Source organism: Rousettus aegyptiacus, unplaced genomic scaffold (genome assembly GCF_014176215.1).
Source record: "Rousettus aegyptiacus isolate mRouAeg1 unplaced genomic scaffold, mRouAeg1.p scaffold_m13_p_5, whole genome shotgun sequence".
Lineage (NCBI taxonomy): Eukaryota > Metazoa > Chordata > Mammalia > Chiroptera > Pteropodidae > Rousettus > Rousettus aegyptiacus.
The window spans coordinates 100190792-100262880 of NW_023416308.1; the positions used below are offsets into that span (position 1 = coordinate 100190792).

The window sequence follows — 72089 nt, forward strand, 5'->3', positions numbered from 1 at the left end:
TTGCCCAAGTGCACATAGCTAACAAATAGTACAGCCAGGATTTCATCCCATGATTGCCTGGCTCAAAGCTTGGGCCATTGTTCCCTGTGCTCTGTGATGTCTGAGATGATGACCAAAAGGAGAGGCTCTTTCAAATAAGAGGAAGCCTGGAGAGGCATGAGGATAGCCCAAGATGCTCACGGAAGCTCGGCTGAAATTATGAATCATGGTGCTGGTGCCTGAGGTATTGGGCCCTGTGAACAAGGACAGTCTCTGGCCAGTTGATGAGAACTTTGAGTTTGAGGAGATCTCATGTATTGTCTATTCTTCAGGGGCAAATTTGTGCAGTGCAGCAAGGTGAGACTTGGTCAAAAACTTTGATTTTGCTCACTTTCTGCCCACATATTTTTACACGATCATACAACTATTTCTTATAGAGATTGTTGCTGGATTTTCTTCTTCCAACAACTCTGAAATAATATTGTCACGGCTGTTTCTTTGCATTCTTTTTTTTTCTCCCACAGATTAATTTCTCATTGGAAAATATAAATTTATGAATTACACGCTGGCACGTGCTGAGTTTGGTTCTGTGTAGGAACTAATTTAGAAAAACAGTCTCGATTGTAAACACTGAGAATTTAGGGGTTGGGCATTTTATAAAACTTCAGTTTATCGCTATTATGAAGCTTTCTGCTTTATCACTTTCTTACAGTTTGTCATCATATCTTAATTGAAATCCAATGATTGCTTGTATTTATAAAACTGTGGGGAGAGCCTGGAAGTTTGGGAAGCTGCCCATCCTCATCAAGAGGACACATCAACACGGACTCATCTGTGCCTTGAACGTGTACATCTGAACTTGTAAATCTGGGAGGTTCCAATTACGAACTTTTCACTTCCCAAAGTGTGTATCCGGGGTCAGCATTTTTGGATGTTATCGCTGTGCTATTGGAGTTTAAGTGAAAATGCTGTTTTCTTTGGTCAGGACGTTACTCTCACCGGCACCTCTTATAAATTTGGTGTTTCAATTCTTTCTCAATGTGCGAAAGGAGACGGGCGGGAGTCAGCTTCATTTTGTGTTGACAGCCTTTCGCTTTGGTTCCACAGAACCAGTGAAATATGGGACTTGGCTGAACATTTTCAGGTGAGACAATAACAAAACAGATAATCATGGTGTTGCTAAGAGCAGAAGTCAGATGAGAAGGCAGCTAAGGAAAAACCAGTATTTGAAAAAGCACTGGGTTTTTAATCTGATAGATGTGGATAGTCAGATGTTATTTCCTTGAGCCACAGTTTCTTCATCTAAAAACCTGGATAAATAAATTGTAACTTCATAGAATTTTGGTGAGAGTTAAATGAGATACTGGAACATAAGAATTACTTAGCTCAATGCCTACCACACAGTAAATACTCAACAAACGTACTACTACTACTACTACTACTACTACTACTACTACCACTATTACTACTACTTATTATTATTATGATGCTGTTATTGTTATCATTATTATTATTCTCATCTAAGTCTCAGTTTCCTAATGAGCAAAATGAGAATAATATCAGCTACTCACTAGATTAATTGAAAGAATTCGGGTATATGCATCTGACATATAGCAGATCTATCTATTTATTTTCAGTCTCTTATCTGGTATCTATCAAAGTTTATCAACCTTTGGGGTTAGGAGAAAGCCACCATATTTGGCCAATAGTCTTTAATTATCTTAAATGAAGCACTACTTTTATGAGATGTTTATTCCGTCAACCATGTTTCTTTTCTGAGCTCCAATCTGCCCTTCTGGGAGCAAAGAAGCTCCAGGAATCCCAACAGCTCACTTCACAGAGTGGCCACCAGATCTGCCACAGGGCCGTAAAGATCCCAGCTGGCCCGCTTTGCATCTTTCTACGCAGCCCTATGAGTGGGGCTTTAGCAAGTTCACAGTTCTGCAGTGCTCCTAGGAGAATGGGTGTCACCTGCCTCCATGGGAAGAAAACAGCTACTGGATTCTTTCTGGTTTTCAGGTTATGCTCACCCCAGGCTGCAGTCATCTGTCACTTTGGGCATAGTATAGGTAGCACCTCTGCATTAAGGCAGAGGGCAGGTTTTTCACAAGGCTTCTCAAGGAGGAAATAATCAATTGGGGTCAAGTGTTCCAGTGAAAGCAAGCAGTGAGTTGCACAATCAGCCAGCAGATACCGGCTGTGCTGAAACAGGGGGCTGGTTCAGGTGCCTAACGCACCTGTGGGGAGCAGACTGGGGAGAAGGACAGAGATGACCAGGTTGGCTCTGTGACTATCCCGCAGCCTCTGGGCAGTCGGTCACCCCTCTCTTTAAGGGACTTGAACTGAGCCTCGGAGTGTTACCGGACACCCACTGGACCACAGATATTTAACAACGTTTAAATCAGAACTGGCAGCTTTACAGGGAATGCCTTTAGTGTCTGGGCCCCGAGGAGTTCCTGCCCAGAGGTAAGTGGCATTGACTCCAGTTCAGGCCAAAAAAAATATTCGGGAGGGGTACTGCTCTTTCAGGATTCCTTGCAACTGACAAACTGGTTTATGGTCATGGATATTTAAGATGAGCCAAGATCGATCTAGAGATACAATTAGTGGCTAAAGTGGGCACCTACTAAAAAAAAAAAAAAAGAACACCTACAGGCGAATCTGCATTTGAGAGTTCTATAGATGCCAGCTAAGTACAAATATGGAAATGTCTATTTTTTGGAAAAAGAGTAATGACATGTCTAAGGTATGGTGAAGAAACAGGGACAATTTCGGGTCCAGCCGCATAAACCTGAGCAAACAAACAAGCACACTGGCCATCGGTGCTGTCACACGTCCTCCCGTCTCTCATGCACGGAGCCCACAGAACACCTAGACACCACTCCTAGCCACACTCCTTCCCCGTACACTGTCCTCCCTGTAGACCAACCGCACATGGCACGGATTCTCCTCCTCCCCCCACACCATGTACGGCCATCAGATAAACACAGTCCCCTTAGAAAGCTGATTAATAAAACTATTTTATCTATAACTACACTTGACTGATAATAATGTCCTCAGAGCCTGCATGGTTAGATTGGCTTAGATGGTAACATCCAGATTAGGGCTGAACTCCCTTTGAACTCTTGCCTCACTGCTGGTCTCTCCAGCTCAGAGATTACAAATGGCTTTAGCTGGATTCGCCCCATGGAACCAGGAGGGTAAATAGAATTCCAGCTCCCCTTGGTCGGTTCTCTGTTCTGTCCGACGCTGTACAGATGGTATCTGTGAAAACACTGGCTAAATCAAATGACCTCCTCCAACCCATCGCCGCGTACCCTGGCGGGTCGATTTTCAAACCAATTTTGAGCTCAGATTCTGTGGAGGACATCACTGTGAACGCTGTCTTGAAGACTGACACTTGAAAATAAATAGTTTAATTCTTGGATCTTGGGCTCTTTGGGACGGGCTCCAGTGAGCCATAATTAACTCTTTAAAGTGTTCATGGTGTCCTCCAAGTAGTAAAATACCTAATCCTTTATGATGTAACGCTGAATGGAGGCAGCCAGGAGGCCTTTTAGGCTAATTACGCGTTGGAATGAAGTTAATGACATGCCGAAGATTCTTTGCACAGCTCCTCTGACGTTGACAAGTCACTTAGTAACATACGAGGGATAAGACAGCGATGGCTTTTAAAGAAGGTGGGGGCTGAAAACTGACCTAGGCAGGCCCCTGACGTCATTCCCTGAGTCTAGTCCCTTTCTTGGGACTAGCCCCTTGAATTCCAGGAATGAAGAGATTTGGATGTGAAACGGGCCTTCCATGGCATGATCCTGGAGGTGTGGACTGACATGCGCCTGGGTCTTGGCTCTGAACTAGGCATTTACGGAAGCTGAATTAAGCCAAAGATGAAAGCAGAAGCTCACTATCTAAGGGGGCACTTGTGGGCTGAGCAGAAGGCATGCCAGTACAAATAAGCCAGGTGTGCATCGAAACGAACAACCAGATCCCAGGAAGACGCCCAGTACTCAGAAATGAGGGCTGACAGCAGCCGCCTGGAAGAGCTCAATGTTACTATGATCCCATGCCGCAGATGAGCACACTGGCATTTCGAACTCGTGCAAGGATGTCCAACAACTTCCCCTTCTCTACTCTGGGCTAGGCAGGACTTTGAGCTGTTCCAAGGGACTTCAGCCTCGATTGCCATACCAGCCCAGAGTGCCATGTGCTGCTTTTTGTCTCCCCAACAGTACAGATAGGAGCCTCAAGTTTTCCCTGAAGTTCTTATCCTTTCCCTTGAAGAAAGGCCCCCTTTTCCTCCTTGGTGAAGGACCGGGGCAAGGCTAGCTCTGCCCACTGGGTGACAGTGTTCCTTTCCCGCCATGTGCCCTTTCTTCTCCTCACACACGCAGAAGCGCAGCACCTACCTCGGCTCGCTCGTCCCACCAGGCTGGGCTGGGCACGGCTCCTCCGACGTCGTCATCACCCCGTGCAGAGAAGGCCCCAGTTGAGGGGGCCCCTCTTCCTCAGTGACAAGGACACCGCATGGCTGCCTCCAGGCAGGTGACACCTCACCTGGGTGTTCCAGCCCAGAGCAGGTTCCCAGGTGCAGCAGGGTTCCAGAATGGCAGCCGCCAGGTGGGTCGCCCACCTCCACAGTGCACGGGTGGTAGCAGAAAGTTAGGTGAGTCTCTTGTTTTGATGGACTACAGAAAGAAGAGGCAGAGACCCGTGAGAAACACCTGCTCACTTCCTGGATGTCCTCGAGGTCTGAGCGTACTGCAGGGGATGCCGACAGGTCTGTGGTCTCCTGCGGAGAATGGTGTGGTGTCTAAAGAAGCCAAAGAGAAATGTGTCAGACAGGGCTTGTTAGCATCTCAGCACCCTGCCACATAGTAATTACCAGCACCTCGTGCTACCCAGAAGAGGGAAGGCAATATTTTTATCCCTATTTTATAGAAGGGTAAGTGGAGGCCCAGGGAAGTCAGACAACCACTTTAGCCAGTCAGAGGCTAAACTTGGCCCTGAGGGAGGCTGACTCAGAGGTTACCACTGGAGCTTGGCTGAAGCAGGTCTGTGGGGACACCGCAGGTAGATCTGCTCCTGGGAATGTGGGCCCCAACAGCCGTGGGCCTCTGTTCTCCTCAGGGATCCCTTCTAAAGAAGCCTATGTTCAGTTTGCACAAGAGGGGTGTCTACTTGACCAACTGTGCACCAGTGGGCTGCGTCTACCCATGGGAGCACCTTTGTCTAATTTACACACAGGTGCCAAACAGGCTAGCCTCATCCTCTCTTCCATAGACTATAAGCTCCATGAATTGATGACCATTTAATTTATTATTCAAACCAGGGCACTTAGCACAGGCTGCCCGGCATTGCCTTGTATCTTTTTGTGTGTGTGTGTGTGTCTTTCCTGAATCTACTAGACTATAAATACTTGTATGCATTAGGAGCTCAATAGATTTTGTCGATGACAAAGATATATTCTCCAACACAGGCTAAATGAGGAATGGAAAATGGCTTTTATTTTACAGATATGGCTGCCTGAAGAGCTATGTTTAGAAGGACGCTGATGTTGTGTGTAGACTGTCACAGTCTATTAGTAATGTTTTTGGTGGGCAAGAGGTCTTGTGGGGGTACATGGGGGTTAGACACAACACAGGAATATCTGTTTGCTATTCCTGGGCTAGACCTTGCAGAAGTTCAGTGGTATTAGCTTAAATGGGATAAGTGACGTGTAAGATTGAGGGAATTCGCAAGCAAAAGACTAGGTGATGTATTTCACCTGTGGTACGATTCTCATCAATGGGATTCTGAGCACCTTTCCCCATCTTGTTCTTCAGCATGATTTTAATGGCTTCCACCCTATTCTGCCTTATGCATGTACTGTAATTTATTTAACTAATTTCCTTGTATTTGATGTTTTGGTTATTTCCAGTTCCCTACTATTAAAAACCCTATTGCAGATCTTTTTGATGGTTTCAACTGGAGCCGGTACAGGGTAGGGCGCCTCTCCACTGCCTGGAGTAGAGTGAGCCTCCCAGAGCCCAGCCAAGGAAATTGACTAGCAGGAGTTTCCTGTCAAGCTTATTAACACAAGGGAGAGCCTTCGAAACATACAACACCACTCCTAAGTGTTTTTTGAATGAATAAGTGTAGGGAAAGATTTATGACCCAAATAAGAAGAGCAGGAGGGTGTTTTCAGCCTTGTATTCCGAGAAAGAGAGGTGATGGGGCAAAAGTAGATTGCTGGCTGTGCAATGATGTTGCCTGGAGCAAACACTGGTCAGAGGCTGCCTGTTTGCTTTAGCCCTCCCCCTGCCTGTAGGACAGAAGCTTAACAGAGCCATTTCCTGCATGAACTACAACCCCCTCCCAGGGGCAATGGGTGAGATGTGGCCTTCAGAAGAGTTTGGCACTATCGCCAGATGTCTTGTAGGAAAGAATAGGCATTAAATAGACATTTAGACAATAGGCAGAAACAAAGACATTTTGTGTTTCCTTTGTATGTAGTCACTGTCTTGTGTATTATTGTGTTTCTGTATTTCCATTCGAGGGGAGGGTGACCTACGTCGGAAGCAGGAACGACAAATGGACTTGAACTTAAAAAGAAGTGATCGGAGAGTGAAATTCTAACACAATCTACAGCCGTGAAATAGGAAGATGAACCTCAAAGACGCTATGCTAAGTAAAATACACCGGTCACAAAAGGACAACTGTTGTATATGGCTCTACTTATATGAGGCGCCTAGAGCAGTCAAACTTATAGAAGCAGAAGGCAGAATGGTGGTTGCCAGGAGTGGTAGGGAGAGGCGGAAGGAGGAGTTCGCATCCAATGGGCACATGGTTTCGGCTTGAGAAGGTGAAAATTTTTGGAGATGGATGGTGGTGATAGTTACATAACATCATGAATACGCTCAATACCACTGAACTGTACACCTAGATATGGATAAAACGGTAAATTTTATGTTACGTATATTGAAGAAAACAGCTCTTCTAGGAGTTCTAGTTGAGGTGGAAAAAGAACGGAGGGTCGTATGACCACAGAGTGACAGAACAACCGCCAGTATTTACTTGTCAGGAACGGTGTTAAGTGTTTTCTATACGCATCTCATGAATCATCGCAGCAGCTCTCGGAGACGGATGATGATATTCTCTGTTTGCAGAGGTGGGAACTGAGGTTTAGTGAGGTCTAGTACCTTCCCAAGGCAGTATTAGAGCAGAGCTGGACTTTGAAGCCAGGTCTCGTGTGTCTAGAATCTGCCTTCATTACATTCATGGAGACTGGACTGCTACAGGATGTGCTTTACATATTTGTTTCATTTAATCCACATAATGACCTGGTCGATTTGTTATTATTATCCCAGTTTATGGAAAACCAAACTAAGTCTTGGAAGTTAAGAGGTTTGCCTAACTGTGCACAGATAATGAGTAGCAGAAGCTTGATTTGAACCCAGGTCTTCCTGGATTTGGAACCCATGCAATGTTTTCCTGTGACTTAATGGCTTAGACCAAGCTCCAGGGCACAGTCTGATTCATTTTCCTTTTAGTTGGGTTCTCTGCTGCCCCAGGAGAAGGGAGATTATTTGCTGGTGTTTTCTTATATTAACTTTTAGCATTTTAAGATGGTCCTTGGCTTGTAGGATCTCTTTGACTTCTTAGAAGTTGTGCAATTCCTAGCTTGCCTACCTTATTACTTTTCTAAGAACTCCTGACACCCGGACAGCCTTTACTCTGAGACATTGCATGAGAAAGATTTATTGGTCTATCTGTCTTGTCCACCAGGTTATAAGCTCTTAGAGGGTGTGAGCTCTGTCTGATTTATGTTTCCTCAGTGCCTACCACTGTGCTCACTCACAGGAGGGACTTATGAAATATTTGTTGAAAGAATGAATGCATGAAACCAGAGTGGCCAATGGAAAGTTACCTTTTTTAAAAAATTAGTTCTTCAATATAAGCCTTACCTGGCTCATAAATGAAATAATCTATAAGTTAGTCATCAGCTTTTGTTTCTTACCTTGCTGTTTATCTGAGAAATATTGATGGAGCCATCAATAGGTAGGTAGGCTGGGAAAGCAGAAATAAATATCATAAACCCTGACTTCTCAGGAGCTTACTTCTAGGAGGTTGGTGCAAAATTACAAACAAATCCTTGGAATAGTGGTCATGAGATAAACAGTGTTAAGTGTCCCAAAGAGAGATGAGATTTCTGGAGAAGGTTAAGAATAGAGACAGAATGAAGTTAAAATCCTGGGTCTTGACATTTAGGCTGCTTATGAGCTGTGAGATGCCGGCAGATTACACAAACTTTGTAAGGCTTTGTGTCCTCATGTAAAAAAAAAAGAAAATGAGGAGGTGTTATGGGTTGAATTATGTCCCTCCAAAAGATGTTAAAAGTCCTAACCCCCAGTACATATGAATGTAACCTTATTTGAGAATAAGATCTTTGCTGATTACCAAGTTAAGACGAAGCCATGAGGGTGGGTCATAATCCAATGTGACTGGTGTCTTTGTAAAAAGGGGATTTTTGGACATAGAGGCAGACACATACAGGGAGAAAACAACGTGAAAATACAAAGCAAACGTCTACAAACCATCTACAAACCAAGGAATGCCTGGGGCTACCAGAAGCTGCAGGAGAGGCATGGAATGGATTCTCCGTCAGAGCCTTCGTCAGAAACCACCTGACCAACATCATAATTTCAGATTCCTAGCCTCCAGAACCATGACAACACACTTCTGTTGTTTAAGCTACCCAGTTTTGGGTACTTTGTCATGGCATATCTCATACAGATATGAGGATTAGATGAGATAATATAAGTAAAGTGCTTAGCAAAATTCTTGGTACATAATAGTAGCCATTGGGTAATGTGAAGGATTCCTGTTATTTTTGCCTGCCCAGCATCTCTTTTCTCTTTTTTTTGGTAATAGCCACTCAGTTTTCCTTTGGTAAAGTTGCCTCTTTCCTTCTCCAGTCATGGTTCTGTCCTGGCTGGCCTGTTAGAGGTGTCCAGCACCTAAATCTTATAATGAATCCAGGAGGGATCATATGCCCCAAATAGGGCCAATTAAAGTTCTCATCAGGGATAGGGATGAGTCTTGAGAAAGGAAGGATCTCTGCTCCTCTGGGATGAGAAACAGTAAAGACAATGGAATTGACCCTGGAGCTTCTTGGGAACCATTTTCCCATTTTTCTTGACCGTGTGGAGGAAGCCATCTTCAGGATGAGGGAAGGAGGCTAGTGTGCAAACAGAAGAAAATCTAAGTTGGTGAGTGATGAAGATGAGTGAATAGGGGTGGGGGAGAGAGAGCCGAAGATAGTGAGCTAGGATCTGAGCCCTGGGAAGTAGCATTCTTGAGCCTAGGTGCCCATGGACCTATAAATTATTGAAACCGATAGTTTTTTTTAAAATATGAATTTGTGTTGAAGTTGATCACATGACTCTAGATGAGTCCTGACCTAGATGTAATCTTCAGATGCCTGCCTTTTTCCAAGGGCAAGCAGCTTCTGAGTAAGAACATTCAGAAGGTAGCAATGGTGGTTGTGATGGTGATGAGGGTGTCCATCAAAGACCAGTGGACCATAAAAGACAGGAGAAACTTCCACTGCAATTTCATATTGGGATTGGCTTCTGTCTGTGACTTTCCCTCTGATGTCCTCATCAGGCTGTGACATATATTTGGGGCCTTCTATTTTGACCTCTGTGGAGAATAAGGCTAGTTCTTGTAAAGAATTTCAGAGGTTTCAGGAACACAAAGGTTACTTCTCAAATTTAATGGAAAATTCCAGTGGTCTGACTTGGGACGCTTCTAGGACTCTTTGGGACGGGCGTGGAGAGGCATCCATTTTTTTCTGAGGTGTCAAGGATCTAGCTCATCTTGGAATTTCTGCTCGAGCTTAATTTCTAGTACTCTTTAAGTATCCACCTCAATGATGATGTGCTGTTCTTATTGAAAAGGGGCATAAGAAGCTCCAGGGTTTAGATTTCATCCCGTTGACCTTCACTCAACTATGTACAAATAGTTATATGCAGAAGACCAATAATATCTGAATGTTCTCTGTTAATAGTTTACTATATATTTCTATTTAGCCTTCTAGTCTAAAGATTAGTTAATGTACAAGGTTGTTGAAAGACTTGAAAGAAAACTTTGAAAAATTATACTCAGTAACTAGATTATGTACGAACACATATTATACACTAAATTGTAGAATTAGATTTACATTCTTTAATTTTGTGCTGGGAAGCTTGAGGAAATGATGAGTACATCACGTCTGCATTTTGACCATCAAAGATGTTGTGCTCCCATAGGGAATATAGTCAATAATATTGTAATAACTATGTATGCTGTCAGATGGTTGCTAGACTTACTAAGGTGATCACTTAGGTATATAGATGTCTAATCACTATGTTGTACACCTGAAACTAATATAATATCGTATGTCAACTGTAATTGAAAAAATAAAAAAAAGACTTAGCCTTGGTAAAGTGCAGAGACACAGAAAAAAAACCCCATCAAAACACAGAAAAAAAAACCCATCTCAGTTCTCTTGGAAGAATTAGACTATGAAGCAATGTGGGCTAGATGATACAGGAATACTAAGCATTTCAAAGCTTATAGAAATAACTGTGGTAATGTTTTTACGAACAGTTTTTGACTACATGTTTATATAATTCCTAGTTATTGATTAAGGACTACTGCTGAATTCTGCCATTTTACTGAGAACTCAAACTACATATGTTATTTATGCATAGGACAGTGCCTGGAACATTATCAGCATTCAATACTTGGTGACCAAATGAATGAAGTATTGGTAGGGAACTCTATTTTCCTTCCCCCTCAAAGTTTCAGCTTTGTTGAACTTCTCGTTGTAGTTCCTGGGATGTCCTACACTCTTCCTTTCTTGGGTCCTTTGCACACGGAACACTGCGCATTCATGCAACAAATATTTATTGCATGCTAATTATGTGGCAGGCACTTGTACAGGTGCTAGAGAGACCACAGAGAACAAAACAGACAGTGAAGCTTACATCGTGGTTGGGAGAGACGGATGATAAAGAAAAATAAGTACGCACAATACATGTTATGTTAGATGAAGCAAAACGCTAGAGAGGAAAATGAAGCCCAGAAGCAGGTATGTGCGTGGGTGGGTGGGGGGCTGTTGTTGCAAATTTTCAAAAGGTGACAGCTGACCAGCCGAATCCTAGTCATCCTCCAGGCCCTCCTTAACCCCTGGATTCAGTAAGCGCTCCCTGTTTCAGGTTCTCATAACACCCTACTTGTCATTACACTCAGTATAGCTGCAATTGCTTCATGAAAACTGTCTTCTCTGCTGGACCGAAGCTTCACAAAACCAAGAACCATGTTGTTTTATTTACCACTCTATTTATTCCTGGCATCTGTGACTATGCTTTGCCTATAATAGAGACTTTATGAATATTTACTGGGCAAACAGATGAGTGAAAATAGGACATGTCTTGGAAAACATCCTTTTTGTACTTGGTATGTGTACACTATAAATGTGTATACTATAAATGATGTTGTTTTTTTTGGTTGGTGTACATATTAGGAACTGTGGAAAACAAAGTTTGTTTTTGGAAATTGGGCAATGGGTTGTGAAAAGACTTAATCTCAGGATCTTCATTGGAACTATTGAAAAGAATTTCTTTCTCCTGGATTTGTAAGCTTGGAGCTGCTGAGGGGGTCCGTCCTGTGGTAGGGGACTGTTCGAGAAGGAGACTCACAAATAAGGAAGCAGAGCGGACATAGAAAGAGACTAAATCTTGACGCTTGTCTGAGCCCCTTGATCCAGCAATTCCTGAACTTCACTATGAGTTTTCACTGAGATGTACCAATAACAATTCTTTTCTTATTTGTTTTAAGCTAGTTTGAGTTGGATTTCTCTCACCTACATCAGAAGAGTCGTGACTGATATTTTGGACAGTATTGTTGGCAACACAGTGTTTACAAACCTTGTCCTTGAAAACTGTTCATTGCTATAAAAAATCCAGGATATTGCTAATCCTACTGCCATAAGAAGATGCTAGAGGAGTCTTATCCATCAATTACTATTAATGAGCACATCCAAAACACCAGCCTTTGGATGACCTAGGCTGCACTCTCATCATGTACTTCCGCCCTCTTCCCTCCATGACCCCTAAGTTTTCCAGACTGCCCTGACTCACAGATAAATACCACGTGCCTGTTTTCAGCGTGCCTTGCTGAGAGCAGGACTAGCTTAACCCAGGAGAACCCCCTGGAGCTCTTGAGTGACTCATCTTCAACAGAGCCCCAGGTTTGCCTGGAGATGTCGTGGGAGCTATTTTGTGAGAAACTGTAGAATACACATGAATAAATTGGGACTCAGTGCCAATTTGGAGCGATTAAAGGATCCTGTGAAAGCTGAACCTCTGGAGAGATGTATATACACTTCTATTGTATAATCCTCTAAATTAAAAGGGCAGAGGAGTAGCCTCCTTTGATCAGAGCACCTGTGCACACCAACTCTTGGCCCTTGGGTTCTTGGCACTAGCAAAATTTGTGTTATCATGATGGCCAGCCCCAGGCTCTTTCCTATCACTCTGGGAATGCCTTCTTACGAATTCCTTCAGAGATTTGGTTCTAGGCCTTGCTAATTACTCTTTGTATGTTTAGACATGGCTCCTGGGTGTCAGCAGCAAGAATGAGTTGCCAGAGGATCAAATTCCTCCTTGAGGCAGTTCACTCCTCTTTTAGCAGGAAGTGGTGATGTATCCTTCCCTAGGTACCTCTCCTCTTTTTTTGAATCCCAAACTCCAAATGCCACCTTATCTGGGAATGCATCACTGACTCTACTTCCTCACTGGGGCCTTGGAATTTTTACAGCCTTGGAACTTTCGGAACTCATTCCGCATGCTCTAGTTGGTGAGTTTTTTTTTCAAAAAAAAAAAAAAAAAAAAAAAAGGAATTTATAGTGATACTGTAGGATTCAGAAGCAGCTTCCTGAACCCCTATTTTTCTATGACTGCCTCTAAAGACTTCTCAGTGGGACATGTTGAAATCCCAAGGGCTTTAGCTAATGCGAACTCAGTAACTCACCTTCCTCTCTCCCCAGAGTGCAGGGTGGTTAAATTCTGGAGATAAGGTATTAGCTTTGGAAACCTGCTCTATCTTTTTCTAGCTGTGTGATCTTGGGCATGTAGCTTAACTTGTCACTAACTTGTCACTTTCCTTATTTGTACAGTGGAGATGATGATGAGCCTTGCTACTGAGCACTGCTGTTATTAAATAAAATGATTCAGGTAGAGCACTTAGTACAGTGCTTGGCACATAAGAACTCAGTGACAGCTGTTGTTCCTACTATAAATCAATAAAAAAATTATTTAATGTCAAATAGAAAACGAGGCACAGTTTTAAGTTCCAGCCTCTGAGTCTCACGTGGAATTGACATCTTCATATCTTGAGGCAGTGTTCAGATCTTACTGTGACCAAATGTACCTTTCTTCCTTATTTTTTTTTTCCACTCACTCAACAGATAGACACTGCCTGTCTGCTATATGCCCACTATATATAAGCTACAGCTCCCACAGTCAGGTTGTGAGAATCAGGATTAATGCTGGGGAAATATTTTGCAGTTTGGGCTGCATGATAGATTAGTGTTGTAGATATTTATTTACTTCCTCAGTGGAATTTATTTTGCTAGGTCCCAACTCTGTGGTCAGGGACAAGAGATGTTTGCTTTACTTTAGAGGAATGCCAAGGGTGAAATCAATCCCCTTGTTTCTGCTATTTCTTACACAGAGGCAATTTAAAGGAAGCTTAGGAGAGAAGTGTGTGGGTTGAGACAATGCTCTCTGGCTGGTAAGAAATGAAACCTCAAGGATTAGGAGGTATACTGCATATTAAAAAAAAAAAAAAGGGAACAAGCTTGGGGCTTGACTCTTTATGTACTGGGCTGAAGTGCTGTATTCATAATCCGCAGTCTTTGGTTAGTGATGGTGTATGGATTCATATGTGGATTCATGTATGGATTTATGTGTGGATTCATATATAGAGTCATATATGGATTCATGGGCCCGATGTGATTCTCACATGCAGCCAAGATCGTAAACCGCTGCCGTAGGGCAAGCGGAAGAGGATAGAACTATTTCCTGTTGGTTCCGGTCTTCTCAAGAGGCTTTAAAAAAGAGATTATGAGATACAGGAAGCTAGATGAAATCTTAAGTTGTTTCTGTGGAGAAATTAAACCAAGAAGTGAGTGAGGGAGGAGGTGTGTCCTGGTATGGTTTGTGAATGAACTAGAAGCCTACAGCTGGCCAGCCTGCACATTGTGGTGCCTGGCATTTCTCTGGTGGTGTGCAGTCCCTCGGATATAGGAGTAAAGCAAGTAGATAAAGGTGATGACCCTGGGCTGGTGAAATAGAACTCATCTAGCCGGATGACCAGAGGGGCTAAGCTAGGCTACCCAACCATCGGCTCTTCGAGGAGCCAGAGGAGACCAGAGATTTGGATGAAGTCCTACAACGAGAGCAGAAAACTGTCCAAGAAGAGGACGCGGGCCTCCATGCCCTTTACTCTGTCCTAAGTCTCCAAAATCAAATGCAGCAGGAAAATGGGAATGAGCTGGGTGAGCAAAATGACATCACCGATGACCTTGCATACCTGGCGAGGAGCACAGATAACGCACTTTGCACTGAAACTAGACATGTGAATATGGTGGACAGGAAGTCAGATCTAGTTGGAGGACAATGGCAATTTTATTGCTGCTCATGGCTATTGTGCCTGTTCCAGTCTGCCCCACCAGGCAGTGCAACAAAGGGACTGCCAGCTGTGACACCTACTAGTGATGGAGAAAAGCTCAGTGTCCTTTTCAGACATAAAAGCTGCTCTCAATAAATATCCCCAAAGCTCTGCAAAAAAAAAAAAATTATATATATATATGTACATATATATTTTTTCATTAGTTTTGGCGGAGATTGGGTTAACCATATAGAACCCTCTGCCTTCCTGTACTTGGGGGAGCATTGGTTGTATGTAACACTTTGCGTGACCGTAGAATATGATTCTGTAAACAGTACTTTCCCCCTTAAGTTCTGTTTGCCCCTTATATTCTGCCCAATTATTCAATGGCGGGGATCATATAAAACACTTCCAGGTGGCAGTTCAGCATGCAGACCATTTTGTTCTGACAGTGGTTCAGTGTCGACTGCTTATAAATTGTTTCTCTATCAAAACAAGGTGCTATTAGCATTTTGAGAAGAACGATTATTCTTTTTTTGTGAGATCATCTGTTGCATTCCCACTGAAAGCTGGCCATAGCTTCCAGTTATTGGAACAACTGAAAATGCCTCCCCCCATTCCCAAAAGCCCCACAGAGGGGCTGCAGCATCTCCTTTGAGAACCGTCGGATAATGTGAACCAGAGCTCTAGCAGGTCTTGTCCGATAATGATGTGGTGTTGCTCATAGAAATTTCCCCATTGCACTGGAAGCCACAAATCCTGCACTGATCCATGCCAGGTTGTATTCTCTGTTGTTTTTTGGTGCTTGGGACAGGGCTTGACCCTCAGTGGATTCTTAATAGATATCTGCATTGGGTTTGTGGAAACACTATAGAGTATAGCATTAATTTCACACAATCTAGTCAAACTGTATTGCAGACTTAGTCAAAATATTTAAGAAACAGTATTTGCACAATATTTAAGAAACAGTATTTGACCAATGAGAACTTATCCTGGGGGTATGGAGGCTCTCTTGATGAAAAGATCAACCTTCAGTTACTGGCTCATGGGGCAGTTCCGGGGATCCCAGGAATGGGAAGCAGGGAGACAGGGGACAGCGAGGGACAGAGTCTATTTAAAGTCTATTTAAATAGCCAACTGAATTTTAACAGCTATCAGGTCAATACTAGAAGATGCTCCTGAATATTCTCAGAGTGGCTATTATGTACAGCGTAGCCCATAGAATGTTTTCAGGACACACTGCTAGCTATATTTTCATTGAACAAATATTGTGAAATTTCTTTACAAAACGTTCTTCTCTGACTCCCAACCTTTCACCACTTATTTTTCCCAAAAGTCTTTCTCTTTGCTCAGTCAATGACAGTTCACATTATTCAAGAAAAGAGTAAGAGAGAACATTGGGTCTCATCTTATATTTCACGGACATAACCCAGAGACAAATGCCAGTTTCTCGGGAGTCTGGCCAATGCTCACTACACTAACAATTCTTCTAAACCCCTCTGCTCCTGCCCTTGAAGCCCTACCCCTCGCTTCAGGTGAGTCCCTTAGATTTCTAGTCTTCAAACCTTGGCTGACACCATAGAAATGGAGGGATAGTGACAAACGTTTGGATTCCAGGACGTTGGGAGACCTAGATTTTAGTCCTGCCTCTTTCCTTCTCAGATGGGTAATTTTAGGTAAAGGAGAAAAAGCACACACTAGCATTGGGTGCCTGTGCACAAATCACTCAGCCTCTCAGTTATGTCAACTGTAAAATGAAGGGTCTACATCAGCTGCTCTCTAGGGCTCCCTCGGCCTAGATTCCTTTTGGTCTTATTTGTTCTGACCATCTCTGCGTTGTGAAGGTGGAAGGCTGATCCCTGTTTTGGCCCCATATCCACTGCTCTGGCTGCTGGTCGGCTTTTCTTTCACCTACATGGCCGGTGTCCTCAGGCCTTGCCCACGGAAATCCATGCTTTGTCCTCTCTCCCTTGGTTTGGGCCAAAGGGTCTTTGGACAGTGGAATCTCCCACCCTACACCTGAGCTTAGAGAGTCTCCCACAGGAAACTATGGTCACAACTCCTTCCTTCTGCCGCCACGTCCACCCCTGCACTCCTCTCTCCTTCTTTCTCACTCTCATTCACGGTCTCGCTCTTTCTTCCTTGATTCTCTTTCTCCTGACTTTCTCCTGTCTCTTTTCCTCCTTCACACTCTCAGCCTCGGACCTCATCAGCTCACCTGCTTCAGCTCCAAGGAAACCGAACTGTTAAGGCCTCCATCACTACAGTCAGGCTGCTGCTTCCTTACTCTGGCTCTTTGGAAGTTACTTAATCTCCGCTTGCCTCAGTTTCCTCATTTATAAGTGTAACATTTTTTCCTACCTCACAGAGCTGCTGGGACAGGTCAATGAAGTTATAAACGTAACATACTACAGCAGCGCCTGGCAGACGGGAATTGCTCAAGGTTACGTAGGATCTCTTTTTTTTTTTTATCCTGCAGCAAGTTGACTTGGCTCATTGAATGCATATGGGTGTGATAAAGTCAGTTATTCAGCTGCCCTTGAAAGTTTGCATTATCTTTCCTTCAAGCATTTAAAACATATGAGCAATTTACTCCCCAAGCTTTCTTTTACCATTCAGCTGCCATTCCTATTCCTTTCTACAAAAACACACATGCTTCAACCTGACTGAACTATTTGGGCTTCCAAGACCCATGGGGCTTTCTCAATCTTTCTTGTCTCTTCATTTGACTGGCATGCCCTTTCCCCATCTACCTTCTTTGTCTTTGGTGATGGGACAGGTTGACCTCTTATTGAAAGTTGCTTCAGGGATCAGCTTACGTGCCATCTCCTCCAGGAAGACTTCCCTGACTGCCGCCACTCCCTAAGGCAGAGATAAGTGCTTTTGGGGGGTACTTTTTAGATACTGTTGTCACAAGGCTTAAGCCACAGCAGTATTATGATTTATTTACTTGTCCCTCTTTCTAAAATGGCCCGTCCTTAAGGACAGGCTCTATGCTTTATCCATCTTTGTGTCCTCAGCATCCAGCCCAAGTTTTTGGTGCATAATGTATACTCAGTAAATATGAAATGAAGAGAATGCGAAATCATCTTCTAAAAACACTACAGAAGTCGCAACGTCATTGCACTAAAGGGCCTTCATTTCACTACGAGGAAAGTTCTGTATCTATTTCTTTTCAGACATATGTTTCTACTTTCAGCGCAATTATAACAAGTTTGATTTTCACAAAGTCCATAGCTATTAAAAAGCTCTGATTAGGAGTTGTGGGGAAGAAGCTGTCAGCGATAAGAGCACTAAAAGCAGAAATGTCCCCTGATCCTCTGATAGCAATAGAAACAGAGAAGGTACAAAACACACGACTGGGTGCTCATGTACGGGCTCATTTAGAGTCTGGGGAAACAGGATATTCTCACACAGGTTAACAACTGACATTCAGAAGGAATGCCCTGAGTTACTGAAAGGTTAAATTATACTTTGTAGGCTCTGCTTAAGAAAACAAAGTGTTGAAACCTATTGGGTTTTTAATGAAGTAAGTTTCAGTCACCTGGAAAGGGCGTGGGACCCTTTATTCATTAAGATGCTACTTGAGTATTTTAAGACAAAAACTGTGTTGCTAGTCACAGACGTTCCTGTGATCTCCTAACTACCTTTGGGTACAGAGAGCATCTTGCCAATAAACAGCAGAATGGCACCTTCTGCTGCACCTTCGAATCACCTGGGGAGCTTTGAGAAAACTCCCAGTGCCAGACCGTGTCCATACCAATGAAATCGGAATCCCTGGCAGTGGGACTAAGTGTCAGTATTTAAAAAAAGCTTTCCAGGTAAATAGAAGATATCTGAGGACAGCACTGTTCAAACTCTTCTCTTTGGAACCCTGGGGGTCCCTCGGTATTCTCTCCAATACTGATTCTGGGATAGGAGAATGTGGGGGCTACAGTCTCTCTACTTACTGTCTTCAGCCCCTATTTTCTTTGGAACAGGTTAGGCATCAGTGAAGGATTTTGTTTGAAGAGTCCTCAGCTAAAAAAAAACAAACGTGGTGACAGTTTTCTTGTGGCAGGTAAAAGGGTATCCAGGTATATGTCCTTAGGAGGCAGCAATTAAGAACATCATTTGAGGAAGTTCGAGTCCGAGCTCCTGGGCTTTACCTTGCTGGATCTCAGTTTCCCTATTTCTGAAATAGGGATGGTTGTAGCCCCTGTCTCACTGGGTAGTTGTGAGAATTAGTTCAAATACATAAGGTAATTAGGAAAGTACCTGGTATGTAACAAGCCTATCCAAGTGTTTGCTACTTACTATTTAAGAAGCCCCTTGATCAAGCATGTCCTGTGATGGGGGAGGGAAAGCTTTGAAAGCCAGGGCTCTCTGAGCCTTGAAGAACAAGTAGGTGTTTGCCATGTAAAGAGCAGGGCATTTTAGTCAGAAGAACAGGAAAGGATGGGGAAAGATCATATGTTCAGGCCTGTGTCCAAGACCTAGCACACAGGAGAGGAAGAATAAATGACAGACATGTTGTTATTAAGTAGTGTCTCACGTCAGCCAGTGTGGTCGGGATGGAAAGATGGGAGAGAGACGACGGGGAAGCAGGGGAGTAGAGAATGGGAAAGAGCAGTGCTGTGCTATGGACTGCCCATCTCCGCCTTGCTAAGGAACCAGGACTTTATTCCTAGGGCTCTCTTTGCATCTGGGTTTTAGATAGATATGCTGGAAGTGTTGTGGAGGATAAAGAAATTAGAAGGGGAAGAGAAGGATGAAGTCAAGGACTGTTTTAGAGATAAAGTTCCCAAGGTAGGGCGTGAGGCCAGGGACAGGGAGCGGTCCAAGATGATTCCAGTTTCCTGATTTGGCAACTGGATGGGCGGGATGCTGTCCGTCAAGTCAGGGAAGGCAGGAGGAGGAGCAGGTTTGGGTGGGGAAGGGAATGAGTTCACTTGTGGGACAGGCAGAATTTGGGGTGCCTATGGGAAATTGAAGTGGAGACACCCAAAAGGCAGGTAGATGCTGCATCTGGAGCTAAGAAAAAGAGGGCAGCACTGAGATAACAATTCGGAGCCACCTATTTAAGACTTTGGGAGTGGTGAAGTTCACTCAGGGAATGTGTGTGAAATGATGGAAGAACAAGAATGAAACCCTGGGGGATGCTCACAGCTGGGGGCAGGCTGAGGACGGGGGCAGCACCAGAGACCGGAGGGGTGGGGGCTGCCAGGAAGGCACAGCCCTTGGCGTGAGCACGTGGATGCAGAGCAGCCTTCAGAGGGACCATTCCCAGGACTTGCCCGCCCTGATCATTTATCTGAAAAACATTATCGCTGTCAAAGGGCAAGACAGGATTTATGGTCTTGGAATCGGTGTTCTTTGGAGTTGGAAAGAATCTCGGAGATTTTATGGTCCAGTGGTCTTTTTTTAAAAAAAGTATTTAAGGCAGACAACCTTTAAAAAAAAAAGAAATCTTATGCCAAAACTGAGTAGACGATAGAGTTATAACCACAGCTGCCGTCATTGAATCTGGAGCTGGTGGCTTTTCCTAAATGTCTTGGACCAGCCCATGCACCCATTCGTCCCACAGATATTTATGGGGTACCAGGTATATGACAGGCCCTGTGCTCGGTTCTGGATATAGCTGTGGACAAAATAGGTTTTGCTTTTGAGGCTCGCTGGTTCTCTATCTTGGTTGCACCTTCGAATCACGCGGGGAGCTTTGAAAAAATTCCCAATGCCAGGCTACGTCCATACCAATGAAATCAGAATCCCTGGCAGTGGAACCAAGTGTCAGTATTTTTAAAAACTTTCCGGGTAATTTCATTGTGCAGTCATGTGTCAGAACCGGCTCAGGAGAGACAAGCGAGGGTACGAAAGTATGTCCACTGAACCCAAACGGCAGCTTCTTGAGCCAGTCTACTCCCCTTGATTTACCCACCAGTGGGGAGAGGTTGAGTTGGCCAAGGTAGACAGTGAAGGGGTTGGGCCTAGAACCCCTATTTCCTGTCCCAAAACTCCTCAGCCAATGTCTCTCTTACTAGCACACTGGTGTGGCCTCAGCCCATTTCATGATGTGTGGCCCTTAACCTGGTTGATCACCTGGCTTTGATGGTAAGTAAAAATCAAGTGAATGATCTGTATTGTTCTCATTTTTCACCTGGGCTGTCTTCTTTCTCTGTGAAAAACCAGTTGAATTCTTTCTCTAAATGGGGTATTCTTCACTGAGAGGAGGCACAATGAGCCTCTTTCACTGGCAATTCAGTCTATTGTAACAGAGACTTCAGGGCCTGCCAGCAATCTCCTTGTGAAACTGGCATGTACCCGGCTTCTGAAAATGAACCTTGGGCACCAATGCCTGGGGAAATAGGGCCCCGCATTGTGCGTGGGGCTCCCTGAGAGCCAGGGGCCACTTTGATACTGGTAGGGAGGAGGGGCTGGCAGGTCTCTGAGCTCACCCTGGGGTCTCTTCTCCACAAGGGGCAGCCGCGAGCCCTTTACTCTATGTAGCTCACCACCAGCCAGGGGCTGGCAACCACTGCTTAACTCAGGAAGAGTACCTGTGTGGCTTTGGGTTAGTGGAGTAACCTCTCTGAGCTTTAGTTTCAAGCTGGAACATTGCGGACATAGGGTTATTGTGAAGATTAAAGGACATGATGAATGCAAAATGTGGAGCACACATACTTACCAAGTGCTAATTTAAGGCTCTCGTATGTGTAGAAGGTAATCAAACCCATAGAACTAAATCAGCAAACTCGCTGTCGTAGATTGCTATCCCTAGTTTATAAATGAGGATACTGAAGCCCAGAGAAGGAAGAAACATGTTCAGTGTTACACTGGCATTAGTTAATGAGCTGGACTTTGAACTCAGGCCTCCTACAGTGAGAGGTCAATAGTGGATTAGCTGTTACTGTATTAACAGATGTTGCTTAAAATTCAGATGGGAAGAAAGAAAAGATGGCATGGGGCGTGGCAAAGATTTCAAAGACTTATCTTACTACTTTGGAGTTGTGTTTATAGCCATGATATTTAAACCAGAAGCTGAAGAGTTTCATACGGGGAACAGGGAAAAAGAAACCAATTTTTGCTGGGACCGACTATGTGCCAGGCATCACGTAAAAAGCCTCTTTGATGTGCGTTTTTGCGTTATTTAATCCATAGGAATAAATTGGCAAGGGTGTTGTAGATTTTTAACCCTATTTTGGAAATGAGGGTTCAGGAGCTGAGACGTTAAGCCACATGCCCAGTGTTGCAGAGTAAGTGTTTAAACTGGGCTTTGAACAATAGTCTACCTGAGAAGCATCTGCCCTTTTGCTTTTGCCTGGGCTTACTGGATGTGTCCTGTTGACCCTAAGAACTGAGGTCACCTAAGTATTTTCAGTTCATTCACTTCCTTATGGATTTCGTCCCAATTTCCTAGGTCCTGCAGCTGTCAGAAAGGGCGGTGTCCTAGGCTGTTTTTTTGGCAGCTACATTGGGAGGAGAGTAGCACCGATACTAATATTAATAATAATAATAGTTAAAACTAACATTGAACATTGTGTTCCAAGTGCTCCATATGTTCCCGGCACTGTTGCAAGACTTCAACAGGCATAGGCCTTTCCTCGTTATTAGTTTCCCTGCTTTTGCCGATGGGAAACTGGCACAGATCAGCCCTGCAACTTGCCTAACGTCACACAGCTAGTCGCTGTGGAGCTGGGATTTGAACCATGTGGTCAGAAGCCAGTTGACAGAACTTGCTGGAAGCAGATATTGTGGTCATCATGTCTTCTTACCTGTCTTCTTACCTGGCAGCTTCCACAGAGGTGTTCCATGGGAGACATTCACTGGCATGTGATTCTCCTCACTTCGTTTTGAGGAAACGGTAGTTGCTGGTGCGTGGAGTTTCAGAGTGAATTTGAGAGGGCTCTTACTCCTTTCTGCCTGATTGGTTTTTGTTTGACTTGTCCTTGACTGGCTCACTTGGCTGAGCTCTCAAAGCCTACCAAGTCCTTCCCTGCCCTTCTTTAATGAGGGGATGCTCTCTTCGCAGGAGGTAGGTCTCCTGCGCTTTCTCACCTTGTTCTCAGGCCACATCCTCCTCTGCAGGGCACCTCTGTGTGGCCAGACTTTGGACCCAGGAGCTGGACTCAAATATTGTCTTGGGTGGCTGGGGATCCCCTGTCCACCTCTGGCCGACCAGGGCCATCAGCCCAGCTTTGGCCCCGGGGAACTTGGCCACAGTGGGTACGGCATTCCAGCCAGGGGCTCGGCACTGCATTGTACCTACAACTATGCACTTGGGCTTACGTGGCAGGGAAGGGAGACAGCTTTTTCTTTAAAAGGATTTAATTCAGTCTCCTCACTTTCAAGGGGGTACGAATATAGTAACATTCTTTTCTGCCTTTTATATTTTCTACTTGAAACAACAAAAAACTCACTCTGCTTTAATAATATTAGGGGAGGCAGTGATTGATTGAGAACTTACTATGTGCCAAACACTTCACAAACATCATTCCATTTTAATCCTCTTAACAGTTTTGAGGGGAAGGCCTTGATTATCCTGTTTTTATGGTTGAACAAACCGAGTGTGGAGAGATTACTTTGCTGAAAGGCACACAGTAAGAAGTGGCCAAGCTAGGATTTGAGCCCATATCAGCCTGACACCAAAGCTCTTAACCACTAGCCATGAAATTTTCTACCTCTTTCTTTACCCATCTTTCCCTTTATCCCAAAGCCCAAAGCGTTGCACGGATTGGTGGGAACTTGGCCAATTCGAGTGACACAGGAGCTGTCCTAGTTGCTGTTTTCTGCTGCCCACACTGTGTGCCTGTGATTTCTTAAACCTGACACCAGGGGGATCTTGTACAGTTTGTTTGGGGCAGACTGTAAGTAATTCACTTGTCTCTCTCTCTCAGCTTGACAAGAACAGCCCCGTCATGTGTGAATGTGCGTGAACACTCGCATGTTCCACCCTAACTTGTGCCTCCTGACAGATAGCTGGTCCTGTGCCCGAGTTTGATTCATTTCTAGTGAAAAACAATCCCAACCTAAAGATAAGAATTCACTCAAGCAAGATTGGAAGGTGAGATAATGTGGAGCTAGCAATGAGTTCATTTTAACTGGTAACTTATTCCACCCAAGAGTTCTCATGTGTGAGAAGTGAGTCCAGGCCTGGGAAGGCCTGAGGGGGAGGTTGGGAAAGCAGCTTAATCCTCCAGGAGGGCCTAGGACTTCCTACTGTAAACTCTCTGGAGCCCAGACCCTGAACCAGGAGTAAGAGGGTGGCAGGAGCAGCTGCTGGTGCAGGCCTCTGGGGGCCATTCGTTCTGTAGTAGGCACTTCTTACGTTTGTGGCATCTAACTCTTTCATATGCCTTCTTAGGTTTGTTTCTGTGTTCTGGGCCAGTTCCCCAGTGGAGGAGCTGTGTGTCGGCATCCTCAGCCCTAACTCAGGTGCCTTCTCAGTCATGACTTAGGTAGGTGCCTTCAGTGAGACACCCCCAGAGTAGCTTTGATCTTGAAGCGGGTAATATGAAGAACATGGCACTGTAAGGGAGCCGTATACAGGCGCAGCAATGGCTGGGGTCCTGGCAGAGCCAGCGTGTGGCACAGTCAGGTGGTGGTGGCAGAGGCATCTCTGCAGAAGCAGGACTGTGGTGGGGCTTGAGTGGTTTCCCTTTTGTTCTTGGTGGCAGAGCTTCCATGTCTCCTTTCAGGAGATTTGTGACCTACATCCTTTAAATTTGTTCAGATTTGATTAATGGCCCAGGATATGGTCTAACTGTGAATGTTCCATGGATGCTTGAATGTGTATTCTGCTGTTGCTGAGCGGAGCGTTCCATCAATGTTGCTTACATTCTGTGGATTGACAGTGTTGTTGAGTTCTTCTGTATTCTTGTTGGTAGTCTGTCTAATTGTTCTACAGTTGCGGTCTCCAGCTATAATTGTGGATTTGTTTAGTTCCCCTTTCAAGTTCTCTTGGTAATTTTGCTTCACGTAGTTTGCAGCTCCATTGTTTGATGCATACTCTTTAGGATCGCTATGTCTTTCTTGCAAATTGACCCCTTAAAAATCATTATGTAATATCCTCTGCCTCTGGTAATTTTCTTTGCCCCGAAATGTACTTTATTAGATATTTATATAACTGTCTTTTTTTTATTATTATTAAAGTTTACATGACATATCTTTTCTCATCCTTTTTTAACTTTCAACCTACCAATGTGATTATATTTAAAGTGAGATGGCATATAATTGAGCCAAATTTTAAAATTCATTCTGACAATCTTTCTCATTTAATCTCTATATTTAGACCATTTACATTTAATGTAATTATTGGTATCACAGTCCTTAGTACACTGTTTTATATTTTCTTTTCTATTCAGTCTTTGGGTTTTTGTTTGTTTGTTTCTTTGTTCATTTCTCTATTTCATTTTACCTACCTTTCCTTGGGTTACTTGAATATTTTTTGGAATTGCATTTTGATTTATTCATCATGCTTTCAATTTTATCTTTTTGGTAGCTCTTTTAGTGGGTACTTTAATACTACATTATATATACATCGCTTATCAAATCTACTAGTATTGACAGTTAGCAGTTAAAGTATATTGTAGAAACTTATCTCCCTTTAAGTCCCTTCACTCTCTGCCATTAGTAATATAATTGCCTTAAATATTTTCTCTAAATATATTTAGGACCACATCAGACAATGTTATAACTTTTACTTCAACCATCAAACACGACTTAGAAAACTGAAGAGAAGGATTGTTGTATTTACCCCGAATTTTGCTCTCACCATGTTCTTTCTTTCTTCCTAATGTCTCAAGATTCCTTCTTTTGCTGTTTCCTTTCCGTTTAGAGAACTGCTATTAGCCATTATTTTAGGATGTGTCCACTGGTGACAAATTCTCTTAATTTCCTTCATCTGAGGATGTCCTGATTTCTCATTCATGCCTGGAGAATATTTCTGCTGGATTTTGAGCTGGCAGTTCTTTTCTTTTAGTATGTGAATAATGTCGTGCCACTCTCTTCTGAGCTCCACAGTTTCTGGTGAGAGATTCATCGTAATTTAAATAGATTTTTTTTTTTAATAGGTAAGGTGTTATTTCTCTTTAAGTGATTTTTTTTTTTTTTTTTAAATCTGCCTTTAGTTTTCTGAAGTTTGACTATGTTATATCCTGGAACAAATTTCTTTGGGTTTATCATATTTGGAGTTAGCTGCTCAGCTTCTTGAACCTGAAGTTCATATCTTTTGCCAAATTTGGGACATTTTCAGCTATCATTCCTTTGAATGGTTTTTGAGCCATGCTCTTTTTCTTCTCTCCCATGACTCTGATGACATGAATGTTAGATATTTTGGTCAACAGGCCCCTGAGGCTCTGTTGACTTTTTTTATTCCAGTCTAGTATTTCTGTTGTTCACACTGAGCTATTTCTATCATTCTATCTTCAAGTTCACTGATTTTTTTCTTTGGTCCCTCCATTACACTGTTGAGCCCATCCACTGAATTTTTTATTCCAGTTGTCATACTTTTCAGCTTTAAATTTTCATTTGGTTCTTTTTAAATATCTTTCATTTATTTGCTAAGATTTTTATTTCTTTGATGAAACTCTTATTTTTTCACTCCTTTCAAGTATATTCATGATTGCACATTGAAACATTCATATAATATCTGTTTGAAAATCCTTGTCAGATAATTCTGTTTCTGTTATTTTGGTGTTGGCCTCTATTGATTGTCTCTTTTACATTCATGTTAAAATGGTCTTTGTTGTTGGTATGAATAATCAATTTCTATTTTGGTAATTATGTCGAGACGCTCTGGATCTTATTTACATCTTCTGTTGTAACTGACTTTTTTTCTTTTTGACACTTCTCTGGCAAGGAAAGGGAGAGGTTCTGCTCTGTTACTGTTACCGGATATAAATCCAGGTTCCCCACTTGGCCTCTGTTGACACCTGAGTCTGAAAGAAATTTCTCATTACAAAGGGAGAGGTGGGAGTTCTGGTTTCCCACAAGGCCTTCGCTGATACTGCTCCAGCTGGGAGGAGTAGAAGAGCCTTGGTACTGCTTACCACATGTCTTCCGTTGACACTACAGTGAAGGGAGGTGGCCTCATTACCACGGGGTGGTGATGAAGTCCTGACTCTTCCCTAGGCCTCCTCTAACACCATCCAGTGGGGAAGAAACAGGGTGCCGCGATACTTTAGATGGGCATGAAAGTCTAGACTCCCCATGAAGGCTCCACTGACACCATGGTGGGTCAAGTGCTTGTTACCATTTGATGAGAATGAAGGTCTCAACTCTTTACTTGGCCTTCTCAACATCACAAAATTTGGGGGTGGAGTAGAGCAGTTATTGTCTAAAAGTTTCCTATATTGCTTCCCTGTCTTACTTAGTTCTTGGCTAGAGAAAGGAGGCGGGTTTTTTTTTCTTTGTTTTTTGTTTTTGTTTTTTGTTTTTTGTTTTGTCTGTGCTCATTTGTATTTCTTGGTGACTGGCTTCTTCAGCTCCCAGTCTGGGATATATGAGACAAAAAGAAAAAAAACAAAAAACTTACTTCCATGTCATTCCTCAGATCCCACATCCCTAGCCTGATACCTTTCTCTCTCCACCTGTCAAAATTTTCTTATTACTGTTTATACATCAAGTCTGTGTTTTTTATTTGGAAGGAGTAAGGAGAAGTATGTCTACTTCATCTTCCTGGAAGTGGAAGTCACAACATCCTTTAATAAAACCCCTTTCTGCTGCAACTGGCCACAGTGGACTCTGTTGTTTGCAGTGAAGAACCTGATTGATATATTATTCTTTTGAGAAGGGCAGGGGTACAGAAGAGCTATCCCTTGAAGTGAGCATACTTGTCTTACTTGTGTTAACAAGTTTTCAAAATTGGTGGCTCTGTTTTGCCTATGAATGGTTTTCCTCTGTTCCTGCTAATCCACAGAGCTTGTCTTGCGGACACAACAAAAACTTCTTTTTATTACTTTTTTTTTGTTAAAAAAGTAAAACTTGTTCCTGTAGAAAACTTAGGAGAAAAAAGATAAATAAAACAGAGCACATCTCACACCAGAATAGCTATTCCTAATATTTATATACCTTATGTATATATAATAAAAATGTAATTATGCTGTACTTTTTGCTTAGTAACCTGTTTTTTCCACTTTACCAGATATCTGAATATCTTTCCACTCCAATACGTATAGTTTAGATCGTCACTTTTTAATGGTTACATAATATACCATTGCAAGAGCATAGTTATTTACATATCTGTTCCCTATTGTCAAACATGAAGATTATTTTTAATTTTCTTCCATCGAAAGAATTCTGCATAAAACATCTTTGTAGGTAATCATTGTGTACTTGTCCGGTTATCTTACGATAATTCCCTAAAAACGGAATTGTTGGGCTGTAGGGGACACACATTTTTTAAAAAAGAGGTTTTGATCCATGTCTTTACACAGCCTTCCCAACCTGCTTCTGGCCCTTGTGTCATTGCTTGGCTCTCATTCATTCTGTTCCAGAGTTTCTCGTTCGTCGAGCACATGGCGTCCCATCTTCAGCCTCCTCTCCACTTCTCTCTATCCATTAGTACTAGCTCATGGCAGAAGGACATGTGACAAATAAACTCAGTGTTGTGACATCCTCCACGTTCCACTTGCTTACATCCTGAGGACCTTTTGCCATTCAAGGCATGGTGGAACTTCCGAACTAAGGTGGCAGTTTTAACATCAAGTGCTGAGGGTTCAGATGGAAGATTCAGAAAGTCGATATGATCAGCCATTTCCTTCCTTCACCACTGATCTCTGATCCTCAGGGGAGAGTTAGAGATGAAGCAAGAGGGTCAGACATGAGCGTGAGTGGCCCTATCTTGTGTCTCCTCCCACCCTCTAAGATAAATCTTGTCCAGGGGGACATGATAGAATCTGCCTTGAAGTCAAGAGGACCTGTGTCGAACCTCCTAGTGTATAATCCGAAGAGTCATCAAGCTACAGGTAAGTTCTCTGTTCATCGGAGAAAGGCTGCCACAGAGTAGAAATGGTAGGATGGTAGCTCTAGTGGGGAGAAAAGGGTATAGGGACAGACTTCCTATTTTCCCCAGGGCTCAGAATGCTGATGGTTAAGCACCTGAATGTCCCTGAGACATCAACTTGGTGTACAGAGGAGGAGAGAGAGGGTTAGGAAGGAGAAGGAAAGGGAGAGGGTGGGGAGAGAAGAGAGAGAAAATGAGAAATGAGAGATGGGAGGCCTACAAGTGAATGTGCCTAGACACCATGGCAGAGGTTGAAGGGTGGTCATGCTTCCTGGCATCTGATGAGGACGTGGTTGCATTTCAGAGAGTTTTCTTGCATTAAAGAGCAGAAGAGATGAATTAAACTCGAAGCCAGAAGCCATCATGGAATCAAGACAGATGCAGACAATGAAGTAACTTCTTTCTTACACTGTACATGGGGTGACATTCCATCACACACACACACACACACACACACACACACACACAGCTGAAATGGTAATTCAAAAACACTGATTTTGACTTAGTTTACTTGAAAGTAATTCGATTAGTTATTTTACATTGCTACATTGGCCAGACTAGGAATCCCCAGGTAGAAAGTACACCCTTTAAAGGAAGAGTAGGGAAAGAATGGAAAGAGTTTTTGCAGTTCTGAGTTTACACTGATGGAAAAGTCTTACAAACTTGACTTATTTCTCTAAACCACCATGGCTTAAGAGAAGATGTCTTCCATAGTTCAGCTTTTGCATATCTCAAACGAAAACTCCTTTCATTTATTTCTGTTACATATGCACAGTAGTTATTAAACTTTTTAAAGTCCCATTTTCTTCAAATAAAAATTTTCGTGGATGGCCAATATCATGTAAAGCAAATAAAAAGTCAGCCAGTGGTGTGTGTGTGTGTGCGTGTGTGTGGGTGGCGGGGGAAGGCGGTGATGATTTCTATCAACCATCTGAAGTTCATAGGGGGGCTCTATGGAACCCCTAGGAGTCAGCTTATGCAAGGATGCCATGTATGGTTGTGCAGTGTGCACATTGCCCAATATAGTTGGCTACAGCACCCCTTGGGAATTGAAATCCAGTCTTGGTTCTACTCATCAAGTCTTGGACTCTGGCACAGGGCTGTACCTACCTGAGGATAGGGATGTCTTTTTCTTTGCACAAAGTACAGTATCTTTATGAGCCATGTGTCCACAGAGCAGCATGCACCTACAGGAGATTTCTTTTCAAATTCATCCACCCAGATGGGGCACCTTTTGTACAAAGACCACATAAAGGTCCACAATGGTCCTATATGAGCATGCTTTAAAAACTACAATAAGTGTTTATTGGTACCTAGAATTTGGCTTGGCTTTCTAATTTTGAGTCCCCAGTTTGCTAGTAAATTTCGAAGCAAGTTCAGTACATTTCCTTGTTCCTGACTTAGAACATTACTGCTTGAGTGTTGGTGAGGGGCCAACACTTCTTTTGGAACAGCAGTGACTGATATTATCATTACACTATGGAGAACTGTGCCAGGCAAGGTCTTCTCTGGGCAGAATCCTCTGTTGTGATTTTTAGGGTAACTGTAAAAATCAGAACCAGGAGACCAAGGATCACATTAGTGAAACATCTTTATTTTAAAATCAGGAATTGATGATCCTGAGAAATTATAGCTCATGCTCAAGGCCACAAGAGTTTAGGTGGTGGAGCTGGGACTCAAATATAAAGCTTTATGGCTATGGTCTCGGGGCTCTTTAGTTCGCTATGTGATGATGTGGACTATATAATCACAAAATGATGGGGGTCTTTCTCACAGGACTCTTTCTTCCAAAGACAGATATTTACCTCTTGGAGATGCTCTAGGCTGGTCCTACTTCAAGGAAGGAGAATGTCTCACTCCACATCGGGAGACTAGCAATGTGCCATCATGTGATGTTGATGAAATAGGCGGTCTCTAAGTCAATGGCATCTGCAGTGCTAAAATGCCTCCTCACTCTGCCCTGAATGCAGCCCTGTTTCCTGGGTTGCAACATGGCCACCCACAACAACAACAATAATAATAACAACACTCACTAATGATGGTAACGACCATCATCATCTTGTTTGGTCTAGGCAGAGCACCTTTGATCTGGGGATCTCTAAGCATGCTGCCAACATAATCCAGTGGCTAGTGTCATTATCTCCCGTTTACAGACAGAGAAAATGAGGCACAGGACATTTAAGCTAGAGGCTCAAGGTCATGTAGGGCATCATTAATGGAGACATGTGAGGAACTCAGGTTGTTAACTCTGAAATAAAATCTGTAGACACTTAACTGGCTTTTGATTGGCAATGGCTGCTCTTTATGAGGACCGTATATTTTTTATAAACCTTGCCGTAAATTCGAATACTGATCATTAGATTTCATTTCGAGCACATCTTTCACAACCTTGAACACTGTGAGCATGTGGCAGATGCTCCCCTGCTCTGAGCAGCCAGTCGTGTGCATAATTCTCTATAATACTTAGGTTGGTACCTAATGGTTTAGGAGGGGGAACCTTCCCTACCAAGGCTCAAAGCTGACATTATACAACAGAAGGGACATTGGTCAGAGTCTCAGGGGACCTCAACTTGTTTTCCCCCACTAGCTTTATTGACGTTTAATTAACAAATAAAATTGTGTATATTTAAAGTGTACAATGTGATGATTTGACATACTTTGTGGAATGGTTACCACAATCCTGTTAATTGTATATCTATTACCTCACAGTTACCTTTTTTTTTGAACACTTAAGGTCAACTGTCTTAGCGAGTTTCATATACATAACAGTGCTATAAAATATAGTCGCCATGCTTTACATTAGATCCCCAGAGAATATTCATTTAAGAACTGCAGGCTCGCATCCTTTGACCAGCCTCTTCCGATCTTCTCCATTCTCCAGCCCCTTGTAACCATCATTCTACTTTCTATTTCTGTGAGTTTGACTTTTTTTTTTTTTAAGATTCCACATATAAGTGAGATCATACAGTATTTTTCTCTCTCTGGCTAATTTCACTTAGCATAATGTCCTCTAGGTTTATCCATGTTGTTGTAAATGGCAGAATTTCCTTCTTTCTCATGGTCGAATAATAATAAATAATCAGATTGATTTCTAAATTTCTCTTTCCAATAGTTTGTTGTTAGTGTATAGAAATGCCACAGATTTTTGTAAATTGATTTTATATCCTGCAACTTAACTGAATTTGTTCACAAGTTCTAATCATTTTTTGGTGGTGTCTTTCTGGTTTTCTATACATAAGATCATGCCATGTGCAAACATAATTTTACTTCTTTCTTTCTCGTTGAATAACTTTTAAAAAATAAATTTATTTATTCATTTTAATTAGTTTCAAGTACATAGTGTATTGGTTAGACATTTATATAGTTTATAAAACAATCCCCCTAATTACTCCTTCTCTCCCTGGTTTTCCACCTAGCCAATATGTATATTAATGTTGATTGTATTTCCTATGTCGTGTTCCGCATCCCCATGACCATCTATTGACTACTAATTTGTACTTCTTTAACCCTTCACCCCATTCTCCCAGCACCCCCACTCCCTGTCCATCACCAAAATGTCCACTATATTTGTGTTCGTTTTTAATTAGTTTCTTCCTTTTGTTCCTTAGATTCTGCGTGTAAGTGAAATCATATGGTATTTATCTTTCTCTGTCTGACTTATTTCACTTTTATTTCATTTTCTTGCCTTTTTCTTCTGGCTGAGAGTTCCAGTACTAGGTTGAACAGAAGTGGTGAGAATGGGCGTCCTTGTCTCATTCCTGATCTTAGAGGAAAAGCTTTCAGCTTTTCACCATTGAATATGATGTTAGCTGTGGGCTTGTCATATATGGCTTTTATTACATTCAGCTACACTCCTTCTATATCCAATGTGTTGAGAACTCTTATCATGTAAGAATGTTGAATTTTTTCAATTGCTTTTTCTGCATCTATTGAGATAATCATATGATTTTTATCCTTCACTATGTTAACATGATGTGTCACATTTACTGATTTGCATATGTTGAATTGTCCTTGCGTCCTAAGGATAAATCCAACTTGATAATAGTGTGTGATTCTTTTCATTGCTGTTAAATTCTGGTAGCTAGTGTTTTGTCGAGGATTTTTGTATCTGTATTCATCAGGGATCTTGAAATGTAATTTTCTTTTCTCGTAGTGTCATTATCTGGCTTTGGTATCAAAATAATGTTGGCCTCATAAATGAGGTTGCAAGTAGTACCTCCTCTTGTAATTTTTGGAAGAGTTTAAGCTGAATTGGTATTAATTGTTCTGGAAATGATAGAATTCATCAGCAAATCCATCAGGTTGTAGACCTTTGTTTGTTCAGAGGTTTTAATTAATGATTCAATTTCCTTACTTGTTATTGGTCTGGCCAGATTTTCTTTCTTCATGATTCAGTATTGGTAGGTTGTGTGTTTCTAGGAATTAATACATTTTTTCCAGATTTTTCAATTTGTTGGCATATATTTTCATAGGAATCTCTTCCCATCTTTTGTATTTCTGTCATATTAGTTGTAATGTTTCCTATTTCTTTTATGATTTTATTTATTTGAGTCTTCTCTCTTTTTTTCTTATTTAGATAAAGGTTTTGTTGGTTTGGTTTATCTTTTACAAAACAGCTTTTAATTTAGTTTATTTGTTTTATTGTTTTCCTAGTCTATTTTGCTTCTGTTCAGATCTTTGTTATTTCCTTGCTTCTGTTTGGCTTTAGTATATTCTTTTTCTAGCTTCTTGAGGTATAAAGTTAGCTTATTTGAGATTTTTTTTTCTTAATATAGGCTTTTGTTGCTATAAGCTTGCCTCCAAAATCTGCTTTTGATGCGTTTATAAGTTTTGGTATGTTTTATTTCCATTTTTATTTGTTTCAATATATTTTTTATTACCCTTTTAATTTCTTCTTTCACCCATTGATTAATCAAAATGTGTTGTTTAATTTTCTCACATTTGTAAATTTTCTATGTTTCTATTATAATTCTTCATACAAGGGCATCATTGGGGCAATCTAATTTGTTTCTAGAACTATGATATCAAGGATATCCTGGAAATGTTGATTTTCTTTTCTTTCTTTCTTTCTTTTTTCTTTCTTTCTTTTTTTTTTGTAGCTCCTGAGTTACAAGGAATGGAAAATTAGTGCCAGTGGTCCTATTCAGCACAAACACCGTTCAAATATCATTTTATATGGTGTGTTAGTCAGGATAGGCTCTGTTATGCTGCAAAAACAATCATAAAATTTCAGTGAATTAATATAATAAACACTAATTTTTCACTCACCAAATATCCGATACAGGCTGGTTGGCCTTCCTTCTCTTTATAAGTGTGTCATCTACAATGGATAACATTCAAGACATTGAGGCAGAGGAAGAGAGAGATATAGGAGGCACATCAGCTGTTAGGTGCTTCAGCTCGAGAGTGGCCCATATCACTTACACCCATAGTCTGTGGCCACAGCTAATTACATAGCCCCTGGCTGGAAGGCAGCTGGGAAATTAAGGGAGCATGAGGAGTATTGGGTAAGCACTTGCTATTACTCATGGTAAAAGGATGAAGTATTTGGGTTCCAAGTTAGGGGGAAGCCTGCCTGTCACTCTCCCTTTCCCTCCACAAAAGCCTCTGAAGACAAAGTTAATATAGCTCCTTAAAGGCCAACTGGACACATTGCATATTAAAGAATTCAGAACTATAATCTAGATATCTGTGTGGCATCCTTGGTGAATCAGCAAAAAAAAATCTCCTTCTCCATAAATATCTCTCTCACCGGCCTAATCTAACACCTAAAATTTCTACTGTTAATATTACTCTTTGTGAGCTGCCTCAAGGATATGCATATATTTAAACTTTAAACCAGTAAGTAATTTCAGATTGTATTGGAGCACTTTCAGGGAGCAGAGATCAGAATGTGGGATAAATGGACTGAAGGCACGCACAGGGGTATGAGCAAGGAAAAATGGTGTCAGTGGATCCTGTCGATGAGCAAGAGGGCACCCAAGGAAGATGAGAAGGAAGCTTAAGGCAGATTCTCCACATCACATCTTTGCCAAGTGACTGACCTACTGGAGGCTCCAAGGCAACTATACGTTCACCCCATGCATACAGTAAGGTCAGAGGTATCTCTCTGGACTGAGACTGCTTTTGGAAGATAAACTCAGGTCCAATCAGATTATGGAGAGGAGAAGCGAGACTGAAATAGAATGTTTGACTGCAAGTCCAGTGGCTTTCGATTTGGAGTCCAACAATTGATTTTAAATCCTGACTCTGCCACACTGTCATTGGCACTCCTGCAGACCTGTGAAATACAGCTGTGTGACCTTGGGCAAGATATATAACATTTCTGCACCTCTGTTGGGAGGATTAAATGAGAAATGAACATGAGGCACATAGAGAATAAGCAGATCCAAGCCCTGTTCCCTCCTTTCCTTTACCTTGGTCTCCTCACCTGGAAAATAAAATGTATGCACCAGCTCTTTCTCTGAAGCTTTAGGTCTCCACAGTTGTCTCGGGGACCTGAGAGCAGGAGGAGGAAGCTGAAGTGAGGAAAAGCTTCTTTATTCTTATGTAAACTAGAGCAGTCCCAGGTAAGATTTAGTTTGGAAAAAAAAATGTATTCTGCTACTTAACATGAACTCTGAAACCCTCTGGACTGGGTGGGTGATCTCTGCATTTGCTTCCCTCTACCCTATTATCATCCTAAAATAGAGATGTTTGTGAAAATGACTTAAAAATGACAACGCACTATACAAATGTAAAACTACATTATCACTATCATTTTTCATTTTGATCTTAGCTTGGATTTTGGTCAGAACAGATTGCAGCATCAGCTTGCAAAACCCCAATAGCTCCACCAAATTATCGAGAAGCCTATTTAGGATGATTGTTCAGAATAATCTGAGATTGTTCATGATAATCTGAGAAGCTCCTATCTTTCCTTTTCTTACAATACATTTATTGGTGCTACTTTGTCTAATATAGTAATAAAATGATCTCTCTCTTTTTGTGTCTGTCTCTCTTTTTGTGTTAAAGATTATTAAGACACAATATTTCAATAAGAATTACAAATTTTTACCATTTATATAAAGTTTTGAGCCATGTAACAAATATTAAATAGTGCTAATGGATACCTAAATATATGGTCAAACTATAAAATAGGTATGGAAATGATGAACCCCCAATTCAAGAAAATGCTTAAAACAATTCAGCATCTAGAAACCACTCACAGTATGCAGTAAGTACTCAATAAACACCATTGAATGAATGAATGATTTGTTCTCTTCAAGGAGAGTAGGGTGAGAAAAGATTAGAGTAATGTGCAGAGACTTAATTTTTGTGTTTCATTTCTCAGACTGAGCGTTTATTGCTTGTACATTGATAATAATTACATACTTTTGAGTGTTTGAAATCTTTCATAATTAAAACAAATCAAAACCGAGTCCTGCTTATCTGCTTTCAAGAAGCTCACAGGCTAGAACTAGAATTGTTACAAATAGTTGATATATATTATCCCGGTCCTGGCAATTTCTGGCTGTGTTCTTTGGGCAAGTTACTTACCTTCTCTGAGATAGTATTGTCATTGTAACATAGGGATAAAGCAGTTTCTACCTCACAGAACACTGAGTACCTGGAATATAGTAATTGCCCAGAGACATGTCTACATATAGTATCTTGGATCTGCCCAGCAACCCTAGAAATTTGAAGCAGCCTCAGGTGAGAGCTGGAAAGTGATGTTTTTCAGATTTGAACCTAAACACCGCCTTTTCTCCTAACAAGGCTGAAAGCTAAAGGAGATGAAAAATGAAATTTCTCTGTCATCTGTATTTCTCTTTTTCCTCCTCTGTGTCCTCTGGACATCCAGCACTTTACAGTGGAACTTTACAGTGTTGGCCTCCATACTGTAGGCTTCCCGAGTAGGCATAGGATTGCCCCAATTCTGCCCTGTGGCCAACCAATGTGCCTTACAACTTTCTGTTACCAGAAGGGAGCCATGCTTGTCCTCTAGACCCTGCCAATGAGGCTGCCTGTGATTCTCAAAATGCCTCTGGACAGTTAGAGGTGCAGAACAACCTGCTGTGTCTTAGGCTTGCCAGCCATCTTGCCTGGTATTAACAAAGAGAAATTAAGCCATCTCGAGAAGCTTAGTGTGGAGGTGAGGTTGGGCTTCAGAGCAGGCTGGGTCAAAGCCAAGGCTACTTTAGTTTCATCTGGTCCACATCCCTCATGTTTCTCTCCCCAAGGCTCAGTGCAGGAGTATGAGAAATGATCCTGGTGTAAAAAGTCTTGGGTTTGAAGCTGTCTTCTCTACTTACTAACTGTATAATCTTTGTCAAGTAACCTCCCTGATATTTCCTTATCTTAAAATGGTGGCAGTTTTCTTTCTTTTCTTTCTTTCTTTTTTTTTAACCTCAGGGTTGTTGAACAGCTCAGGTGATATAATGAATGATGAGTCCAGATAGTGTCCTATAGACAAGGGAGTAGACTCTGGGAAAGGAAGTTTCTGAGGGTAGACTCATCGTTGTCCTTGTAAACTGCCCCTTTCCGAACCCCAATTTCTCTGTTGGCTCAAAGCCACTTCCTCAGAGCAAACCAGACTGTCTTGAACCCTGCATTTTGCCAACATCTCCTCTTGTCCCCTAATTTCAGTAGTGGACTGGATTGTGGTGGAGGAGGGGAAGAAGAAAGCAGATGTCATAAATTAATGTTTTTAAAAAATCCAGGTTTCTTTTGGCGGAAACACCATAGTGAAGTGGGATGGACCTGTATGTTCTGTGAGTTGCTTCACCTCTCTGAGCCTGATTTCCTCAGCTGCAAAGCAGGGAACACAGTACCTTACTTACACGATGGTTATAAGGATCAACTGAGATGATGCACGGAGATACAACATGGGCCTTGTAGGTAGTAAGCATTCGGTAAGTGGCAGTCATTTATAAGTAGTAATCACTGAACAGTGAGCTGCCTCTTGTGAAAACAGACACACCATCTGCTCTTTGGGGCCATGTTGGTCGGTTTATTTTTGAGATTCTCTGAGTGTTCATCTGACCTAGATTTCTCCTGTAGACAAATCTCAAGGATGAAGGCTCCCATCATGGGGTTTTATACAAGGAAAGTCTTAGGGGCTTTTTCTAAGGGTTCGTGATTTAGATAGTCCCCTAATTGTTGCTGGTTGATGAGGGCTAGTGGAAATATGTTTTACAAAAATGTCTGAAATCTGAAAGTATAGAGATCTGCACACGGGATATTCATTCATTCAAGAAAAAAACTAGTGTTCCAGACGTAGAAGCAGGGGCTGCAGGTGAAACAGCGAACAAGGCTTGCCTCCCTTATAGAGCTTCCAGTCTGGCAGGGGGAGCGGAGGAGTAAAAAAGATGAGAGCTCTGATTGTCTCAGAGAGCTTACAGTTTGGTAGGGGAAACAGGTAATTCAGTAGATTGAGAGTGCTAATTGCGTAGCTGGGCTGCCCACGTCCTTGGAGTGGTGGGAAGGTCGCTGATCCCGGGTGCCAGGCTCTGCCACTGGTGTGGCCTTGGGCAGGTCCTTTCCAACGTCTGGGCTTTCATTTTCCCATCTGTGAACCAGGAACTCTCTATAGTTCATGTTATACTTTCAGCCCTTGCAGTTCTCACCTTCTGTTTATTTTTTTTATTTTTTTTATTTTTAATTTGTTGTTGTTGGTTTTTTTTTGTCATGTGACAATTCTGGAAAAGTGAGTAGCAGTCTGGTTTAAAGTGTGAATAGAATAATTTCAAAAAAAAAAAAGGGGGGGCCAAAGGGGACAAGCCTGTTTCTATGTATTTTTTGTCCTTCTTTGGGAAAGTATAACGTCTTTGATTGAATGCTTATGGGCTTGGGCTACACAGAGGCTTCCAGGGGGGATTCTCACAGTTCACTGAAGTGACTGAAATGGCCATAAGACACCAAAAGGAGAAGAAATCTTCCTTAAGACCAGATGAATGAAGGGGTACTGCTCATAGAGAAAGTGGATCTGGACCTCCAGGGTGAACCCAGGGGTCTCGAGAATAGATTGGCTGAGCATGGCAGAGTGAACTCTCCAGGTTAATTCTGTCCCTAAACTGAACGACCTCTCCCAAAGGAAGGCTTTTCTCATGGGTATCTCATTCTTCAGCAGGTATTGGTGAAGAAACTGCTCCTGGAATCCTATTTGGTCCTTACGACGACCCTGGTGAATGGGAAGTAAAGGGTGCTAATCAGTAAGCGATGGCAGTGCACGCGAGGACTACTAGGAGCGAGATGTCTCTTCTATGCCTGGTGGCATCGACTGCCATGTGAGCATTGGAACCATGGAAAAGGAGCTGCCTCATAATGACCACAGCTACTGCTACAACTCTAGCCTAGTAGGGAGGGAATCAGGAAAATAAATCGCTTGCCTCTCTGTCTCCCAGTCTCCTCCTGGCACTTCCTATTAGCTGAGTGTTAACAAGAAGGTAGAGGGCAAAGGAGGCTGGTAATGCACTCCACAGTAGTCAGCCTCTTGAGGGTCAAAGCAGGGCCTGGTGCACAAGAGAGAATTTGCAGAGCTGGGAAGCAGAGCAGAGTCGATACTAAGCAAGAGGCTCCTGAGACTCTCAAAGCCTCGGGGCCAAGAATCCAAGTCCCCACCGAGCAGTTGCTCAACCACATGTACACATGTACCTGGTCCTCTCTGACTTTCTTTCCCACGGCAGTAGTAAAGGAGCCACAGACCACGTGTGTTGGTTGGGCAGAAAAAGGTCCACACTGTAACAGGGAGTAGAGAAGAAACCTGATTCCATTGACCTGTCTTTCCCAGAAGATGAGGGACCGGCATGCACCCGCCCTTTTCCCCAAGACAAACATGTTTTTCCATTCGTGGGATGGGTAGGACAGATGGACATTTGTTAGATGTCTGCTACATGTGGAATACAGAGTTTGCTTTTGTATATGTTGTTTGCCTCTGAATCTTTTGGTGATTAACTTCTGCAAGTTGACAGCTCCAGAGCCAGCTGCCTTTGGAGGAAGCAGGCAGGCCTGGCTCCAGAAAACCTGGTGACACTAACAAAATTTGACTGCAAAGCCTTCCCTCTTCTCTCATTCCTGCGAGACCCAACCCAACACCATGGGCCAAGCACCCACATATCTCTCCCATCAGGAGAAAACAAAATGTCTGATGAAGTTATTCACTCCAGGTGTTAGGAACTTAATGCGTTCCCCTCCACTTCCCCGCCCCCCACCACCACCCCAGGAGAATCTGTTTTCCAGGATGGTCAAAGAGTGGGTGGTGCTGAACCCAAATGAGTGAATCACTAATGATGGAATCCCAGGAACTTGGGGAGGTCGTATTTCTGGGGTGGATTCCCTCCTGACATTGTTCATATCATACAAAGGTGGCAGCCACCTACTGTCTCCAGAAAGAACATTGTCCCTGCGGGTGTGGTGACAGTGGAGAATGAGAGACAGCTCCGGGCTGAAGCCAAAGCCTGATTTTTAGAACCAAATCTGTCCCTTTGAATGAGAAACAGATCAAACATCTACACAGCCTCCCCGAGCTTAGGGAAGAGTCTCTGCCCTCCTCTCTGAAACTGGGTTCCTGTCACCTGAAACACGGCGCTGTTGTTATGCAACGTCCCTGTTGGCTGAGGTGTTTGGGCCCCTTGTTTTCAGGGCTGTGCTGTTTCCAAGAAAGAGCCATGGCCTTTGAATAGGACAGGGTGACTGAATAGAGGCCCTGGTGCCAAATGAGGGAGCCAAGAAAAGGGAGAGAAGAGTAAGTTCTGACTTTTACACGAAGATGAGACAGGCGCTCCCACAGCACCCAGATGGCAGCCCTACTGCCTTGCAGCAGCCTTAGGGTCAGGCTGCAGGCAGAGCTGGGCCGGGGGCAGGGAGAAGACAGTCCAGGCCAAGCAGAGGAGATGCGCAAAGTCTCCAGCACTGCAAGAAAAGTGAGTCTCAACTCTTGTCGGGAGCTGTAGGCTTGGTGGAGAATGCCCTTCAACGTTCAAGTTCAGACCCCACAGACTTATAAAAGCCAGCCTCGTGAGAAGGACCGTTCCTACTAAGTTCAGCAATATTACCAACAATAATCACTACTCCCATTTATTTAGAATTTACTCCAAAGTCTTTACATATTTATTTAAGTCGTTAAAAATGTCCCGTTCATTCACCCAACAAATATTTATTCAATTCCTACTTGGAATCAGGCACAGTTCTAGGCACTCACAGCAGATCAAGGGACAGGGCAGACAAAAATCCTGCCCTCACAGCAGGGCTATTACCTGCAATTAATAATGTCCAAGTCTAGGGGGTGCCATATGTATGGGCCATTTTGTGAATGGGGTGCCCTGGCATCGAGCAGCCTGGCAACCCCTCTCTGTAGAGCTCTCATTTGAAGTGAGGGAATAGAACACCAATGAGGCAGGTATTATTATCCCCCAGTCACAGCTGGAGACACAGAAGAGTTAAGTAACTTGCTGAATTTTTCAGTCCCAAATGACGGAGCCATGCATGATTTGTATCAGAGTTGGACTGACCTAAAGCCCTTGCAATTCACCCATGCCATGTCCATGCCATTCTCTCCCTGGTGGGTACCGGGACAAGAGAGTAGCCAGGCTGGTAAGGGCAGAGCTGGGCTAGCTGGCCTCATAGAGGTGCCATGTCCTGCCTGGGTGGAATAGGACCAGGTTAGAGGTAACGGAATCCCTTGGTGAGGCCGACTTAGCTATAGGAAGTCTTGATAAGATCAGATGCCTCCATGGAAAGGATGAGGGGACCTGCCTTTTACCTTCACTGGATGACGACTTATTCAGAAATGTCTATTCCTGGGTAGACCTTATGGTGCGGAAGGGCCAGAGTCAGCTATTGGTTCGTCCATTTATTTATCATTTATTCAGCATTTATTAATGCCCTAACTACATCGGCAGAGGGCTAGAGAAGTAGGTCCAGGGACCTAGAGGTTTGTAAGGGTAACCTCCAAACTCCTTTTGTTCAGACTAGAGAGTCCTCTGGTGCCCTGGGTCAGTTTCTTAAATAAGGTGAGTGAATGTAGCAAGAACAGAGACAGGGCTGTCCTCTGGTGAGCTCATACTGCTAGGGCTGGATCTAGTTTCCATAACAATGAACATGCATCTTGCCTTAGGACCAGACATGATGCTACCCAAGACATGAAAAGGAGAGAGCCTTGTCTAAGTTCTACCTTTTGTCCCAGCTTCTTCCTTGATGAAGGAATGCAGATGGCCTCTAGTCATGGCCCTCCTCTTCTGCTATATCTCCCTTCTCCCACCCCCAGAGTTGAACTGACCTAAAGCCCTGACAGTTCACCCATGCCATGTACATGACATTTTCTCCCTGGTGGGTACAGGGACAAGAGAGTAGCCAGATGCACCTGAGTGTGTAGTAGGCTTCTGAAATCTGAACGGGTATATCAGAGACCTAATGCCAACTGCTTTAGAATGGCAATCTTTGGGACTCTGAGGAAGAATAGAGATTCTGAGAGGCATCTCTCAATGCGAGACAAGGTTAAATGGAACACAAACAAAAAACAAACAAACAAAAAAACAACTCAGGAAGGTGGATAGCTAATTTTTGGCTATGCAATGTTCACTTTTTTGTCTGTTGTTGGTGTCTCTCCTCTATCCTTCCATCTTTGTTGACACTTGGAGCTCAGGTCTGAGGTGAAAGAAATGACTGGTTAGGTAAGCTAGTTGTAGCTTCTTGGAGGAAGGCGAAAGGCAATAAACCTTGATAAAAGACCATGTGACTTCTCTCCCGGGCCCAATGTGATGCTTGCACTCAGGCTTCTGTGGATCCTGAAACTCTCCCCTTAGTTCTTCCAGATTTGGGGAAAGATCTTTGTGCTTGTAACAGAGGGAGGAAGACAAGAGTTAGGGCTGGTGGGATCAATAGTGGGAACACTAATGTCTCCTTTCTTTGGATTCAGTGATTTTCTTATGTTGGAGCAGAGTTCATTACTACTGATGGGGAGAGTGACGTGAGTGCAGTAGTAAGCAGAATTCCTTCCCTCAACTCCTCCGGCTCACCAGTGGTCCCAATTCCCATGCATCACTTCTTAGGAATATATTTGATTTCTGTTAATATGTAAATCTCTTAAATTGTTTGTCATGAGCTCCCTGGAGGAAATGAAGGGTCTGAAATACTAGCGAGAGAACAGAAAGTTATTTGAGACTGGGAGAGGGGGAATGTCAGAGGGAAACTTGGTTTGCTAAAAGCAAATTTCACCTTCCTGTCGATTTTGCCTAAGACCAGTGTTGCCTAGGCAGTCTCTTTTTTGGAATAGTAATTTTCATGAGAGTTTGGGTGAAGGGTGGCAAATGCCTGGTACAGTTATTGCCATCCTCCTTCTCCCCACACCTTAGCACAGACTCCGTTTTTCCTGCTCGATGAGATCGTGGCCTCAGATCCTTCTCGAGGCAGTGTTCCGTGCAGCCTCTTCCGATCGGAGTGAACGTTTGAGATAAAGCTCGTTCCCTGTGCTAGTTAGGACCTTTGTTACTCATTCTCTATACTTGCTTATTGCTAAGGTAAGTCCTATCTTATTGTTGTGACTTCCACAGAATTTGGAATTCAGAGCATAGTTCTGTGTTGATTCACAGAATGTCTTCTGGATCGATGGCTTTCAGTGTAGACTAAACTTGACTGACTCACTAGTATCTATTTGTCTCCTCCACCCACCAAGCTGGTTCTCTAGGCTTGAGGGAGTTCTGGCTGAGACCTCTCATTGCTCCATTGTCTCTCTATTACTAATGAGGCGTTGCTTCTTAATTACTAGGTGTTGGGTAGCAGAATTAATTTCTTTTGTTTCAGTGGATTTAGCAAAGAGCTCATGAATATTTCTTGTGCTTCTCATGAACTGCCTGATGTTTTCATTTCTAGGAGTGCAAAGGTCACTGAGCTGGCAATCAGGGCAAATTAAAGTTAGCTGGGAGTTGGAGTGACCGGAGACTAGACAAAGGCCTGCAACATCAACAGGTGTGACATTGACCTTCATCACTGAAGCATTCAGACTCTTTGATATAAGTGCCCTGAATTCTCTGTTGTCTTAAAGTAAAAAACCACCAGGCTATGGGAGTAATAGGTGCTCCAGGTAACTCAGTATTCTAATTGATGAAAATGAATGAAATTATGACATTAAGTTGCCAATAGCCCTCGTTTCAACATAGATGAGTCTAAATTTCCTACCTCAGGGTGTCCCACCTCCTGAGCATTACTGAGCCCTTAATGATTTAGTTTCAAGGCCTCAGGAGCCTAATCCCGAGAAGTGAAGAGTGGGAAAATTTTGCTGAAATTTATTTGATCCATCAAGAAATTATATTTTTTGCATTAAATCCAAGAGTGTTTTTTTTTTTTAAACCAATGTTTTCTTTTTCATGAAAGCTGAAAAGTTAAGGAAGGTAGAGACTTGTTGGATTCCAATTAATGGATGAACTCTTTCTCTACATTTTGGAGAAGCTATTTCTGAGGGTAAACTCAGTGTCTAGTCCTGGTCATCTGTGTTGGCCACATTCAGCATGAAGGGCCGGAAGTTGCAATAGTCATTCTCATCAAGCTGTCCCGGCCATACGCTCTGTGATCCTGAGAAGTCACTGAACTTCTATGACTCTCAGTTCCTCCTATGTAAAGTGGGCAGAATCATCAGGAAGGCAAAGTATTAACCTAAGTGAGGAAAGTATATTATTGCTGCCTTGAAAAACTTGTGGAAAGACATTAGACATATCTTTATTCAATCCGATGTTGAAATTTATTTTTTTAAATAAGATTTATCAGATTTCCCATGATAGACTAAATATATTCCCTTTATACATTTTATAGAAAACTAGAAATAAGAAAAAAAATCACACAAAGTTCTTCCACCTGTATACAGCTTCTCTTAAATTTTAGTTTACTTCCTTCTAGCCATATTTTTTGTGCACTTTTTATTGTGGTAAAATAACACATAACATAAATTTATCATGTTAACCATTAAGTGTACAGTTTGGTGGCATTAAGTACATTCTCATTGTTGTGTGACTGTCACCAGCATCCATCTCCAGAACTCTTTCATTAATTCAAGCTGAAACTCTGTACTACTAACCAATGACTACCCATTACCCCTGAAGAACAATATTCTATTTTTTGTCTTTATGAATTTGACTATTCTCTATGCTTTATATAAGTGAGATCATTTCTAGTCATTTTCATAGATTTTTTTTATAAAAAATATGAATTGAGCCCAATTCAGTGTCCTGATTTCTTAACATTTTAACATCATAAGTGTCTTTTCATATTGCTGTATTATTGATATAAACATTTTAGTGGCTCAACACTATCAAATTGAGTGACTGCATCATCTATCATATTGTTTGCTATTCTAAAAAATGACATGGAAACATTGTTTTAGGTAGAACTCATCATATTGAGGATCACTTCCTTCCTGCAGATTCAAGAAATCAGTTACTAGCTTAAAAGGAATGAGAAATTTTTTAGGCTTATGATCTCTATTGCTGAAAAGCTAGGAAAAAATTGTCAGATGATGCCATTCACAGCTGGGGTGGGCTTTTTCTGGGGTCTATGAGGTCCTAGTCTCTGAGGTAGCTGAGTACTTGTAGGGTCGACTTAAGCACTGACTATTGGGAGGGTGGGATGCATAGGGGGTGCTTCCAAAATTCCTATATAAGAGAGGCTGAGGGATGCTGATCTCCTCAAAATGGGTAGCAAGAGTTTTCCTTGAAGCAGCACATACCCAACATTGCGTGTTTATTTGGGGCAACCTGGATGTTTGCTGATGAAGGTTATGGAGAGTCTACAGCTTCCCATCCCCCCAGCCACACTGGCTCCTCCATCAGGTCAGGGATTGACACTTGCGACTTTTTAAACCTCTCTCACCTGAATCTTTGTGATTCCAGGACTCTGCTACTGTATAATAGAGCAGTTGGATCCAATGACTTTTGCTTTCTCGCATCGGCCTGGCTCATCCACACCTTTTTCGTTCTATCCCAAACATCAGGAAGAGGTGGATCCATCTCTCCCTTCCAAGGAAAGCCCATGTCACAATAAGCACTCCTGTGCATCTCCCCAATGCTTTCTTGGTGGCGCCATCTGATGACACTGCTTCCGCTGCCCTCAGCTGCTCTCCAAGAAGACGTCACAATCGCGAGAGATCCCAGTCAGCCCACTTTCTCCCTGTGGCACTGTGTACTTTGGCTGCCAGGCCAGAAAGCCAGGCCTATTTTTACCTATCATTTTGATACTATCTTGGGGTGTAATTGGAATTGAGCTCTCGGTGTGGAAATTCTTACTCAGAACACAAGGCATTGAAGAGAGCTTGGAGGCTGAACTCTGGGAGGACTCTTGCCAGAGGCCTCTTGGCAGGGATGGCTCTGATTTCTTGGAGTGGCGACGTGGCCAACAGGTGGATATTTCCATTGGGAGAGATTTTCTGCTTTTTCGGTAGCTATGGGCCATGGTGAACACTGCCATGTCCTGCCCTCTCTGCATTATTTGATGAATATGCCCTGGACTGCTCTGTAGTTTAATTCTAATGGCAGAGCACTGAGCATTTGTTAGTTCTTCCTGTCCCTGTGGGAACCTTGGTCTGCACCTCACTGTGTTTCCCTTGAGATGTTGTCTGGGGTGCTGCGAACTGCTTCATGCCCTTCTGAATGATGACACTCAGATGACAACCAGATTCATTGAAGTTTGCATCTTTTTCTGAGTTTTTCACTGCACAGTGAATGCAGCGATTTTTAAAAATCAGATCTTTTTTTTCTCTCTTAATTGCATTTCTCATGTGAGGTTGATTCTAACACACTAGCAAATAATGGACACACATTTACTAGAGAAAGTAATGATTTCATGATGGCCTGAAAGGGAATACAATAATTTATGAAATCCATATTTGGTCAATCTTTTCCTTTCTCAACTGAGAGGTCAGTTCTGACAATGCTCAATAGAAAAAAAATCAAGTTGTGACTTTTAAAAAAATTTTAACTATTTTTAACTATTACGGAGCTAAAGCATACACAGATGGTGGCAGAATAACTAACAGATATCCATCTTTAAGCCTTGGTGATGATCGACCCTTGGCCAATTCTGCTTCTTCTGACACCTATATCTACTTTTTAAATGAAGAAAACTTTGAGGTCTTAAAAGGGATGAAACTGTATCTGCAATGAAAACATTAGACAAGTAATCTATGTTTATTGTTTCTAATTAGGTGGACTTGTAATAGGAACTCAATTTGTTAGATAAACTTAAAAGGACATGGCATATTTTCAGTCACTTGTTGAAATCAAGAATTGAATTCTGCAGATCACAGTTATTACTATGATTCAGAATTATGTACATTGAATGTGTTTCCCAAGAGGTAAGCTCAGATCTGATTGATTTCATTTTCCATTTGCCTAGCTATGTGATTGGTTAGCCATGTTAGTTTTATCCAGATGAGTGGTCTCCAAGCTTTTTTGCACTATATACTTCTATCAGCAAAGAATTGTGTGTATCCTAATATAAAGTACTTATTTTTGAATTGTACATAAATTCTATTATGGGGTAAATTAAGTATATTATAAAATATTTAAAAAACAGAAACTAAAGGGTGAAGTAATAAGTAAAAGTGACTAGCTCTAATAGTTCTAATATTTTCCTCTTGCCCTCAATGGATCCTCTTGTATGTACCTCAATTTGAAGGCTGTGGGACATAATATGCATTATAGTGAGGGGTCAGTAGTAGAGCTGGACAGCCTGGGTTCAAATCCCAGCTCCACTACTCCTTAGTTGTGAATTCTTGGACACTTAACCTCTATAAATCTATCTTTTTAACTGTAAATATGAGAGCATTAATAACTTACAGGGTTTTGTAAGGCTTAATCCTTACACAGCACCTGGTACATGGTAAACATTTGATTCATTTTAGCTAATAGTGATAATAATAATAATACAGTTTTAGAGGGTCGGGCTGGGTCTAGGTTTTTCTTGATTTTTTAAAAATAGAATTCCACAGCACAATGCATACATTGGCACTTACTCAGGTATTGTGGTGCTGTTGATGGTAATGATGGTGATGCTACAACAATGGACAGCTCCAGCAGGCATAGCACCAGGGGAAAGAAAAGGGACTATTTGATCAGCTTAAGCATTTGGAAGTAGTATTAAAAATGCACGTAACAGATATTTTGGAACATTTGTAAAAGACACGAAGAAAATCAGATAAAAAGTAAACAAGGAAACACTTAAACCTTAAAAAAGCAACGAAAAGCTTCCAAAACAAGATATTGCAATCATGATGTACTATTTGACAAACTGGTGAAAATTAAATATGTACAGAGTCATTAAAATGCACACACCGATTATTGAGTTAACCCTCAATGTTGTGACATTTGGAGGAAGGAGCAGGGATGAGGGTCTGTAAGGATACTAAATGTAAATCTTCGATGATCATAATGTCAAAATTAACATGTCAAAGAACAGCAGTATAGGGACATTATTTAGAAATATGGGTGCAAATACCAAAAGAAAAAGCAAAAGAGGTGAAAGCACTTGCCTCTGAGGACAGGACAGGGGAGCAGGGCTTTCTTTGTTTATTTATTTGTTTTTGTTCTTGTAGTAAGTGTTTTAGTACCATTGAGTCTGAAAATAAAAATAAATAAATATTAGTTAAAAGCATAAATTAGGTAAAAATATTTGCCGGTGTGGGGTATGTCGATGGCACACATGTCAAGACTGATCGATTTTGGTGACTTCCTTGTGCTCATACCCGTACCAAATGAGCACAGAAAATTAACGTTGTTGACATTTATTGGACATTTGCTATGTGCCACCCACTCTTAATTATTTCAACATGTCTTCACAACAACCCTGTGGTGGAGGCTCATTTACTCTCCTTTCTGCAGATAAGCACACTTGGAGAGGGAAGTGCCTTGCTCAGGGTCCTGCAGCCAGTGGTCCGTAGGTGTGGAACCAGGATGAGTCTGGGAGACTCAGTAGCCGAGTGCTTAATCTTTCAGTTTTGCTACCTTTCCTCTGCATCTTCATTTAGTATTTTCAGTGCCCAATTGCCCATGCCCTACGCTGGGCACTGTGAAGGAGAGTTACACAGGTGCAAAGTGCGCCCTGACTCTTGTTGACAGCAACATGTCCGAAATAAGGGAAACATGCCCACATCACCCACTGACTCAGCGCTGATGCACAGTGAGGGGGTGGTGCAGAGAGCACCTGCGGCCCTTTAATTTGGGAGACCGTGGATGCTAACATGCTTTGGGGGTGGGTGCTGGTGGGCAGTAATGTGGCAGACAGGAAGAGGTTCCTCAGGACCAAATGTCACCCTCATCACCTAAGCCATCACCAAGGAGATCTTTCCTTCTCTGCAAATTCTCTCCACACCACGCTTTCTGATTCCTCCTCCTGTTTAAGTTTGACATTCCTTTCTAGGTTTCAAAAGTTGATTTTACTTGCCTCTATAAAATGTAAAGGTGGATTTTTTTTTAATTGAGAAATACAGAAAAATACAAATAAATTACTCAAACACTGCCTTATCTCCTCCTTTGTAACTTTAAATTTTATTTTTATTTATCAATTTATTTTATCATACAAATTCATGCTCACAGTTTAAATATTCAAATACTACTCCAGGCTTAGAATGACTAACAGTAGTGGGAACTCTCTTTCTTCCCAGCTCTGCACGCCAATTCTTTCAGGTGGTGTTTCGGATCTTTATCTCTATATTTCTCAAAAGCATGCTTAAATAGCTTTTCTTATTGATTGATTGATTGATTGATTGAGTTTATAGAGTTTTGCCATTAAAATGAAGACTTAGATCACTTAAGTTGCTCTCTTCCCACTATGCCCAACCTTCCCACCTATATACATAATCCCCCTTCCCTATCCTCCAGATAGTAATACCACCATTTTAGGGTAAGTCAGAAGTCAGTACTTATATAAAACTATACAAATAGTGTCCATAGCTGAGCCACACTGTGCGTTAGGAGTATATATTATTTCCTTTATTACTCCTCATCCTTTACTCTCATCCCTCACCTCACCCCAGCATTCACAATTACCTCATTATCCGTTTGCTTCCTTTTTCTAAATACCTAGCCTTAGTTTTCCTCCAAGTCTCCTCGCAACATGATCCTCCCATCAGATAGTCTATCAGCTCTACCTTTTGCCCTGTTGACAGCTCTCCCCAAGCCTTCAACCTTGACTGGTTGGCCATTCCTTCTGTCTGCTCCGTCGTCCTCCTGGGTTTTTCAATCTCCCCCTCCAGCTTCCCAGGAAATCTGGTCTCTTATTTTCTGCATTGAATCAACTGGAGTCCATGCCTTTCTGCTTTCTGGGCTTATTATTCCCTTGCTTTGATTGAGCTCACAAGCTATGAACTTCCTAAGAAAGAACAAGAAATACATTGTTTGAGTTCTGGTTTGAATTTTGAACTCACCAGCCTGGAAGCATCGTGGTCCTTTCGTTTGCACAACAGAATTCCCCCTTGCACCTACCAACCATAGATAACCCCCCTCTGTCTGTTTCACCAGCTTGTGGTGAACCCATTCCCCAGGACAACATACTGAGTGTCCTTGTCTGGCACAAGGCCACTGCCCATGCCTGACAAATGCCAATCTATAGTACTGTCTTAATAATACCTTAGCCTCAACACCCAAAGTTTATGTTGCATTAATCAGCTAATAAAGAAACCTTCACAGGTGCTAATTACTAGCCTAGTCTTTATACTATACCCATTTAAAGAGGTGCCATTTTAGAAGCTGTAGTGCTTATAGTCACTCAACAAACATTTATTACATGTCTACCATATACAAGACACCATGCTAGAGCTTTGACATTGGTTATCTGATTTAATTCTCATGGCAATCTTGTGAAGTGGGCATTATTGCCATTTGTAAATGAGGAAACAGTTTCAGAGAATAAAGCTTCTACAGCTATTTATTCAACACATTTACTGGGTACCTATTGTGTGCTAGGTGACAAAGATTCTGCAGGGGCAGTCATACATGTCCTTGGCCTGTTGAAGCATCTAGTCTGGCTAAGGGCGACAGACATTAAACACATAATTTTACAGTTTATTAAATACATTTGAGACAAGTGCCACAAAAAAAAGTGTGAGATGATCTATCCCAGTCTGGGGGAATCAGAGGTAGTCTTCCCGAGGCACTGCTTTAGATTGTAATATTAATAAAAGTTACTCAGAGGAAATGAGGCGTAGGGAAGGGAGAGAGGGAAGAAGAGCCCAAGAGAAGGCTCAGAGGCAGGAAGGCACTTTGTGTACCGGAGGAACTGAGCAGCAAATGTAACCAGAGCAGAGCATGTGGCATAAGCTCGACTGGGACTAGGTCAGGGAGCATTTCAGGAAGGGTTTATGTGCTCTGTTAAGGAACTAGCATATTATTTTTTGAGGACATGAGGAGGCAATGAAATGCAATGATGAGATTTATTTTGTAAAAAGTGCTTCTGATTGTTGTGGAGACATTATGCTGGAGGAGACAAGAGTGGGAAGGCAGAGAAGGCTGCTCTAGGCGTCACATTGGCAGTGATGGCTGCTTGGTGGGGACGGGGAGAAGTGCAGGGATCCAGGAGGTATTTGACAAGAGGGCTCACTCAAGGTCACATGGAACTGAGCCCTGAACCCAGCTCCTGTGGTGACAAGGCCAGTGTTTTTTCTGATATGTGAAAGCTGCATCTTTCTCTGTGCAAGGGTGATCAAGGCCCCTGCAAAGTCACCACCCGGGAATTATGAAGAATTTCTTTCTTCTCTGTGCAATGATAAAATGCCCCTGCATTAGGCTGTGCTATATGCCAGTCACTTGGGATAAAAGCAGAAAACATAGCCATTGCCTTTATGAGCACACAGCTGAATCAAGTCAATAGCAATGTAAACAAGGTCTCAAACCAAAATTAAGCATGAGGAACTTACAGAAACTCTAGAATCTTATATATTTCTTACAGCCCTAATTTCAGGGGTACAGTTCTTGACCTATACCCTATCCCTAGCAATATCTTTAATGGTTCTGGAATTCATGTTCATTTTCCCAAACAGACTTAAAATAACACCACCCTCAGACTGGCCTGATTCTCTGCCCTGGCCAGACATTCTATTCCTCAGGAACAATAGTACATTCAAAATTATTTTATTGTTTTTCCATTCAAATATTCTCCCAAGTAATTTATCTTTCTGAACTTATTAGTCAATGTTTTTAAACCTTCTCACTGATGAACTTCTTGGTCATGGGGGCAGAAACTACGTGTTCAAGTCAGGCAGAGAAAGATAAATACTATACGATTTCACTTATATGCAGAATCTAAGGAACAAAAAGAATAAACAAATCAAAAACAGACTCACGAATACAGTGAACAATTTGGTAATGAACAGAGGGGAGGGAGGTTGGGGGGCTGGAAGAATGGGGTGAAGGATAAAAGTACAGCTTAGTAGTTGGTAGATGGTCACGGGGATGGGGAGCATGGTCTAGGGAATGCAGTTAGCATTAATGTATTGGCTAGGTGGAGGGCCAGGGAAGAGAAGGAGCCATTAGTGGGATCGTTTTATAAACTGTATACTTGAAACTAATTAAGATAAATAAACTTATTTAAAAAAAGGAATATGACCACATGACCTAAATTTCCTGCAATATTCTTAGTTTCCATGTGTAACAATCATTGTTAGAACATGGATCCAAGTTTGGTTTGAAAAAAGGATTTATCTCTCAGGAGGGTAGGTAGGGACTGGAAGGTGTGTGACTCTAATGGAAATTTGGGGATGCAATTTGAAAAATGAATAAAGAACCCTGCAGTTCTCATTGCTTCTAGACTAGGGAGTCTCTCACGGATGCCTTGAGAACTTGGGCTGTGTTCTTTGGGGACCTTTCCTAAGCCACCATATGGAGAAGGCTGTGGTGAGTGGGGGGCAAAGAACAATTGTTGCTTATGGCACATGATTTGTTCTCTAAGGTTGTAAAACCCTGTGTTCCCTGGTCCAGGCCTTAAAAAGACAGTCTGAACTACAAAAAGAAAGTGTTATTCAGTGGTGTGCTGGTAAATATTTATTTCACATAAACAATGTGTAAACACAATTTCCAAATGACACCAAATGACACAATAATTTTTATTGTAAATTCCTCATAGTAATGGATTCCCACAGAATGCTTTTGTTGATTTTTGTTCTGGTTCTTGTATCTGGAGTGTAGCTAATCCATTATTTCGATCCACAAACAAGTGTTATTTTCACATGAACATCGGTTGATATTTTCCTTTCCGATAATGAGTAAGGAGAACGTGAAACAAAGCTTTGTGTTGAGCCTTCGATCATTTGTCAGTGATACGAATAACTTTGCTGAATTAGATGGTGGTTTCGACTATCAGAATTTTTTTTCGTGCTCAGTTATTTGTGCTATTCACAATGTATTGGTCATAGACACATTTTAAATTTGCTCTGCATTATTAACTTTTCTCTATCACTGTTTTAAAAGCCTTGACCGGGGATCAGTAAATGATAGTCTGTGGGCCAAATCTGGTCTCTTCACCCGATTTTGTAACTAAAGCTTATTGGAACATAGTCTGTCCATTGGTTTTGCCTATGGCTACTTTTGTACAACTGCAGAGGTGTGTAGTTAGACAGAGACTGTGTGGACGCAAAGCTGAAAATACTTACTGTCTGACCCTTTACAGAATAAAGTTTGCCAACCCCAGGTCAACAAAACAATAAATCAAGCCTCGATCTAAAGTGCTTGATGTGTAGTGTTTGCTGACTTGTAGTGTTTGAGGGAAACCAAGAGTTTGAACGTGGACATGTCTTAGGTGTTGAAATGCTGAGTAGACTGCTGCACATGAGTCTGGAATGCTGGAATGCAGCCGGCGAGGCTGGGCTGTGGGTATAAGTTTAGGGAATCATCAATAGGTAAATGGCATTTAAAGGCACGAGACTAGATTATGCCACTTATAAAGGAAGATGATATACAGAAGAGGAGTGTCTGAGGACTGAGTTTTGGGCCCCGATGTTTAGCGATGAGGACCCAGCAAAGGAGTTCCTGTATTTCTAAAATGAGAAGGCACAAAGAATCCTCTTTGTCAGGACATTTACAAAAGGGTTGGTTGAAATGGTCTAGGTAGTAGATGAACGAAAAGCCCTCTTAACAGTCCTGTGGACAGGCTGGCAGTCTCCACTGTTGTGACGACTTCTGCTCTGTCCCTTTTTCTCAGATGAGAAATTTCGATATTTAGCAAGTTTTCTCCACATCAATTTTAAAGTAAAACGTATGTCATATGAATTTCCAGTGTGTTCTATAGCAGGCAAATAACAATAGGATGTGGTAGCCATAAAAACACGGGGTGCTACTGTAGTCGTCGGGCTACAAGAACGAGAAGTGAGTGAATGCCCTCTTGCCACTCCCCAGTGGAGAAGCCAGGGAGAGCTGTGTCACAAGCCTTTTGCATTTCACCTGGCCCACAGCAGACTCAATATTAAGTTTCTTCCTTCCCTTCGAGTCTCAGTGATGCCACTGGCAGCTGTGTGACCTCAGGAAAATTGCTTAACTTCTCTGACCTCTATTTCCTTATTGTAATGACTAATTATTCCCACCATATGGTGTTCATAAAGATTAAATAATTTGAAATAGACTATAGCATGTAGTGAACTGCAAAGTGATATGCAAATATGAGAGGTGGAAATGACTGTGCCTATAATAAGATGGCTTGATTTACACAATAATGGATTTTCACACTTTGCATACATAATTAGGATTTCTATATGTAACTCAATGTTCTTATTCTCTTCGGTACCCAAATATTTCAAACAGATATGAAAGCATCCCCCATTATTAGGTCATATATTCCTTGCTGACCCAGAGAATTAGGAGGATGAGCTAGCTAACTAATCCAGACCTCATCACAATCATTGGCTCCTCAGTTGGAAATATAAAACATAACACCGAATTCTCAGTTCCCAGATCCATTCATGCCCTTTCCTTCTGGTGTCTGATCTGCCTTCTTTCTATGTCATTTGCCAGGAAACTCCTCTTGTCTTCCTCCTTTGTCTCCCATGAAATTGATAAAAAGCAAGAGGGAAATTACAGGCTGAAAAGGACCCTGACTGTGTTAGCAAGCGTCTATTATTCAGTCATTTTAGGCTAATGTAGGGAGTGAGTAGACCTGGGTTCTCTAGCCTTGACATTCACAAACCATTGCTGTAAAGCATTTCCATTGGTCAGTGAAGAAACTGAATCCAAGCTCTAAGGATCTTTCTAGCTCTTTATGTGATTCTGTGACAACCTTTTTGGAGACTAGAAGGCCATTACTCTCAGTCTAGTTATTTCAATATCATTCCACCAGGTGGCGATGTTTATTTCCTTAAACCCACAGCAAGTTTCACTGAGGAGGAAGGGGGAGTGGCCAGAGCCAAGTTTCATTGTGGGCTTTTTCTCTCCCGAACTAGGAAAAGAATGATTCCTTATTGTGGAAGAAAGAAGGAAATTTCCTTCTGAACACCTTAGGCAGTTTATGCTGGAAGCCGACAGGGCCATTGTTTAGTGATTTATCCTCTCTGCAGGGGCTGGAATCCCCACTTGGAATTTTGTCTTCTGTGATTACATAGGGTGGGAACTAGGAGACATTGGAATTGGTGGGTCTTGGGAAGGCGTAGGGGGCAGTGGAGATAGATATAGGCTAGCCCGCTGGTGGGCTTGCATGAGCCCTGCAAAACTCACCCAGAAAGGGGCATCGGATACTAAGGTTTTCCAGGCCACACAGGACTAGGAATTGCCGGATGCACACATGCGTAAAGGTCGTCCTTGCAGAATCAGACTGCTTTACTTGTGAAGACCAGAGATGCAAGAGCGCATCATGCAGTCCTGTGCTTTTCTCGTGCAGATGGGGAAACTGAGGCCCAGAGCCTGCCAGTTCTCCAAATTGCACCTCCTTGCCAAATTACGTTTTACTTAAACATTTCAAATAGACTTTTTCAATGTCTGGTGTGGTGCGCTCAGCTAGCACAGCTTGTTTGGCTTGCTGGCCTCTGGGCCTGCCAAGCCCCTGCACGCATGCACACCAGGGCATGCTGCACTGAAATGGACTCCAACAGCTGGCTGATGTGTTCAAAGACATCAAACAGCAGATTGACCCAGTAGGGGCAAAGAGTCGTTTAAGGTAATTGTTTATTAATCTGTAAAACAAATCTCATAGTAGAGTTTGTTGGTTTGTTTTTGTGCATTTAATAATAATAACAACAAGCTTTTATTTAGTGTTTCCTATGGACCAGGCTCTGTGTTAAGCACTTGACATCACTATATCATATAGTAATCCTCCTAACGAAGCTGTGAAGTAGCTATTACTATGCAGTTACTTAACCTCAGAGAGGTTCGATAACTCACTCAAGGTCACACAGCAGGAAGGAACAGAGCCAGCATTCACACCCTGGTTTGCCTAACTCCAGATCTGATCTTTTAGCCTCTACATTATATTTCACGACACTGTCTCATTTATAGGATCTGATATAGAAACTTACTGGAGTTTCTTAACAAAGCACCAGTCACTATCTCATCATTTTCCTATCGTGACATGACGGCTCAGTGACAGTGAGCCAGCTAAGAGCCTAGAGATTTCATGACATCAGTATTGCACCTACAGGACACTCCGAACATGAACACATGGAATGACGAGGGATGCTCCTGAGAGCTGTCAGCACCAGAATACAAGAAACAATTAGAATCTGTGTTTGTTTGGAAGTTTTCCCTGCTACCTGTGCCGGTGAAGATAGCTGGCCGTCCTGGGCCTGCGGGAATGACGGCGTAGTAATGGAAGCTAGAATAACGACAGTCTCTTCTGTGCCTTGGTCTGGGCCAAGTGTTTCATATGCAGGATCTCATTTGGGCCTCATGACAGTGTCGTTGCAGGGACTACTCTGTCCCCATCTCACAGGGAACAATGTCTTAAGAATAGGAAGTCGTTCTAAAGAAACTTGATACCAGATACAAAAGGTCTTCAGAAATCAAGGTTCCTGATTTCCCCCAAAAGGATGTGAAATTGAAATATCTTATTAAGGTGTAAATGAATAATAAATAGTGCCCAGAGCAGTAGTTACTGTCACAGAACTGGCAAGGATTTCCAGTCTGACAGATTTGGATTCCCAGCTCAACGCCACCCCCTTCTAATCATGGGACCTCGGGCTAATTACCTAACTTTTTCCAAGTTTCAATTACCTCATCTTCAAAAAGGAGATAATTTTATATACATCCCGGGGTTGCTGTGCATATTAAATGAGATCACGTAGGTAAAGTGCCTGGCATAGTTTCTGCAACGTACTCAGTGTCCAGTAAATACTAATGATGATGAAGAAGATGGTTGCTCTTAATGCCCTTCCAGCCAGCTGCCCACCCTTAACCCAAATCTTTCTTCGTGACCATCGTGAGACACTTTGGAATCTCTGAACCCATTTAAAGCTCAGTTATCTCGAAGGCCCTGCCGTGTCTGTGTGTTGAAGGCTCGTTTGTTTCTGAGATGACCCTCATTCTCCATGCCCCTGTTTAACTTTTTAAAAACATATCTATCTAGCTATCTATTCATTTAATTTTTAGTAAACGTACTGGGGTAACATTGGTTAATAACATTATATACATTTCAGGTACACAACTTTATAATATGTCTGTATATTTTTGCCAGACTCCAGAATTTAGGAGGGCTTAGGGCTTCAGGAGCTGTGGTCTATGATAAGTTTACTATCTGAGCCCAATAAATGTTCAAGGAATAAATAAGAGCCAATAAAACTATGCAAACCAAGAGTAAAAATAAGTATCCTTATATGCGCTTTAGATCTTAAATTTATATCCAAGCTGCTAAGTGTCAAGTGTGTGTCTAATAAAGATTCTACAGAGGGCCTGGAGTGGTGTGACCAAAGAAGAGGGAGCCTCCAGTGTCCATCACTGGGAGGCCGGATGGATGGCCACCTGGGGCAGGCCAGTGGCCTCGCATCTCCTGGTCTGTTAAATATCATGGAAAACACTCAAGTCAAAAGATATTTCCTGTCTACGGCCATGCCAACCTGAATGCGCCTAATCCCATTTGATCTTGGAAGCTAAGCAGGGTCGGGCTTGGTTAGTACTTGGATGGGAAAACACCTTGGAATACCAGGTGCTATAGGTGTTAATAAAAAAAAAAAACAAAAACAAAAAACAAAAACAAAAAAAAACGTGTTTCCTGTCAGGAAAAGGACATCAGAGATGGAAGAGGGAAAAAGGAGGAGGCCTCTCCAGGGCACCTCCCTCCTGGAATGGGGACTGTGAATCTATAACAGAAAGGCTTTAAAAAAGTGGTATCAGGCTGCCTTGGTGATGTTCTCATAGTTAAATGGAAAAGAGCCACTTTTAGGAAAGGCCGCAGTGACCATCAAATCCTACCTCCGTCCACCTGCCATGTTGCCTAAATCTCACCAGTAGTATTTCTTTCCTTTAGGTTAACAAACAAGTAAGAGTAAGGTCTGGAAAATTCTTATTCTATATTCCTGACTTTTGGATTGCCTCTTCTTGATTATGAACACAAACAAAACTAAAATCTCCATATTGTTTTTTTTCCCTAGTCATCATAGAATATTTTTTTTTAAAAAAAGAGATAAGCAAAATTAAAAAATAAATTCAGCCCATAATGAAATCACCCAGAGATAGCTATTATTAAAATTTAAGTATTCCTTTCTGCTATATTCTTTTATCACAAAACTTTTTTTTTTCTTGTGAAATTTAATACAACACAATTTAACTCTTTTTCTTTAGAGTTAACAAGTTTTGTTTCTTATTTAGAAAATCTCTTTCTGAGTTATGAAGGATTCTCTCACATTTTTTTCCTAGAAGCTTTATATGGTATCTTTCAAATAAGGTTAAGAAGCCCTAGAATTGATTTCTCTTCATGGCATGAGGTAGAGACTTGTTTTATTTTTCCCTCCAGATAGATTTCCAGTTGTACCAAGATCATTTTTTCCCCACTACTCCGAAATTTTATTTTTTGTTGAAAAATCAATCTTCCAGACATGGATGGCTCTCTCTCTACATGCTCTTGTGTTCCATTGGACAAGATAGGATAGGCTATACTTTGTTTTTGGGTAACAACTCCAAATTCTCATGGCTTAGCATAATAAAGTTATTTTTTTTTTTTCCACTAGTAGGTCACTGGCGATGTAAAAGATGTGTCAGGGCAACTGTCCTTCATGAAATAAAGTGTCTGCACTATTGAGAGTACTCTCTATCCAGAAAAAGAGACCAGTTTCTGGTGGTATGAGTGACTCTGAGAGGCAAAGCCTCTCCTTTTCATACTTCCGTAGTTTTTACCACTTTTTTTTATGACATCATTATTTTCTTATCTCATTATTTAGATACTTTTCTCCCCTACTAAACAAATGGTTCATCAAAGACAAATTCTCTGTCTTCGTCATTGTGTCTGTCGTAATACCTAGGGAAGTTCCAACCGAGATGTGAATGTATTATAAATAAATGAAGGAATTTAATCTTACCTTCTTACCTGCCTATCTATCTACGTAAGTTTCACTTATTTTTGCCTTTTGGCTCCTTCCCTAACCTCAAGCCCCATTGGGCTCTGTGATGTTCCTTAAGTAAGGAGACATGGTCCGGCTGCAGGGTCTTCGCACTTGCCCTTCCTTTTGTCTGAACGCCCTTGCCCCAGATATCTACCGCTCTCATCTCCTCATCTCATTCCCATTTCTTATGATACGTTCCTTGTGCAGGGAGATCTTCTCTGACCACATCGTCAGTAAGTGCATTTGCTCCCCCTCTGCCATTCTCTGTCATCTCACCCTACTTTATTTTGCTTTACAGCACTTATCCCTAAGTGATAGTATATTGTACATGTATATGCAGGTTAATTGTGTGTCTCCAGCAGTAGTTTATAAGTTCTGTGAGGGCAGGAAACTATGTATTTTGTCCACCACAATTATCTCCAGGGCTTTGAACGCGCCTGGCACATAGTAGGCCTTCAAAAAGTATTTATTAAGCTAAGTGCTATGATAACTGTTTTACGCAATTTTTAAATGTTTTTTCCCTCCAGCAATTTAAAAAATTTAATATGTTATTATTGTCTCTATTTTACTGATGAGCAGACTGAGGCTCAGAAAGCTTATTTAATATGACCAAGGACACACAGCTAGTGAGTGATCGACCTGAAATTTGAACTCAGGACTTTGTCTTATAAAGTTAGTCAGGGCAGCCTCATCCATGCAATAAATGTCTGCTGAGACGTGCATATAAAATTAAGTGAGGTAGGCTGGGGTGCAACAGCTGTTGGGAAGGATGAAGTGAGAACACTGAAGATGTGGGGGAGCATCAAACATTTTCTTACAGGTCGGTAGCCTTTTCTGCACCCTTGGAATGATCATCCTGATCTGAGGATCTCCCACCCCTGCCCCTGCCTCACTCACTTTCTATCTGGCCGTTTCCTTAGCCTGGCTGATCCAAATAGCAGTGTAACAGAATGGCGACCAGACATGTACAGCAATGTATTAGGAAAAAAGAAAAGGCAGTTCAGATGATGCAAGAGCATCCAGATGTCAAGCAGCCTGTGCATGCACACTTGCCCATTCATGCTATTAATTTTTTAAGCATTTGTGATAAGAACAAGAGTTGGGCTGCTTCTCTGGGGGCCTCCCTGGATGGGTTAATCTGCTTCAGGCTTTCTGATTGGTTCCTACTTGTTTGCAGCAAAACCTAAAGCTTCTGAGCCAAGCACAGGCTTCCGAGAGCCCCTGGGAAAAATGGAAAACAATCGAGATACCACTGGGAGCTTTGCCTGCTGGGGTCCCTGCCTATCACCTGGCAGTTTAGAAGGGGGATTACCATTCACCTGTTCCCTTTGCAGCTCATTGGCATCTCATTCAGGAACAAGCATAAAACAAAAACAAAACAAACAAATAAAAAAAACACAGACCCTTTGAAGAACAGGAATAGGATGCCCCCCTACACAGAGCCAATTCAGTATATAATTGTCCTCATGATTGTTTAAAGATGAATGGGCTCCATTGTGGGAAGGGTGATGCGGACAGGCAAGAGCCTAGCTTCATGGTCAAGCAGAACTCCATTAGAATTTGGGTCATAGCTGGGTGACCTAACAACAGTTATTTAATCAGAGTCTCAGATTTCTCATGTGTAAAATGGACACTAAGATAATTACTTTGCAGGGTTGCTATGAAGAATAAATGGAACCATGTTTCTGTAGTGTCTGAGACTAAGCCTGACACATAGTAGGGTGTCATAAGTGGTACCCCTTATGGGGATTAGAAGCCTGAGGGTCTGGGCCCTTATTTGATTGGCCAGAAACAACCCCTCTCATTACCTTGCTGATCACTCCTTCTCTGTGGATGATGACAATTTTTCTCTGTATCATGGAACAGTGGCCCTCAAAATTTGTTTTTCATAAGAATCCTCTGGAATGCTAGTTAAATATACAACTTCCTAGTACCCATTCTTCCAAATCGGATTTTTTTTATCAAGAATGTCACCCATCTTCCTATATAATTCTGACTTTGAGAAATACTGCTCTAGGATTTACAGAATGCTAATAAAGACTGTTTGACCTAAAGGCAAAATGCTTTTCTAAAGCCCAAAATGGAAATGAATACTCTCCCAACATCTTTGGGTGTGCAATTTGCATAGTTATAGCACCTTTTCATCAGGTGCAAATGAGACCCAAATGAATCCTTATTTTGACCCATAAAAATATCTCTTGGTGGTGAGAGCTGAGCAGAGAGAGAAGGGCCTGGATACCATAGGGAAATTAACACCGGCACACAAGACACCTGGATTTTAGCTTTTGGTCTGAAGTTCACTAGCTGTGCAACTTTGGCGTATCACTTTAGTTTCTCTAAATCTGTTTCCTCTTCTGTAAAATGAAAGTCGTAATCTCTGCCCTGGCTATGTTTCAGGGATCTCATGGGTTTAAGTCTGATGAACAGGCTTTGACAAAGGCAAATTGCTTGATGGGCATGGAAGACAAAGTATTAGAATATTGGTTGGACTGGAAAGTCAACGCCATTTCCCTCCAGTATCAGTTGGGGTCTAACCAGGAAAACACAATTCACTTGTTCCAACAGAGGGACTTGAATGTAGAGAATGGGTCACTCTAGTGTTGGAAAGGTTGCAAAGCCAAAGAGAGGATGATGAGCTAACTCAAGGATTAGCAAGGGCAGACAGTCCCTAGTATGTACAGGCTGAAGAGAGAGGGAGGAGGTCATGTATCAGAGTCCCTAATGGGTTTGTCTGGAGGGAGCTGGAGCCATGGAAGAATTGTTGTGGCTCCAGTGGGAAGAAATACCTGTCTTCTTACTTCTTCCCTCCAGTCTCCTGCTGGCGTCCCTACTGGCTGAACTCAGCCTGAAGCTGGCTGAGCCCGAGAAACTCTTGCAGCCTCAGGCATCAGACCTGCAGGAAGAGAGTAGAAAGGGAGGGGGCCTGAAAGGTGAAGAGGGACAGAACAGATCTGAGGGCAACAGGCCAGAACAAGCACATCTTCTGATTTTCTGCCTGGTCGCAGGTCTACTCACATACCTTTCTTAACTGAATTTGTCTTGGAGCTAAGAAAGCTACCCTACTCCACCCTGTACCTCAGCAACACGTAATGACTCAATTCAAAAATTAAAAATGCCCCGAAATCTAAGATTCAAGATCAGATCACTGCCTCCACAATGACCAAGATTCATGATACAAAAGGTGGCATGGAATCAAGCTTTTATTTGAACCTTTGGTCAATATTACGCTTCTTTCTCCACAGAAGCAGGGAAGTAAGTATGTGGAGGGAGTCTGGCCAACATTTGCCTGAACCCCACCTAGTTTTACAATAGTCAAATAATTAATCAGACATCTTGAGTTTTATAGTTATATCTATTATGTATGTACTGACTTTTTCAAGCCATTAGAATCCTATTATCTATATTAAGTTGAGAAACAGCCTTTAAACATAACTAATACTTCTTTGAGGAAGATGCCTTGGGATTGTGTGGGGACCACACAAGAACTTATGGAGTTGAAAGTGCCTGTTAACAAATCCTGGCTAAAGGAACGATGTTTGTTGGCTGCAGAGGCTGCTGTATGTAGAGGTAGTGCTGTGGGATCCTTTAGAAAACTGTGCTTACGTACTGGGCAACATGTCCCTCCAGGGAGAGAACTATACAAGTAAGAAATGAAAAGAAACAGTTAGCCATTCTCTCATTTGACTTTCTCATTGTACAGGAGCAGACTGCATTCTATGGAGGAGAAATGCCACACCCTTTCCCACCCCAATTCTGCCAGTCCAGGACTCTTTACCTAGTAAGTGATGAGTAACCAGGGACCACATATGGCCCATTTAATTTAATAACCCAGCTTGAATTATAACTTTTTGATGCTTGATTAGATACAATGTGACTCAAAGACCACGTGTATTAGCATCACACGTTATACTCACAAAAAAAGGCCCTTCCTCAGACCTCTTCCCAGACTTAAGACTCAGACTTGGAGGGTGGGGCCAGAAATTCTGCCTTTTTCGCAAGTTTCCCAGGTGATTCTTACACATATTAATAAGAACTCATGAAAATTTGTTGAACAAAGATGAGTGAAAGAACAAATTAAACAACAAATGTAGATGCTGTCACAATTTATTTATCTATTCTCCTACTGAAGTATATTTAGCTTGTTCCCAATTGTTTGTTTTACCAACAGCGATGCGATGAATATCTTGTACTGTTACTTTGTGAGCCTATTGCCAGGACTTGTATCTGGAGGTAGATTTGCTGGGTCACTGGCATGTATAGCTTCCTCTTTACTAGAATTAACAAATCACTATCTAACGTGTTTATAAAAATCCTCAGTCTTGAACAAGCAGTGGGTTGGAATTCCTTCCTCGTTACCTCCTGGATAGTATTTATCATCAGACTTTTTGGTTTTGCCAATCTGAAGGATCGGAGGTGGCCTCTCATGTGTTAGTTTGTGTTTCTCTGGCTATTGGTGAGGTTGAGCACCTTTTCACGTGTTTAAAGACGTTCATTTTCGAATTGACTTTACAATTTTTTTCGCAGTGAATTTAAGCTGTAATAATATATGTTTCTTTCCATGTGGGACTCCCCTCAATAAAATCATTTCTCCTTGAATGAAAAAGGCAATAAGTTGTATAAACATTTGTCATTTTTTCCCCCGAATTTTGCTGGTGCAAAAACAGCACTCACACTCGAAGAGACAACAGCATTTTGCAAAATGAAGGTGCCAAGTGAGGAAAACCCTTGCAAAGGTCCTGCCCTACCCTGGAGAAGATGGGTCACATCCGAAAGTCAGGACCGTCCACCCAGTCTTCCGCTTTCTTCTACTACGGTTTCCACGGATTGCTCTGCCCACTTCTTCTCCATCGCTGCCATCTGGTTTCCTTTCTTGGGACCTTCCTGTTGCCTGAAAAGAGCCTTTGTGGCCCAGGGTCTTTTTCTCAACTCCAGTCTTGGCGCTCCTAGTTGTTATGGGTAGTTGCCACTAGAAGCTACTCTAACAAATGCGGGGAGTGCGGACAAGGAGATGGGGAGCCTCCCACCGACGGTGTCAGCAGAAGTAATCGAAGGGACTGGGCCCACATTGCACAGGTCTTTCCCAGTCGGGTTCACTAATGCATCAGTCATACTTCTTCTGAAATTAACCTCTCCCAGGCCTCTTGCCCTACCCTTCTCTCTTTGAATTCCCAAGGCTACTGTTCATGAGTTTCTCTCTTTCTTCAGTTTTATAAGGAGGCCTGTCCTCTTCCTCAAACCAGCCACCAAAGTAAGAGTCATCCCTCTTTACAGGAAATACCAGATAGATGTGTTGTCAGGTCTTATCACGCACGGAGGTCATCTGGGATTGGCTTCTGACTGAGCCTGCTGGCTTGCTGTTTCCTACTCCTGTCTTAGAGCAACCACAAGGGGAGTCGTTTTCCAAATATAATCCTTTTTTTTTTTTCCTGCTACACTTGTCTATCCTTGCCATCCTCATCCCATTACTTGTTTTCTCCCTGGAGCAGCAAGAGCCTAGAAGAGTGGTAGGACAAGCGGAAAGGACAGGGGCTTTGGGGCTGAGAGGTGGGCAGCTCCACAGAGTGGGCAGCAGGGCAAGAAGGTGGGGGAGTGGGCTGAGAGCCTTTGGGTCTCTGTGGAAGAGTCTTTGGCGGAGGGGATGGGGGCGGGCAGACTGTCACATTGCTCAGAAGGATCTCTCTGTCGCCAAGTACCTTCCTTACAGAAGTGCCCCACACTGGGGTCCTCTGCCCTGAGGACTGTCTAATTAAGTCATTCAGCAGATGTTTACTGAGTTCCTATTATGTATCATATACCATGCTGGGTAGCATGGGTGGGGGTGCAAGTAATACACAGAGGCTCTGTCTTCATTCCCCCTGTCGCTTAGCAGAGAGTAGGACTTTAAGGGACTAGGAGGGGCAAGCAAGCTTTGATCTCTACAGAGAGAAATGTCTGGAACAGGAAATGCTTTGGGAAAGGGGTCAGTGCCGAATATCTTAATGACAGGATTGGGGGCTGGGTGGTCAACAGGCAACAGGTACTCAGAGGAAGCACAGAGTCCGGGGATGGAGGCTTCCCCATCAAAGATTTTGCCTCTGTATAGAGCTGAGGGATAAAAATAGTTAAAGCACCAAACACAGTGCTCAGTACGTAATAGGTGCTCAATAAAATATTATTTTTTTCCTCCTTATTGTTTCTCTTTTCATTTCGTCCTCCTCTTTTACTTTTATTCCTTTCCCTCCTCCATCCTTTCTTGTATCTAATTGGATACATATTTTTGCATGTTATTAAATATTATTCTTTTGATTTTTTAATCATCTAAAAACAGATAACATTCTCTGCTATACAAAACGGTGGACTAGATTTGGTACAGAGGGTCTGGTTTGCTAATTCCTGATTTAGAGCAATAGTTCTTAAGTTTGGGGGTTTACATCCAACCCTCTGAGGACCCAAGGAAAGCTTCACGTTCATTAATTCATCCTACAAATGTGTCTGAGGTTTCCTGTACCCCTGCTTGCAGGAGCAGCGAGCGCCACAAAGTCCCACTCTCAAGGAGCTTGCGTTCTAAGCACTAACTAAGCAAGCAAAGCAAGACTTCTTGGGCGCTGCAAAGACATATACGGGGTGCTGCGGGGAACCAGGGTAGGAGGGAGCAATGCTGATTCAGATAGGGCGGTCGGGGCAGGCCTCTCTGAGAATGAGACGTTGGCAGTGAACCTGAACTGTGATACTATATATATTTTTTCAACTTGGGATCCCTCTCAATACAGTAATTTTTTACTTGAACGAAAGGGACAATAAGGTGTGTAAACATTTGTATTATCTTTCTGAATTGAGAAAGAAATGAGAAGGGGACATCTGTGAGAAGACCTGGAGGAAAGCAGGAGGCAGAGAGAGGGAACAGCGAAGCCTAGGCAGAGAAGGGAGCCAGTGGGGCCTGGGTGCAGTGACCCCGCTGGGAGCGAAGGTGAGGGCGACAGAGGGCAGCCAGGGGCCTCTGGGTCATGATAAGTGTCTGTTCCCCATTTCACACATGCGCGCGCGCACACACACACACACACACACACACACCCCTAAATAAAAAGGAAGTGAGCAAAGGGTTTTAGGGTGAGATGGGACACGGTCTGATTCACATCACCTTGGCTGAGTATGCAAGCCCATTTCTAGAAAAAATGCACTTAGAGGCACACTCCCAACTGTTTTGCTAATTGTGTATATTTTTAGGCGTCCTGAAAGTCCCTCTACAGAAGTCCAAACCTCAAATCAAAAATTCCAGAATTAAAGAAAGGAAAAAGTGGAGCCCACACTGAAAGAAAATGGTCTTTATGTCCCCTGGAAAGGTCTGGGCAGGGCTTGACGGAGTCACCTCCTTCTTCTACGTGGTCTCTTGATGGCCCACCTGAGGTGAGAAAGGGGTGGGAGGTGGTTGCTCCAACTTATGTACAAACCCTGACCTGTGTAGCTGGCATCAGATAAGAGTTGCAAACGTACCTTTTATCTGATGGCAGCTAGTCAGGGTTTGTATAGAAACCCTGGGAGTGGAGTGGAGGCAGAGGTGGTGAGCAAAAGTCACCCCTCTCTCTCCCAGCTCCTGGTTGTCATCCTCCAACTTGCAAACACACATACACACACTTCCAAGGAAACAGCTCGTGCAGAAACACCTTCTTGGTGCCTCGCCAGTTACTACAGGGCCAAACTTCTTGGCTCTGCCCTGCCAGGCCCATGACCCGGGGGCTGTGCCTCTGGGCCCTCCTTGTCTTGCAGATAGAACTGGGCCCTGAGTCAGGCTCTCAGGCTCCAACCTAGTAGCCACCTGTGCTCCTGGGGGAACTTTGGAGGCTGGGAAACCTTCAAAGAGCAGTTAATCACTAACTAGCTGGAGATAAGAGAGAGAGTAAAACAATGGAGAAAACGCCCAACCTAGAGCTCAGAGCTTCCCGCCTGCACACGCCAGAACTGCATCCGCCCCAAGGAGCTGGGATCTCACACACACACACACACACACACACACACACACACACACACACACACACACCGAGGCTGTCCACTAGAGAGAAGCCAAGGCACCCCAGGACTGAGGGTCTGATAGCCCCGCTGCTCCTACCCTTCCTCATAGGCCTTCTCCTCCACCCTCAGCCTGGAGGACAAATGGGGCAGGTACCCAGGGAGGGCCCCCTTTATCTCTAAGGTCTGGGTGTGGAGTTCAGATGGGCCCACTTGTTCTGCCTGCCTGGAGACCCACGACAAATCAGACAGGCTCCTTGCCCACAGTGAGCTCGCGGTCACAGCGGGGGAAAGAAACAGACGCAAACGGAATGAATGATTTCCAGCGGTCTACCTGCTGAAGCGGTGGAGGAGGAGACAGACATGCTGGGATCTAGGAGGGAAGGGTCGGAGCCATCTGGGGAGGTGGGGAGGGCTACGCCAAGGAGGTCGTCATCGCAGTCACCAAGCGTTATCCTAGGCGCTTCCTATGCATTGTCTCTAGTCCCACAGCCACGTGTGGTTGCTATTAGCCCCATTTACAGATGAGAGACTTGGAGACTTGCCCAAGGACATGCAGCTGGTAAATGCTGGAGCTGGGATTGCAGCCGGGACTTCTCGACCTCAAAATCACATTACTTTCCTTCCAACCACCAATTTCCCATGGCTGGCGTCTAAAATGTTCAGTGGAGTATTTCTCCATTCCAAGGAAAACAAAAGTTCCAGACTTCCACTCAAGCTGCTAGCAGCCATTCATACCTTAGTATGAATGATGCAGATGCTTGTGTTGCTGGGGGGCGGGCAGGAAAGTTTGGGGGTTGCTGAGAGTAGAGAAAAAGAAGAGTCTCCCAGACATAGGAATAGGAGCCAACCTTTGGGCACCTGGTTGCCACTTTACCCCGGTTTTTCTTAAGCCTCTACTGACTTGATAGCCCCAAGGGGCTTTTACTTGTCTCCTGAGAACTCCCTGATAAGCATGCCTGCCTTCTTCCTGATGATATCAGCAGGATTCCTCAGTTACCCCATCATCTTTCTTACCTCCTGGCTCTTCAGAATCTTGGAGATAAAAATGTCCTGCCTCCTAAAAGCTCTGCGAGGCTTTCAGAGAAAACAACATGAAAGGACTGCCAACTGGAACCTCAGCTCTGCAAGGCAGACCTCTGCTCCAACTGCCTGCAGCTCTTCCTCAGCTCAGCCCTACCAGCTGCAAGACAGTGGAGGTGGGGGGTGGGCCCTGGGCTGCTCCTGCCTTTACCTCGGCTAAGTGACCTCATCCTCTGACCTCTCAGGGCCGTCTGAGTGTGGTTTGGACCAAGGTTAGCCAGATTCCGGAGAAGACTGTATTAATTCTTTTGGGGTGGGGGTCCAGGACAGAAAGCAGGAGGGCTGGCTGCCTTACTACAGGGAAGGCTCTCCTACCCTTTGATAACAGCCAACGGCTTTTGAGTGCCTAATATGTGCCAGACACTGAGCAAAGTGGTCAACACTGTATGAAAGCATTAACCCTCTCAATAACTACGTAAAGCATTAACTATTATTACTCCCACTCTCCAGGCAAGTCAACCCAGGCACAATAACTGGCTCAACGCTACGCCGCTAATAAGTAGCAGAGTTGGGCTTCAAATCCAGGCGATCTGGCTCCAGGTTATGGTCTGGGGCCAGGTGTGTCAGCATGGCTTAGAAGCCTGCTAGGAACGCAGAACCCCAGTCCATCCCAAACTCCCCGAATCAGCATCTGCATTTTAACATGATCCCCAGGTGACTCCTGACGCCTGACACATCACAGTCTTAGAAGCGCTGCCCCTGTTACTTACATTCTCTTCCCTTAGTAGGAGATTTGGTTCCCAAACTGTGTATTCATTCAACTGGGGACGAAGTCCTGAGCTCCAGACGCTGAGCCAGGCATCCGGTGGGGGCCGAGAGACAAGCGTCCTCACGGAACTGTCGGCCATGCCCATTGTGTGGGCAGCGCGTGAAGTCGGGTGAGGTGGTGCGAGCCAGGATGCTGGCAGGGAGACCACAGTTGAGTCATTTCACTTTCCTTGGTCCCGGGTTCCAAGTGAAGAGGAAAAGGACTCCAGTGCGGGGAAGACAGTGGTACCTCGCCCCCACCCCTCCCGGCTCCCCTGCCCCTCCCCGCTCCGCGCTACCCGCCCCCCTGCGCCCCCTGCTCCCCGCCCCCCACCCCTGCTCCCCGTCAGCTAGGAGATAGGGCTTTCTCAAACCCCTTCATCCATCATACGGGGGAGCAGGAGGGGTGGGGTTAGATTGCGAAAGCTTCTGTCCTCTCGGGTTATTTCTCTTAGTGAAATTCTGCCTCACATCTGTGGCTCTCTTGGTGATTTTGGCCACACGTCCAGTGTGGGTAGAAATCGAGTTGGGGAGAGTGACGAGGAATGAAAGAGAATCCAGGCCTCTGAGCTGAGGGACCTCACATCTGGAAGGGAAGGGGCAAACATGGTTCTTTTGGGCCTCCCTCTTCCTTTCTCCTCTCTTGTCTTCTCTGTAAACTACTTTGAGGCCCTTTGGGTTACCAAGATAAAAAACTCAATCCTCTGTTAACGCTGGCCAGTATTTCTTTAGCTCTTACTCCAAGCCAGCCCCTGTACAATGCACTTTACATACAGAATGTCATGGAATCCTTCAAACAACCTGAGGATGGCAGGAGCCATTGTCACCCCCACTTTGGATCCAAAGGAACTAAAGCTCAGAGTGGTTAATCCACTTGCCTGAGGCCACTTTCTCCTTACAATGCACCCAGGATTTGAATCCAGGTTTGCTTAACTCCAAAGCCCAAGTACTAAGCCACTACATCTGCTGCTCTGATCAGATAATTGTGGGTCGTTCCTCAGCCACACAGGAAGGCATTTCCAACCAAGAAGGTCAGCTTCCAGACCCCACTGAAACTCAGACTCTTGGAAGGAGCACAGAATGCAGTGTTCCGGGCCCCTTATTTCAGTGACTCTCCCTCAGAGAGTCTGCATGGGGCCCATGAACCTAATATTTTGGTAAAGACCCTCAGGTGCTTCTGATGCTGAGCCTGTGAGGGACCCATCAACCTGGGGGGAAACTGGGTTCGGTGGGGGCTGGACGCAGTTTTTCCTCACTTGGAGCAGGAGTTGAGAATTGGCTTCTGAGAGTGAAAGGTAATTAACTTGGAGGGAGCTTCCTGCAAGTAAACTTTGCCCTTAGTGAAAGTGTGGAGACTGAGATAAGGGAGATAAATCACTGGCGCTAGGCAGAAAGAAGGGCAGGGTGTTTGCTGTGGGGCTCCAAACTTAGCTCCTGTGGCCCCTCTCCTGGAGACGGTGTGGGGAGGGCCCAGAGGGTGGCCGGAGGGTGGGTGGGGGAACAAAGGTGACAGATGTGGGATTAATTAAAGCATTAAGCAGTCAACCTTTGGTCTATCCCAGTGTTGGTTCTTAAAAGCCCAAGAACGAGGTGACATGAGCATGTCCGGGTCTTGAGATACAGCAGCGCCGTTGGCCACCGTCTCGTCACTGTCTGGTTCAAGTCTCCCAAACATCCAGTGCTTTGCTACATTCGTCGACCAAGTGTCCTATTAGTTTCCTAGGTCCTTTATTCAAAATGACTCACTGATTTTAAAATTTTACATTTATGCAAAAAGTGATGTTATCGCTACCTTTAACAAAAAATGAGCATCACTTGCACATAATATGCTAACTATTAATAAACAAGATGAAAACCCAACAATGGGATCAATGCCACACTGGATCCTGTAGCTGTGCTATTTTTGTCGAAAGGGGATATCGACAGACTGGGGCCTCCTTTAAACTCTGTGAAGGGTTAAAAGAGTTGGAAAGGTGACACGTTTCTCAATATGGGAGTCAATGTGGGAGAATGCCAGGCCCACGTATCATCTAAAATCATATCATTGACAGCCATTTATAAAAACCACAGCGCCAGAATGTAAGCTCCATGGGGACAGGTTTTGTTTTTGTTTGTTTGTTTTTTTAATCTGTTTTAGTCACTGCTCCATTTCTAGAGCCTGGAACAGTGCCTGGAATATAATAGGCACTCATGTATTTTATTGAAAGCATGAACTGTGGGGTATGCAGGCTGGGTTGTTCTATTCCTTCTCTTCTTTCCAGACCAAGAAGCAGAATGTCAAAACGTGAAGGATATCGGACTGGTAACCAAATGTCTTGGTTCCTCGATCCTAGCCTTCTGACTGCATGGGACTCAGAACACTGGGAAACTTACCTAGAGTCAGTTTCTGCCCCAGCCTCAGTTTCTTCTTTATCCCAGGCTGCATGTGTCACCCGGTGTTGTTGTAAGAACCCAATGAGATCGCAGGTGGGTGAGGACTTTGAGCGCTCTATATAGCCCTGTGCACAGGGGAACAGTTGAGTTCATTGTAAATGGCAGGACCGATACCTGACTGTGACCTCGATTACACCATGCACCCAAAGCCTCTAAAGCATTTTCTGTGTCTTCTTCTGAGGGAGAACCTGTTCGCTTCCCTTCTCTTAGCATTGGGCGACCACGTTGACATGAGGGATGTATTCAGATCTTACACCATTGAGACCAGGTTCCTTGTTCTCTTGACTCTTGGGAGGGGTGACCGAGGCAGATTGTGACTGCATGTTTTTAGTAGAACCATTATTATACTGCTAATAATATTAATAATAATATACTCCTACTAATAATGTAAGAAGACACCCTCTTGCCTGTGACTGAGCCGGTCTTGCCTGAAGGCAGGGACTTGACTTGTGGTCTCTTAAGCCTAGTGACATTAGCCTCTGTTTCTATGACTATCTTGGAAGCCCGAGGGTGTTCTGTTTTTCCCACTAAAGAGTTGTGGTTAGAATCTGCCAGAAATTTCTCACAATACGCTTCCCAAGGGTCACTGCCCTTTGTCACATACCTTGTCATTCAAGGCGTAAGAATTCCCAGAGAGGAACTGGCAACAGCATTCATGTGACACCAGCCAGGGCTGCGAGGCAAAGTTCCGTTGCTGAAGTCTGATACCTGTCCTCT

The 72089-nt window shown here is 43.0% G+C and overlaps 1 long non-coding RNA gene and 2 pseudogenes across 1 annotated transcript; all 3 read left to right on the forward strand.

Moving 5' to 3' along the window:
- Window positions 1–205: 205 nt before the first annotated feature.
- On the forward strand, window positions 206–14832 carry LOC118602976 (annotated as a pseudogene).
- A 5446-nt stretch (window positions 14833–20278) lies between these two features.
- Window positions 20279–39558, forward strand: LOC118602930. Its single transcript, XR_004951014.1, has 2 exons — window positions 20279–20766; window positions 38766–39558. It is a non-coding gene; the product is annotated as an uncharacterized LOC118602930 (long non-coding RNA).
- An 18068-nt stretch (window positions 39559–57626) lies between these two features.
- LOC118603456 lies at window positions 57627–57745 on the forward strand (annotated as a pseudogene).
- Window positions 57746–72089: the final 14344 nt, after the last annotated feature.